Source organism: Phoenix dactylifera, chromosome 9 (genome assembly GCF_009389715.1).
Source record: "Phoenix dactylifera cultivar Barhee BC4 chromosome 9, palm_55x_up_171113_PBpolish2nd_filt_p, whole genome shotgun sequence".
NCBI lineage: Eukaryota > Viridiplantae > Streptophyta > Magnoliopsida > Arecales > Arecaceae > Phoenix > Phoenix dactylifera.
In genome coordinates, this window is record NC_052400.1 from 4,529,734 (window position 1) to 4,601,822 (window position 72,089).

The following is a 72,089-nucleotide window of genomic DNA, read 5'->3' on the forward strand; positions in this document are numbered from 1 at the left end:
AATGGTTTAACAAGCCATGTACAAGATAATACTTCTTGAATTTAAAACTACAAATTCAACGTACCTCAAATAGTTGGAAAAAGATCAGAAGCTTGTAGTTATGGGTGTAGGATCCCACACTTTGATATGCTTGATTTATTTTGAATAATGATGCATTAGATAGTTCGTATGGATAAAAATGGAAAAAGGGTAAAGAGTGAGAGGGAGTCTAACATTTAGCTCTCTCTCTCTCTCTCTCTCTCTCTCTCTCTCCAGTTAGGCTCTTGGTGAGAGAAGGACAAGAACAAGGCATGTTTGATATGAACATAAACATGTGGATTTGAAATGAGGATTGTTCTTCAAGAATCACCTTCCAAAATTTTTAAAATTTTAACTTAGACTTTTTAATTTAATATTTCTCTTTTCTCTTGTTTCAGTAGTATAGAAATATATGATATTAACTGCAAAGGCTTTTTTTTTTCTTTTTTCTCCCGTATAATTGCATTAGGAATATAAGTTATATTACTTCTACCATAGAAATGTTTAGTTGTACAGTAGATTCTAGTTATACGTGAGGGAGTCTAGCTCCATAACCTCTTTCCAATAAGTATAATTATCCTTATATTTATTCTCAAGAAAACAAAAGGCTTCCATTTTGGAACTTATCATGTGATAGGAAACCCTATTTAATCGACTCTCTCTCTCTCTCTCCCTCCAATAGCCTTATTACACTCTTCCTATCTCCATCCAAAATATGCCTCTTACTTAACCTCATTTTTCTCTTCCCAAGTCTCCCACCCTATTGACCATTTGAGTCTATTGAGTCTATTGCTGATTTCCATGATTCTATATTCTTCATGAAGCTCAACAATCTAAACATAATAAAAATAGTTATTCGCACTTCTTCTCAATACCTACTTTATCTTTCCAAGGCATAAAGAATGAATTTTGTTGCAAATCCCAAATTAATTAGATTTAACAAAATAGGACATGCATATGTTTTGTGGGTGAGAGAGGGATAGAATCAAGGGGATTTTGAGATTAGATTGGGGAGGTCATATTGCAAAAGAGAGTAAAATGGTAGGATTATTTCATTTTTTAAGATACGATTGGATGAGGTAGTTATAATTTGGAGATATCAATTTGCCCCCCAATACAACTTCTTCGATATGGATGATACATATAATCAAATTTATGGTGGTACAAGTTTGTAATTCTATTTTTGCATCATTACTAAATTTGGAGAGTGTTTTCAGTGGAATTGGGAGGCATAGTTTGGATGTTTAGAGTAAACTCAACTATGATTCAAGATTACCATGACTTTTAGATATAAAATTATTCATACTTCCGTAAATAGCATTTAAATATACAAGTTTACAGCGAAAGCAATGGCTCAATGGTAGCAACCCTATCCCTCTAAAGTAGAGATTCTTCTTCAAGGCCCAAGTGGCGCAAACCAATTTAATGACTCAAATTCATAAAACCCAAAATTTTAAAAATCCTAATTACTCCAAAGACTCTAACCTAACCCTAACTCAACCAGATCTAGCTTGAAATCTAGGTGATTGAGCTGATATATGCCTAACTTGATGTGGGTATTGTTAACAAGTTTTGCTACATCTTCAACTTGTGTTGGTTTTAGGTTGAGCGATTGTATAACTCAACCCAATCAAATTTCTTTAATAGACAATCCGACCCTTTTGTAATTGAGGCTAAACGCTATTTTTTTCTAGGGATCTCAAGTAAACAAACCCAAACTTAACTAAAATTATTAAAACTAATCACCAAACTGATCTTGGATGGGGTTGGTTTAACCGGCAAAATTTGATTTTTCTAATTCTTAGATATTTGACTTGATGACAAGCTAATTATATATCATAATAATAAGAGTGATTAAGCAATCCAATCATGACATGGTGAATATCTTGATTGATTCTTTAGAAAAAAAAAAAATGATTGATTGAGGACCATACATATTCACCTTTGCATGAATCCCATTGGATCACCCATAGCACAGGTCTCAAAGCGCTCTAAACTCCGTCATTCATCCACTTGCATAGATCTCAAAGCGAAGGATTTGCGTGAAGGAAGGCACATCTTTTTGTCTGGAAAGTAAAAATTGTAATATAGAAAACCTACATATTCCTCTCAAGCATTGTATCGAACAATTCCCGCGCAAGAGTTGTGGTGGATGAGAATGTCCGCATTAAAACTGGATTGAGGGGATGCATGTGGATCTGCTGGCCTTCATGAAGGGTGAGGAGGCGGGCAGCCCTTAAGTACATGATAGTGGTGCTGATGCTGATCCAGCCATCCACGTTGTGCTTCTCCATGGAGGCAGGACCCATTTAGCAACCTCGAGCGCACCCATGTTGGTGCAGGGAGAGTGAACGCCACCATGGTGACCTCGTAAACCAAAAGGTCACGATCAAGAAGTTGGAAAAGGTCAGCACTTCCTGGGGTAGCTCATCCTAAACGAACCAGTTTCTCAGGCATTTTATCGAACATTTCATGCATGCGCATGATTTGGATCACTATAAGCCCAGTTTCTGCAACTGGGCTGCAAACGGCCTAGATGCAGCAAAACTAAGGCCAGATATGTAATTTAGGTTCATGAATTACGGTTTTCAATATATTGGCACATACAATTGCCATGGATGGTCCCAACTCTAATACACTGATGTTAGTATTCCGATCAAAGATTGGGCTGATTCGTAGTAGATTCCGGGGAAGAAAAAAAAAAAAGAATGACGACAGAATAGTGTTGAATCGGTTTTCAGTTGGTCACTAAGACCACCAATCTGAATTACAGGCATTAAAAGTTGTGTCTATGATGTATCCGCGCGTGGGCTGAGGGCGACGTGATGGGCATAGAAGGACAGAGATGATGCAATGAGCATCTGTTTAGTCCGATACCCGCGAGACCACCGAAAGAGCGGCATTGTTTTTAGCGCTCGTCCTTAACGATGGATAGTATACGCTTCTGACGCAGCGCGCGCAACCGTCCAAATGAGTGTCGCCGGACAAGTGTCTTAGATCTACTCACTGCCTTCGCCCTCCGGGTCTACCTCGGGCTACTTCCGTCCCTTCGGATTGATATTACATTATTACTTAAACTCTGCCGTTAAATTAGTGTTCTATTATTCCAAAGCAAAGTTCCAGTAGCGTTGTCCGTTGGCCCTATGATCCGGGATCCAGGCTCTCTTTCTTGATTGGAATCCGGATGTGGTACACGGAGAAGGTGAAAAAGAGGCCTCTCGCATTCTGGCTTCGTATTTCCTCTCTTCCGTTCCTCCATTCTTCCCCACCCATAACAACCACCAATCATCACATTACCTCACATGGGAAGGAAACGAGGAGCAATCAGTCAAGCGAGAAAGTAGAGTAGCCAGAAATGTCAGATCTCAGCCTAGGCGAAGGGAAGTGAGGTCATTCGTCTTCTTCGATCTCTCTGCCTTCTTGAGGAGATCCGGATCCTGGCTTTGCTTTTTCTGCCGTTTTCTAATTCGGGATTTTCTCTTTCCCTTCCTTTCTTGGTTTCTTTGTAATAAAGAAAATCTCGAATCATCAGTCCACCACCCTCAATCCCCTCTTTTTGTTTCCTTATACGTGCTTGAAATCTTTGCGGAAAGTCGCCTCAACCTTCTCCTCTATCTGGAGTGATTGATGATATGGCAGCGTCGACCACCTCCACCGCCCGAAAGAACTACGACCCCATCGGCGACTCTCCTATTCCGAAGTCCGGCGATGCCGTGAAGGATGCCGGCAAGAAGGACGCCGGAGGCCTCCATGCTTGTGTCTCCGATCACTGCCCGCACCCTCGTCGTCACCACCACCGCGGCGCCAAGATCAATGCCGGCCGCCCTGCCCCTCTTTTCTTGAAGCAAGACTCGCCTTTCCAGAAGAGCGAGGACAATTGGCACGCCATCGGCGGTGCCCGCAATCCCATTCTTGGAGCACCCCCGACCGCCGCCGCTACCCACTCGGCCCGCGACAAAGAACCGACTCCTCAGGCCTCTTCGGCCAGCCATTGCTACCAGAGCGCCCTCAGCGGCAGCTTCTGTAGCGAGGCGCAGCACACCGAAGCCAAGGACAGCTTCCGGACCGCCAGGGTCAGCGATGCCTCTGCTGGAGGCGTTGGCAATGGCTGTGGCAGCACCAAGAACAGCGACCCCATAAATGGCAGGAGCGGCAGCTCCAGCAGCGGCACGAATGATGAGTGCTGCAGCAGCTCGAGCAGCTTCAGCACCGGCGGTACGAACAAGCCCCACAAGGCGAACGATGCGCGGTGGGAGGCCATCCGGGCGGTCAGATCTCCAGACGGGTATCTTGGGCTGCACCACTTCAGGTTGCTGAGGAAGCTGGGGTGCGGGGACATCGGTAGCGTGTACCTTGCAGAGCTGAGCGGAACAGGGAGCAACTTTGCCATGAAGGTGATGGACAAGGCTGTGCTCGCCAGCCGGAAGAAGCTGGCGAGGGCCCAGACAGAGAGGGAGATACTACAATGCCTCGACCACCCATTCTTGCCGACCCTCTATACACACTTTGAGACCGACAAGTTCTCTTGCTTGATCATGGAGTTCTGCCCCGGTGGAGACCTGCACACTCTCCGACAGAGACAACCAGGGAAGTATTTTAGCGAGAATGCAGCGAGGTTTGTTGCCAATGCCATATTTTGTTCAAGATATTGTTTCAACCATTTTGGATCCTAGATGCATCAGGAATAGAAGAAAAATTAGTAAATTGGCAATTTGATAGGTTTGTAACTTGTAGCTAAATCATTCACAAAATATTGATGGTTATAATATTTGATGTTGATTGATATTGGATCTATAGTTTTTGCTTCTCTCGTTTTGTGTTTTTTTTTTCATGCTGTGATTAGTTGCATATTGTTCTTCTTTCTGAAGATATTCTTGTCCAGATGAGGACAGAATGGGTAAATTTCCTAGTTTGATTGTCTTATGCAAGAAGTCCTATTAGCTTTACCTCATATGGAGAAGATGTTGAAGCTGACTGCCAGCCTTAAGAACTTTTTGAGGAAGATCTACACTTTGGATCCAACTCAGATTTCCATAGGTTTCTCAAAGGGATTGTGGATGGTTAAAGAAAATCTAATCATCCTCACAGATGGGCCTTAGATATGCCTTTACAGCATGACAAACTCACCAATGCCATTTATTTCCCCAACTTTCATGGTAGCTGTAGTCTTGTTCTAGAGAAGAATGCTACAGCCTCTTCAGTTTGACAAGCATAAGTCCACTTTAAGAAAGGCCAAGTTTGTTGGCAAAGGGCCTGGTCCTTTTTGTAAGCTACTGATTTAGTACAAAAGTCACGGAGTCATCTTTTTGTTCATTTACTTAATTTGTATTATGCTTTTATACAATTTTCAGTAAAATTACATTTTAATGTCTCAAGTAAGGCAAACATTTTGTTTTAGTACTTATTAACAATTAAGGTCACTTTCATTCTTTACTATAATAATTATATATGCAAATGTAGAAACTGATAATTAAATCATAGTAGAGTAATACCATTATATCATTGTTGTCCTAACTCAGATGATATATTTCTTGGTTCTTCAACTTATTGGAGTTTGGAGCTCAGGTCTAGAATCTTGAATGAAAAGCATTTTAAGCACATTTGTTTGATTTTCCACATTAGCTTACATCAGAAACCGATGTAAAAGTGAAAAGATAATTACATTATACATATTCACACATAAATACATGCTATTATAGTTAATCTTCTGGTATCAGCATGTTGCCTAGCCCTGCAGGGCGTAGGAAAATTTGGGTGGTCTAGGTGGAGGTCTTAGTATGTTTATGACCCATTTATCAACTAGATTTCCCCTAAGGCAGATATGCAATGGCTTGTAGAGTAGAAAGAGATATTAGCATTTACTGTTGAGGGAATCCAACATAGTTGAACGTCTCTCATAGAAAGTTTTGAATGCCACGGAATCTAGTGGGATCTTGAAACATGAGCTGAGATTGTGTGGAAGTGACCCCTGTACTGTATGTAAATTATTTGACCCTTGTGATGCATTGTCTTCATCAGCTTTGATAGTTGGGGGAGTTCTTGCTTAATTATGACTCCATCTTTCCAAAGGATGCTTTTCTGCCCCCTAACCCCCACCCCTCTCCAACCCCATCCAGAATAATCTGGCACAACGGAGATTAGCCGAACTTCAGTGTTGTAACAAAGTGCCTTCATCCTAAAGTGAGAACTGACTCTAATCAAAATTTTGCCCCCCCGTTTTCGTATTTTTGATGCTTTATTTATTCTTTCTCTGAGTGAGGAACAAATTGATTGTAAAGCAAGGCTAGTGATTGATATGCATAATTGATTCAATTTGTATTGGTCAAGTCTTGGCTGCTCCACCCACTACTCTTCTAATGATGAATTCCATGTCATGGAATGTAAGAACTCTTGACTGACTTTCTAAACAACACAAGGAATTTATGTTTTCTTAGAAACAGTCAACTCTTCTTCCTTGTGGAAGTTTGGAGCCTTTGCAAAATGGGCCTTTGATTCATCACAACCTTGAGAAAAATGCAAAGATAAGGTTTGAGGAGCTCTACTTTGATTCAACACAAGGAATGTGATGTTTTCTTAGAAAAAGTCGACTCTGTTTCCTTGTGGAAGTTTGGAGCCTTTGTAATATGGGCCTTTGATTCATCACAACCTTGAGAAATATACAAAGATAAGGTTTGAGGAGCTCTCCAAATTAAATTGATGGAGCCTTAATAAGGATTGATTCTTATAGTTTATTGGTTGACTTAATTTCATAACCAGCTAAAATTAGTTTTGTGGGACAATGACAGTAAAGACTCCTTAATAGGGTGAATAGGAAGATGAAAGTGAAAAAGAGAAATCGAGAAAAGAATTTGGGATGGCAAAAACAAAATGTAAACAAATGAGGCTCAAAGGGAAGGAAGGGAACTCCTTTTTTCTTCTAAAGAAATATGGTGGAGATGCCATTGCCACCATCTATGATCAAATCCAAAAGCTTGTCAAAGGGGAGGAGTGCCAACCAACACTAAGAGTTGTTGACAGAGAACAACTCTATGCCTAATTTTTTCGTGAACTCATGCAGTCGCATTGAACCAATTTTATAGCAAATTCTAACCATAAAAAACCCAAAATTCCCTAAACGTTTCTCCTTATTGCCTGTTGCCCACCTTTCCCTTAAGATTGTAGGAATGAGAGGACATGCCGAGTAGGCGAAGAGCACCTAGAGGCCATGGTACATCCATTTGCTTATTTTTCTCCTCATTCTTTATTGATCAGAGAACCCAATGCCGTAGACCACCAATTAGGTGAAGTGATTCTAAATTTCTTAAGTTTGGCCTATCATGATTCATCTGTGGCATTTGCTGAAAATATTTGTCCTTAACTTTACCTCAAAAGATCAAAGCAATTGAATCCTTCTTATTGTTATTGATCTAATTAATTCCCTTCTTATTGTTTGTTTTTTCTTTAACCTTCATTTGAATCAGAGCTTTTTGCGTCCCTTATTGTCCTAACTGTCCTTAGATTATGGGAGGTAAACTCATTTTGGGGCAAAGTTCATTGTACTGGTGTGTACCATTCCATATTGAATGTACTGTACCTTACTAAATCGATCCGATACTTAGTAAGAGGGGTATACTGAGTCTCGATATGTTGACCGACCCTTGTACTAGGCGTACCAACATTGTATTTGCATGGTACTAGTATAAGGTCCGATACCAAGATTGCGAACATTGTTCTGGGGAAACTAAATTCCAAGAAAGCTTAAGAGTAAACCAGTTGTTCTTACCCATCCCAACTCCTTCATCAATTCTGAGATCATTATAATCAACGGGTGATTTTATACTGACTACTATAGGCAGGAATCTTAATTGACTAGAACCTCTATAAGCTAGTTATTCATGTTAAACCTTCTCCTAGCCCATCCTTTGCCTTCTTTTTTAATTCTTATTTAAGTAGTTGCATGTTTTTTTCCCAATTAGGTCTCCACTAAGGCTCTAGCAAATTATTAATGCAACTATTCTTGTTATCTCTTTTCAGTTGCCAGTACAAGTGCTTCCAAAATGGGTCACATGGAGTTTTATAGATTTACCTAGCTTAGGTATTATCTAGGCTTTATCTTTGGAATATGATTGTTCGTAAGGTAGGATTATTTGCCTATTTAGATCTATGCATGAAATTTCTTTCTAAATGCGAACTCCATCAACCAGGACTGAACAAACATGCTCTCTTACGCACAATTGTAAAGACAATAACCATCTTCTTCTCATGTGATTACTCAAACTAAATCTTAAAAGGTCATTGTTACCATTGTAACCTTTTCTTATTTAATGGGTTTGACTACTATTTACACCACATCCTTGCTCAAACCAACATGTGGGAGACATGTGCCTAATTGGTCACATAGTGGAGTGAGAATAGGTCTTGAAAGTTGACAAAAAAGGCATGCCTAATAAAACATGCTTTAGCACCCCAACTCATAGAGGTTGAGGGATGGCATTTCTTTGCTCGGTTCGCTGTTTTCTGTGAACCCATCCTTATCTGTAACTTTGAATTTAAAGTCATCCTTGATGGCATTTTGCAGGCTAAATTTGTCACAGCGTAGCATGCATTACTGACTGGGTTTTGGAACAAGCACTATTCCCTGGGAGTTTAGGGCCCATCTTAGCCATGCTCTACATGAATCTGTGGACCATCCATCATATACATTGTCAGGCCAATGAATGGCAGACTAATTGACCAATCTTTTCATATACCATATCTCTCTTGTTCCCATTTCCAATGCTTATCAGCACTATGTACATTCTAGCTACTACTGGGCAACTTAAAGAGGCTTCCTAGTACAGTTCAAACCATCAAGTGAATCAAGAGAACAAATACTTGACGAGAGATGCATGACAGCTATATTTAACAATGAAGGACAATAGTACAGATATAGGGTATTAGAAAGAATGTGCCCGGCTTGTTTTTGTTCAGTAAACCTAAGCAGTAAATTTAACGGATAATCTTTTTCTGTGACATTAGTTTTTTACTTCGGAAACTGAAACTCAATTCCAATGCTCTAGCTTTACCTTATTTTTCTGTGATAAATCATGAGTATCTTGAAGATCCCATTGATTTTGACTTAGTTATGATGGTGGTCTGCAACTTCTACATTTTATTCCTTTTCTATTTAAGAAAAACAATCTCAATTCCTTTTCATGAGTACTATTCTGTTTTCTGTTTAAGAAAAACAATCTCAATTGCTTCTAAAGTCCAATATTTTGAATACCAGCATTTTCATTGCTAGTTCATATTAGCTTATGACATAATTCTTTACATGACCTGTAGCTGATGCGTTTTAAGGCTTATATCAAAAGAACAACATGCACCGTTTGTAATAGTTAGCACACTAGATTTACTTAGATGGTCAAGAATCACTGCTAAATGATCAAGACATGACATATTCCCATTAGAAAGCATTTAGAAACTGGCCAAATGGAAAGAAGAAATAAAGTGATCCCAAGAGTATCTTAGTGGGCAAGATGTGTATCATTATGTAATATCACATTATCTTTCCATGGAAGTGTATGTCAAATGTCAGCAAGGATGGTACACATGCAACTGTGCCATCCACCAGACAACACAAGCATGATACATGGAAATCCATAATCATGAGGCCTCATCTTAAATATTGAAGGTCAACTTTATGAATCCTTTTTTGCTAATCATTCCTATGATGTGCAATCTCTGGTATTACATTCTTTTCTAGATATTTCTCATGACTTTTATCTTTATTGCCTTAGGTCTTACACTTTTCTCTTTGTAGAACCTTTAAACTGGAGTGTTCTCACATTTCATTGGACATGTTTGTTCTACATTTGTCAGTGCTACAACTTTGCCCTAAATTGGAGTTGCTCTTTTACCTCCTAATACAATCAGTCCCCACTGTTTTTTCTACTTCTACTACTAATCTCCTGCTTCCCTATCATGCATGCCCTGGAAGAGATGAGGGTCTAAAGATGGCTCTGGATACAAGTTCTAAAGATTCTCCATCAGTCCTCTTGTAGTGTCTGGGAATTATGGACGGATGTAGAACTATGGTTGGCAAAGTAATCACAGTCAATATCTGCAAGAGTTCAGACTTATATGGTTCAAGAATAAACTGATTGTAGTAAGATGGTCATAAAAATGCTTTAGGAAGAGTCTTTTGGTTGGGGAGGAATGAGATTATGTTGTTCTTATCTTCGTTATAATTATGAATGATATCATATTATATGGGTTATTGGTTTATGTCATAAGTGTTTCTCTACCAAGATCCCTCTTCAAGCTTGTTTCTGGTGAATTGCTGATGAGTCCTCCTCTTTCCCCCACTGTTCATGTGCTCCCTTTCTCGTGGAGTGCTTTTGTTGGTTAGCTTTTAAAGAGATCTTATGCAGCTATGGACAAAAGTGTTATATGATAGATGGTTGTTCATTTTTATAGCCGAGGATGACTGTTGGGCTAGTGACATGCTTGATCTATGTAAGATGGCATAGTCTATTGAGAGTAACTCCTTTTTATTGGGTGTGCGCTTGGAGGGATTTACAAAAACCTTTTAAAGTTGTTGAGTGGAATTTTAAGTTTTCCATTATGGAAAATGGAATTTGGTTTTTGATCCTCAGAGAGTTCGATTGAAATATATACAACAAAAGAAAGTGGCAGTTTTTGAAGCTTTGTGAACACCTATTGAGAAGCTTATTTAGGAAATTTGAGGTTCTTATGCCTAAAGTAATGATTTGGCAGGCTAATCTTGTTTAAGACTCTTACAATAAGTGGACCATATTAGCCAATTTTATGGATACTAACAATTTTTAGCTGCTATTTAACTTGTAAAGATAATTGAGTCATAACTTCTCCAACTTCAAAAGGGGCCTCAAGGAGGTATAAATATGATTATTTAAATGAGGTCATGGTTTTTATTTGATTGGAAACATGTTCACCTTCTTCCTATGCACGAAGTCTAACATTTGTAACTTGCAATGGTTGAGTGAATGTCTGATTGTTTTTGCCTCTATAGAAGTTTGAACGAAGTTCATTTTGGGTTAGTATTTGAAGATTTTAGTATATCAAGTGATGTGACATGTCAATGAAATTACGTGTCTGTATGCTCTGAGCCTATTTGATGGTCTACATCAAATTTATTAAAGTTCATTGTTTAAGGAAACAATGTGGATTTCACTAAGCCATCTCCATTATAATTTTATGATTGAAGGTGATTTATAGAGGAAGAACCTTGGTGCAATAGTAAGGTTGCTCTATGGTGACATGGGCATCACTGTTTTGAAAATGGAAATAGGCTCTCCGCACATGAGGTAATGGCTGCGTACATGTAACCATCCTTAGACCCTGTAGTGGGGGGAGCCTCATGCTCTGGAATGCCTTTTTTTTTAGAGATGATTAACCATAATTGTCCATCGTATATTGTCCAACGAATTAGGTTAGCTTTGTGCATTTTCATTTAATTCCTATTTGTTCTATCTTTTTGATGTTATTTCCAGAGTTTCTATGCCCTTTCAAAATAGGAAATATCCTTAACATTCATAAATATTGAATTTGGTTCATAATTTGACGTGCTTCTTACAAGTGGATATCAATCTAATAATCATCCTTAAGCCGTTTTAAATGGGCTCAAAACCAGCAGTAATGTAACTAGAGATGACTGGAACAAATGGATATCAATCTCGTATCAACCTTCTACCATGTTATCCATGTTCAAAACCAGAAGAGGCAATGTGATTAAAAGTGATTATGTTAACTATTTGATTTGGCCACTGGAAGTGAACTTCAGTGAAGTTAGAGAACTTGCTTGTTGGCAGGTTTATTTTTCTTTTAATCATTTTAACTTTTGGATGACTCTCTTGATTGAATGGGAGTTAGTAGGACTTCTGATAGTAAATTCTTAATTTTATATTCCATTCATGCATAGGAAGGTCTTGACTTGTACCATTAGCATTTTGTTACCTAATAATCTTATCCATGTGAAAATGTTGGAATCCAGGCTTGCTTCTGATGTTTATTGTTTAGTTTTGTTTTATAAATGCTTAGATGAATCTTTAATCAGCAAAAAGATAAAAAGCATATAGTATGCATATTTCTGTATGTGGTCATATATTGTCACATGCCATTTTGAAATTATAATATTTCCGATAGAATCTCTTAATGCTTTTTGGAATTCACTTCTCTTACATAACTGATTTTATTTCAATAGATGGTAACTGCAGATGTAGCAACATGTTGTGCCCTTTCTTAAAACTATACACCATTTTTCTCTTTGTATTCTTTGCTCTAGCATGATGCTTATATTTCTGCCAACTAGGCTAATGAGGTTGAGGGTTAGATATATACTGCTAATAGCAGAAAGCCTATGATATGTTAATATGGAAGCCCAATACATATGCAGTACAATAGATGAAGCCCATTTTATGAGCAGTGCTTCCAAACTAATTACTCCATACCTAAGTGATATCTGTTTGCTTCCATTCTAATCTACTTTTAGGTATTTCACAAAAATAGCCATGTACATTTTCAAATTTGCAAGATTGGCCATTTTTTTTCAAGATTTGCAAGATCGATCATTTTCAATTTTCCTGATTGAATTGCCCTCAAGATTGTATTATACGGTGCACATATTCGAGAGGACTTGTGTATAGAGTGCACATATTTAGGCTAATCAGTTCACACATTGAGGCTTTGTATGCTTATCAAGTTGTTTATATCTATATGGTAAAGGCACATATTTAAACAGATTGATGCATTATAAGTGGGACACACATGTTTAGACTAATCCGTGGTCCCATTCATTCAGATTCATAATTGTGGATCAGCATATGCACCTCGAAATTGTGTACTTTTTTTTGACTAACTGACGCACATATTCTAGAGTGCAAAGTTTGATTGTTAGATTTACATGTCCAAGCAGATCAGGTCGGGGTAATTTGGTCAGAAAAATTAGACAAAGGAGGCTGATCCTGCAAAGGTGGAAAGAAATAGCCAGTCTTGCAAATGGAAAATGCATGTTGTGTTTTTTGCAAAATGCATTTTATTTTTCTTATCAATGTTATATTGTATATGGTTCAATTCTGTTTTATTGGGTTGATTAGTCTGCAGGTTTTAAATTTAAAGGATAGAATAAAATGATGAACAGAATCCTGGATAGAGTACCAAATTTTTCAATAGGTGCATGCTCGTTGTATAGAAAGGATATGCCAGTGTCAACAATAGATTTTAATAGGATCACAACGATTTCTGTTTATGTGGCCTTAGAGCAACAATAAGGTTGTTCCATTGTAACCCATGTATCATGAGTTCAAAATACGGAAACAACCTCTCCGCATGTAGGTGTCAGACTGCTTATATTTAACCCTCCCCAAACCCTGCAATGGCAGAGGCTTGTGCATTAGGATGTGCACACCAATTTCTCTTTATGTAGATTTATTCTTAAAAGTGGAGAGCTCAAGCATTTGCTTTCATCCTTCAAATGTTATCTGAATTTTGATAGGTAAGCGGGCTAAATTTTAGCCATTAGTTCATAAGTGGCTTTCCAATTCAGTTCTTATTCAATGTTTATATATTATGTGCACTAATTTTGAGTATGATCTTTTATACATTATATGTGGGGCATTTTTGGGTCCTAACAATAGCATCGTGGTCCAAGAGCCTTAGAGACTTTGGTAACCATTGGCTGTGGAGCATGTCGATCTAAGGACCTGCTCTGTTTTGGAAATGGAGCCGTGTGCGTGTGGTCTTTTGGATGGCATAAAAATTATGGATCTTTGTTAAATTGGGCAGAGGGGATTTTGAACATCACTATGGCATTGTTGAACGATGATGCTAATAAAAAGGCTGCTCCCCTTCTAAAAGATGGTGTTTTTTATCATTTTAATTAGAAAACTAAGGGATGCCATTTTTTCTGGTGAAGTGTTTGGCATCCTATATTTCCTGCAGGAGTAATCAGCATGTCCAATGATTTAAATAATTTTTGAAGATCGATTAAATTAGTTTGTCATTTTGTTGGTAATATCCCTATCGAGAGGAATGCAGATGGCTGTCCTTGAAGTAGGGAGAATTAAGAAGTAATGACCTGGAACAGTGGTTTGGTTAGCTAAATGAAGAAAAAAAAATTGTGAGGCGGGGAGATTTGACTGGTTTCCATATTAGCTTGCTTTATGGTTGTGTAAATTGAACATGTATATGTATGCCTTGATATATCTTTATGTCCTTGTGCATCCATTTAGTAACAAATTATAGTATCTGTCAAGTATTTTGCTCAATGAACACAGTTCCTGTATATGATGGGATGTTAGGTTGTTTGCTTGTTATGGCATATCTATTTTTTTTGCATACAATAAAGAACTTAGGACTTTTAAGTGTTATTTTAATATTTACATATCCAAGTAAGTTTAATGCTTCTATTATGGTGGTTGTGATGTAGGTTTTATGTGGCTGAAGTTCTCCTTGCTTTGGAGTACCTACACATGCTTGGGATCATCTATAGAGACCTTAAACCAGAGAATGTCTTGGTAAGGGAAGATGGCCATATTATGCTTTCTGATTTTGATCTGTCCCTGCGGTGCACAGTTTGCCCAACACTGGTCAAGTCTGTGAACCTTGATTTTGGTTCATCAAAAAACGCTGGATACTGTGTTCAGCCTTCCTGCATCAAGCCCACCTGCATTCAACGTTCATGCTATCAACCCACATGTTTCTCGCCACGATTTCTTAATAAATCCAAGAATAGGAAGGGAACTTCAAATTTAAATGAAGTTTGTAATCAGGTGATCCCACTCCCAGAGCTCATTGCAGAGCCTACAAATGCCCGGTCGATGTCCTTTGTAGGGACCCATGAATATTTGGCCCCAGAGATCATCAAAGGTGAAGGCCATGGAAGTGCTGTGGATTGGTGGACGTTTGGAATCTTTCTTTATGAGCTATTGTTTGGGAAGACACCATTTAAAGGGTCAGGAAACCGCGCTACCTTGTTTAATGTGGTGGGTGAACCCCTGAAGTTCCCTGAGTTGCCCACAGTTAGTTTTGCAGCAAGAGACTTGATCAGAGGTTTGCTTGTGAAAGAGCCCCAGCAAAGGCTCGCATATAGGCGTGGTGCTGCTGAGGTAAAGCAGCATCCATTCTTCCAGAGCATAAATTGGGCACTGATACGATGTACCAGCCCGCCAGAGGTGCCAAGAGCATACAAGAACAATATTCTGGCAGGCAGCAACATTGCAGCAGCACCAAGTGGGAATTTGGTTGGAGTTGATGTAAAACCCTGTGGTAAATATTTAGACATGGAATTCTTTTAATCCAGTATCTTGCTGTTTTAACTTTCGACTTTGAGGCTGCAGGTCCCATTCCCATATAGGGATATCGTTTCATTTAGACACACAAAGTGCTGTTAAAATTACTTTAAGCAATGAAATGCAGTTGTTGATGGTCCTCTGTAGGTATTATAGATGTCAGTTACTTTAAAAAAAGGAAACTCTCGTTCTAAGTAGGTCATGAATTTCTGATGATGTATAAAAAATTGCTTGCACCTGTTGATTATTCTTCCTTGTGGTCCAGTTTATTCAGGCTGGCTTGTTTATGCTGATGCCTGACCTTGCACCAAGTTATTGTAGCTTCACCAGAAATTGAAGGCTAGATGGTTTTAGTAAAATATATTGTTTAAGGCAGATTGGTGCCATGGGGTGAGTGAAGGAGCTGGAGGATAAATGTCAACAGGGCCAGCAAACACAGCATGCTATTTTAGCCTGATTCTGAAAGGTTTGGCCTATTGAAATTCCTAACTTGCTTTAGCATATCATCAAACATTATATTCTTTCTTTTGCTTTTCCCGAGAAGGGACAATAGTCACGACTTGTTTCTTTTGCAAATTATCATTCCTATAAATCAAAATAGGAAACAATTTCAACAAGAAGTGTATATACCAAACATTGGTACTGAGTTATCCAATATAAATTGCTTCTTTTCATAAAGGATAATATTAATCTAAGTTACATGATCTTCTATGCACACCATTCAGTTTCAAAGCATCCAGCTTTTCCTCACATGTATAAAGCTGTATTTGTTAAATTCTTTTGACTAAATCTTTGCATCATCAACACTGCGCCACATATGAAGAATTTCATGTTTGAGTTAGCAAACCTTGAATAATTTCTAGTGAATCTCCTTCTAGAGCCAGACTACGAAGACCTAGGTCAAGGCTAAACTGGATACTCTCTCGCCCCACTAGAGCTTGGATATGATCCACTAAATTAGCAATTACCATTTTCTTTTTCACTGCCACAGTGAAATCATTCCTATCACTTCTTACAACCACACCAATACTAACGTCCCTAGTTTCAAAAAAAAGGCCTCCAATAAAATTTATATTGTAAAAGTTGCTTGTAGGAGCCCTCCATTTCGACTTACACTCCTTGCTATGCCAATCTTCCTTTTATCCTTAAAAAAATCTTGCAAGAAAGTAGTAGCCATGTTTACCATAGCCAATGGATCCCTAATAAATCCATAAAAGACAACTTCATTTCTAAACCTCCATAATTTCCGAGTAGTTAGATCAAACTACAAGGAGCCTCATTTAACTTTTTTCTCTTTTTCAGGTAACCATCTCATAAAAGGAACTTGCAAAATAACAAGATTTTAAGATATCCATGATTGTCTTATCCTTCTTACTCTAAATCTCAAAAATATTATCTATAAAAACCTTCTGTCAAGCCAAATTTTTCCCTAATGAAAGTATATCATTCTCTACCGTCCAGGAAAAATTTACATTTTTCATGCATCTTTGATTTCCAAAGCGTTCTCCAAAAATATTCTTTATAGCGACCATCCATTATAAATAAAAGTAAATTACGTGGCTTTTGCAACTCTTCCCGTGAATGAGCAACATAGTAGGCAGAGTAAACAGAGAAATAATCATTTTTGAATAGTGTCATATTCAATAATCTTGGGGAATCTTCTAGTAGATAGAAATTTTAATTATAATCTTAGCTTCATTAAGTTAAGAAAAAAAAAAATCTTTCTACCAAGATCCATACTCCAAATATTTAGCTTTAGATTGATAATTTTACTCACCATTGCTTCTTTTTGCAAAACATTTATAGGACAAATAACCTTAAAAGTTCTTAGGTTGGTAAACCACTTATCTTCCAAATGTTTTGATATTTCCTCATCTCCAACTTGCCGTTGGCAAAACTTGAGTTCCTATATAGTTTGCCGAGCAAAAGAAGATTTCCTACCAATTTGGGCCTCCAAGAAAAGGAATGGGGGATAATATTTTGCTTTATAAAGTCTTGAGAAGAGGGAATCATTATTTAGTGATAGCTACCACCCTTGTTTAGAAAGGAGATCCTTTCTAAAGGCCTGTAGATTATACAAATTCTATCATTCTTTTTAGAGTTGTAAAATTTGTTCTATCTTAGCTAATGGATCTTATGCACTTTCTTCTTTTTATTGAACTATCCTAATCAAAGTCAAAATTCTGAATTTGATGCTGCCCACTTCAAGACCCAATCAAATTGGGATTTTAGTTTTTATGGTGTGCAAACGCTTGTTCAATACCTTAAAGCACTCCTAATTAGATCTAGAAAAGGATAAGGCCATACAAAAATTATTTAATTGGGTATGTAATTAAAATTGGTATATCTTGTTGAAACCCTAGTTGGACTATAACTCTAGTAAACTTAATGCTTTCAAGATCAGACCTAAATATCAATGATCCTATCAAGTCAGATCTTTTATGATAGCCAAGACAATCAGACATGTCTATATGCCTACTCAGTGGTATGCAATATTGCTATTAGGTCAGCTTTAATCAGCCAACTTAATAGCATGAGCATAATCCTAATTTCAACTCAGTAGAAAGTCAGAATTTTTTTTTATATTATTGTCCTATGACTTTGGTTTCCATCAAGTTGAATTTAAATGAGAAAAGAAAATGATATAAGTTCAATCAGGATCGACCTATTACACAAAGTGCAACTTTTGATTCAGTAACTAACATATGCACTATTTTGCAACTAGTTTTTTTGGATCAAAATTATATTTTGTGGATACTATCATGACCTCTACAAAATTGATTATAGTTAGATTTTGTGATGATTAACACCAGATTTTATAATTTTAAATTTCAAAAAGTAATTCATGATAAAAATAGTTATGCTTATAATCCAGTTAGGTAACATATTGACTAGTTTATCTTGACACCTATCACAAGGTTAGAGATTATTATGTGGGCTATTTCAAAGTTCGGTTATGGGTTGAATTAGTCTTGGATAAAAAAAAAATTAATCTGGATATCTTTCTCTTATTTTTATTTTGGATTGGATAATTGTAATGATTAGAAACTAGGAGACAAGCTAGACTAGTTCCAAGGACAATTTTGCTTGATTGGAAATTTGTCTGAACTTTGTCACTTAATTTCCATTATTGTTTAATTATTTTATATATGAGGAAAAAGGTTGTAAGTTTATTTTAAAGTTAGGTTTTGTTGAAATATTTGATGAATAACATAGTTTTCACTTGTGCTATAGGATGATGTTACACAAAAAGTCTATTATCATTAATATAATTAGATAATGGTTTTATTGATTGGTGGGAGTAATTCAGAAATTATCATAATAAAGAATCTTGCTGTTCAATGGAAGGTCATGATCTCATTTGGAATTTCTTTTCAATAAAAGTCTATGTTTATCGATTTTTGGCATCAAACATGGTCTATGAATGCATGCATTCGTACTGAGATGCACTAACACTTGTAGGTAAGTATGTTAGTGATAAGTACCCATGTAGAATGGTGGTGGTATGTGATGTGAATGTACGCACTTACAAATATTAGGATGTAATATATTAAGACATAGGCCATTACAAAGAGATTAGGTACTTGTCATATAACATATGGGCCATCAATTTTGTTGCGTTTCTCATATTAGAAGATTGCAAGGACTTAATCGGAAAGTAAGAGTCATGCAACAACAAGGATCAATAACTATAAGGATGTTATTTTTGTTGTTGTATATATGGCACCACCATCATTATATGGAGTTTTAGTTTATAATTTTAGTATAGCTTACTTGTTTGATTGTCTGCAGTTTTGTCCATTTAGATGGCATGCATTCATAAGAGTACAAATAGCTAATACATGCATATAAGATATAATCTCTACATGCATATTGTTTGCCACTTAAGCAGGCAATCTCTTCAATTGATTCCCCTCTAGGAATTACTTTCGTTAATTTGTTAGCCCATATAGAGTGAAATATCAAACTTAACCTATAATAAGTATCTCAAAAAGGCTTTCTTTTTTTTTTAAACTTGTTAATGGAATTTTACAAGAATCAAGTGCTAAAAAAGAAGAATTATGAATCAATCGCTTCCCTTCTAGACTCAAGTTAGCAAAAAGAAAACATAATTTAATAGGTAGATCCATAAGCAAGCTAGCAGGAGGTATATTTATATAGATTCAATGCTTAATAATAAAATAGATAGATCATCTTTCCTTTCTTAATTAAAGGAAAGCAAATATATGATCAAGCCATTGAAGCTCACTTATCCCTCCATGAGATCTTCTAATATTAAGCATATATAAAAATAGGTATACTACCAATCATCATGGCCCTTTACTGTCCATTCTATGAGGTGCTCACTTATGATAGGTAATATCATGCCCCTAATTCAAGCCAACCCTATTTTCATTAGTATGCTTGTGGTTGTGTGTGAATCGGAAAGGAGCATACTGAATGGGAGTATATATCCTAGCATAGCTTACTACAAGATTTTGACTCCTAATTGAGATGATGGGTTACACTTAAATGGCAGATACAATGATGAACAATAGGCATTAGGTTTTGTATACAATAGGGTCCAAGACATGATGTTGAGTACCCTACCTAGAAAATCTTGGTATTGATGAGGTATTCACAATATCAGTATTCACTAGTTGGTGGAATGCTAGTTTTAGTCTCTTTATCAAGTTGGCCCTGCTCATAGTGCATACACAAATATAGGTATACCATGTTATGGAGAATTGAACAAGTTCTATGATCAAGTTAGTATATTGAGTGATTATAGTAGACTCTAGTAGAGTGGTATTGTATAGTTGAAAATCCTAATAGTGCATATATTTTTCTAGAATTGCATTTATGTTTTATATGCATCTAGTTTTTTATTTCTATTTCTTGGTATAGAAATAAGTTTAGTAGTTTTAATTCCTAGATATAAATTTAAAGACAAGATAAGTTAGCTCATCCAGACTATGTCATCTGGAGACGTAAGATTGATTTGGTATTGGCTACAGATAATCTTAAATATATACTAAGAGAAGGCAAACCAACATATTCTAATGGTGTTATCCTTATAAATCAATAGAATGGTGTCAATAAAAAGGCAAAGGTTATTATTCTGGCAAGTATGTTACATATTTTCATGTCGCAATACAAAAAGATCAAAATTGTTTCTAATATCATTATTTAAGGTTTAGGAGTTGTTTGTGGATAACTTATCATCCTCAATCGATTTAGTCCACATACCTATCTTGAGCTTTGCTCACTCTAAGTCTCCACTACTGAAGGCTAGGGATACACTTCAAGAAAAGCTTGTCCAACAAACTTTCACTCTTTGTTTCACGCTCTTCCTTCTAAGAGAAGAAAAACTATAGGCCTATACCCCTCTCTTTGTCCTTGTGGTGTGTGAATTGCTTAGGATTTCATAAAATATCTAGACCCTTGGGACACCTCCCTTATAAATAGAAAAGGAAAAGCCCTAGAGTTTCTATACTAGGCACCCTAGAATGCTAGCCAGACTCTATCAAGAGAGAGGATAACGATAGGGCATTGCCACCTCTATCCATGATGTTCTCTATTATAGAGTCCAAATTGGACTTCAACTTAGGAGACTAAGGGGTGCTGGCCCAGGAGGCTGCCCCCTTTCTAGAAGTGGGTGCAAGCCTTGCACCACATGGGGATGCAATAGAAGGTAGGGGTGCTGGCTTTGGCGCCACCCCCTCATCTTCTAGATGCATGCCCTTCTAGGGTGCTATAATAGGCAGGGGTGGCGATCCGTTCGTGGTTGGCCACCCCAACTTGGATTCCATCCAAGTGGATTAGAATTAGCTTAGGTTCAATCTTATTTAATTCGACCTAGCTATTCTCTATATTCGGACAATTTCTTTAGCCCACTCTCTTCTCTAATTACATTTAAATCTTTATTGATCTAATATGTGAGAGAATAATCAATTGAACATTCCAATAGCTGTAATCAATTTCTATAGTTGTGAATATATTTTGAGTAATTAGAAATATCCGTATAAAAGACACCTCATCCGCTTAGTAAACCTCTGGAGTATTGGTGGACTCTTTTCTGGCTCTACTGTATATGATTTTTGGATATGGTAGATAGTCATGATTTTTCAGTTATTTTTCATCTTAAATATATAAATGGCTTTTAAGAAGTACCCTACTTCTGATAGTCAAGACTAACCAATGGTAATCCCCAAGGGTGGTGGAAGTCTCCTCACTCCCTCCTCTTCTGTCTCCTCTTGATGCTCGTCACACTCTTGGGTCTTCTTCCTCCCTCTCAATTCCCACCTTGCCTACAAAAAGCAAAGGCTGACCACGTCTCTAACAGATTCATTCCTAAAACATATGTTGGATTCTAGATTATAGTTTATGTCTTGGTTCTATTCTATTTCTTTATTCATTTGGAAGTGAGATCAACTGGAACTCATAGTCATTTCAAAGAATTGTGCTAGTGTCACCCGGTGATGCAAACTCCTACCTCCTTAAATCCACATGGTCAAGGTAGGACAGGGAAGCGACAGCAAGATGGTTGTTGAAGGAGACATTGGCCGGATGGTGTAGAACCAAGTCCGGGAAGACAGACTTCAGTGGATACGATGTACTCACGTTGCAATTTTAAATTAGGAACAGAAGAAGAGGGAGAAGAGAAGGAGGAAGAGGAAGAAAAGAAGGAGAAGAGAAGGAGAAAGAGAGGAGGAGGAGACGTGGGGAAGAAAATTATTAATCTTTCATTAACCCTAATCAACATAAAAGTTCCCTATAAATAGGGCCCAATAAGAACAATTAAAATAAAACCCCTTACACAAAAATAATGCCCAATAAACCCACAAATAAGCCCTAAAATGCAAATAAGCCCAGAAATAAAATAAACCACAAATAAACCCAGAAATAAAAATAAACAAATATGCAAATAAAATGGGGACCTAGCTGATGTCCCCATCAACTCTCCCGGGTGGAAAAAACTCGATCCAGTCGAGTGTAGATCTGGCCGGCTGTCGTACTGCTCCAGAAGATCAGGGTCAAGGCGCTGCAAACTCAGCTCGCGAAATCCACGTCACATCTGATTCGGGTCGACCTTTCCACCGAACAAGATAACGTTGGTAGCTTTCTCTCATGGTAGATATAACCTGCTCATCTAATATATGTTCTATGTGTTCTCTGCGTGCATGAAATTGTGGAGGTGGAGGCTCAATAGCAGGTGCTGGATTAGGGTGATCAACAACAGTGGATGTATCAACAAAAGGGTCAGAAGGAATGAATGTTGATTTCTTGTATGGGACTAAATCTTCAATATTAAATGTCGCACTAATCCCATAGTCTTCAGGAAGATCTACAACATAAGCATTCGAACTGATTTTCTTTAAGACTTTGAACGGTCCCGCACTACGAGATTACAACTTTTTGAACGTCCCCGAAGGAAGTCGTTCAGGTCTAATTCTTACCATAACAGAATCGCCTACATTCAATTCTTTATAACGTCTGTGCAAATCAGCAAGGGATTTATATTTTAAGTTATTAGAATGAATATGTTTGCTGAACTCCTGATGCAATGAATGCAGGTGTGAAGCAAATGATTGTGCAGACTCAGAGACTCTATGTTGATGAGACATGGGAATCAAGTCTATGGGTTGCCTAGGTTTATATCCATTCACCACTTCGAAAGGACTCATGCCTAAGGTCCTATTGACCGAACTATTATATGCAAACTCGGCAGGTGGTAACACGAGATCCCAAGTCCTAGCATGCTCACCTACCAGACATCTTAAAAGATTTTCTAGACTTCGGTTGACAACTTCGCTCTGGCCATCAGTTTGGGGATGATAGGCAGAGGAAAATTTTAATTTGGTACCCATCATGTGCCAAAGAGTTTTCCAAAAATAGCTCATAAATTTAACATCCCTATCGGACACAATAGATTTTGGGAGGCCATGGAGTCTAACGACTTCGTCAAAATAGAGTTTCGCAATCCTAGAAGCATCGGAAGTCTTAGAATATGGGAGAAAATGAGCCATTTTAGAGAACCGGTCCACCACTACAAAAATGGAATCGTGTTTGGTCGAGGTACGTGGAAGCCCTAACACAAAATCCATGCTAACATCTTGCCACGGACAATCAGGAACAGGTAGTGGAGTGTAAAGCCCAGTGTTTTGTTTACGTTGTTTGGCTAGTTGACATGTGCGACACTGAGCGACAATTTTGGCCACGTCTCTCTTGAGACTCGGCCAGAAGAAACGTCTTTCCACCATTTCAATGATTTTGTCTCCCCCGAAATGCCCAGACAGTCCTCCAGCGTGTACTTCCCATACTAGAAAATCTCTCAATGAGGTTCGAGGAATACACAAACGGTCGGAGCGAAAGAGATAATCATCGTGTAAAAAGAAATCATCTTGCTCTCTCTCTACTCCATCTCGTAAGGTCAGATATACATCACTAAAATCGGGACAGGTGGTATATTGTTCCCTGATCCTTTCAAAACCAATTACTTCAGTGCTCATCACGGATAGGAGGAAGATCCGTCGACTGAGCGCATCAGCAGCCTTGTTCTCAACTCTAGCTTTATGTTTCAGCACAAAAGTATAGGCTTGCAGAAACTCAATCCATCGGCCATGTCGAAGGTTTAGTTTCTTTTGAGAATTGAGATACTTTAAAGCCTCATGGTCTGAATACAGGACAAATTCTTGCGGTAGAAATAGTGTCGCCAATGTCGCAAAGTTTGCACTACCGCATAGAATTTCTTATCATAGGTGGAATAACGCAACCTGCCGTCACTTAACTTTTCGCTAAAGAATGCGACAGGGTGACCTTCTTGGCTTAACACACCACCTATGCCAACACCAGAGGCATCACATGCGACCTCGAATACCTTAGTGAAATCGGGGAGGCGCAAGACAGGTGCTTCGGTCATCCTATGCTTAATATCTTTAAATGCTTGGGATGCCGACTTAGTCCAGATAAAGTCTCCTTTCTTCATGCAATCTGTAATGGGAGACATTATCGAACTAAAAATTTCTAATGAAGCAACGATAGAAAGTAGCCAAGCCATGAAAACTACGTACTTCTGCTAGGGTCTTGGGCTCAGGCCAATCGACTATCGCGCTTACTTTTTCTGGATCAGTGGAGGACACTCTTGGAAGACACTATGAACCCTAAGAAAGTGACGTGATCAGTCAGGAAGGCACACTTCTTAGGGTTTGCAAAGAAGCTTTCTTTCCGCAGGACATCACAAACTTGCCTTAAATATGAGAGATGGAGCTCTTGAGTTGACTATAGATGAGGATGTCATCAAAATATACAACGACAAATTTATTCAAGAAAGGTCGAAAGATCTGTGTCATCACCCTCATAAAAGTACTTGGAGCATTTGTTAACCCGAAAGGCATTACTAGCTATTCGTAGAGTCCATCTTTGGTTTTGAATGCGGTTTTCCATTCATCCCCAGGACGAATCCGAATCTGGTGGTACCCACTCTTGAGGTCGATCTTGGAAAAAACTGTAGCACCAGACATATAGTCTAAAAGGTCGTCCAGCCTCGGAATGAAAAAACGATACTTAACCGTGATTTTATTGATAGCACGGCTATTGACGCACATCCTCCAAGAGCCATCTTTCGTGGGAGTGAAGAGTGCAGGTACAGCACAGGGACTCAGACTCTCACGAATATACCCTCGAGTGAAGAGTTCGTCAACTTGACGTTTCAGTTCAGTGTGCTCGGTTGGGTTGAGTCTATGATGGGGAAGATTTGGCAATGACGCTCCAAGAATAAGATCAATTACGTGCTGGATATCACGCATCGGGGGAGTGCAGCTGGAAGATCATTTGGGACAACAGAGTGAAACTCCTCCAACAGGGGAACTACGGCGGCCGGATGCTCGGCATTTTTCTCCACATTGATAACTCTAGCCACAAGGGCGAACACAAGTGAGTGGCTTTCGATATCTTTCATTACCTCTTCGAAGTAATGATGTGAAGTGACTCGTCTTTTCGTGGTGTAGCACCCTTCTTCTCAGGGCCAGGCTCTCTAGGAGGCAATGAATTCAGTATAATTTTCCGACCCTGGAACATAAAGCTACACGAATTTGACCGACCATGAAGTGTGACGTCCCTATCGTATAACCAAGGTCTTCCTAGAATGACTTGAACCTACGTCCATCGGAAGGTAGTCGCACCAAATCTCGTCTTTATAAGATAGAAATTGAATTGGGACAAGGCATCTTTCCGATACCGAAATGGACGTCTTATCTACCCAGGCTACTTTATATGGATTAGGATGAGGGGTAGATTTCAGGCCAAGGTGAGAAACAACTCCAGATGCAATGGCGTTGATGCAACTCCCACTCTCAAATAAGATTTTGCATGTTTTATCATTGATCTTAATAAGCGTGTAAAATAGGGAGGTTCTACGCCAATCTTGTTCGGTCTTTGTTTGGGCTAGAGTACACCTAACTACATGAAACCTAGGATTTTGTTCATTCCGATCAGTGGGCTCGTATTGGGGTGCAGGCTGGGCAAACTATAACCCGGACTGTTCGTCTCCAAAGTCGTCTACAAAATCCTCGATGTTTGGTTCATAGACTTATTCGACATATTTCAGTCTCCTGGGTCTCTGCTTCCAGTTCAGTCATCAAATAAGTCTTGGCATTACATTGAGACGCGATATGGCCAAACTTTGGCACCTGAAACACTGAGTTTGGCTTCTTGAGGGCGGGTTGGACCCTAATATGCCTTTTCCTTTATCAGTTGACGGACTTTGAGCAGGCATCGGGAACGCCTAGTCGGTGTTTGGCTAGAGCCGGGCTGGGTAGAATGGTTGGAGAGTGGTCTGGATTGCGGGAGATAGCTTGATTAGGTCGGACTCCTGGGGGTAAAAATCGGAGAGTCAGTACGTCTCACTACAGGGACTCGTAAAAAACTATCTACATCTTGAGCCAACTGGTATGCCTGGCCAAGGGTGGTAATCTCTCGGAGGATTAATTTCTTTCTGGATCTCTCGCGGAGTTCTGCCCGAAACCTAGAAAAGAGTAACAGTTTCCTCTTCGATTACACCGCACCTCATGTGAAACTCCTCAAATCGTGCAATGTAATCAGCAACAGTTTGAAGTTCCTTGAGTTAGTTTCTGCCACCTATCCATAAGGCGTTGTCGGTAAGAGAATGGCAGATACTTCTCATTCAGTTTTTCTTTCATATCCTTTCAGGTGGTGATACGTGGAAGTCTCTGGGTCTCACACCTATGTTCTACGTTATGCCAGTACCAGTGAGCTCGTCCAATAAGCTTTATTTTAGCAAACCATTACTTTTCGATCACAGTCATCTCGTACCACTCAAAATAGTTATCCATGGCTGCTCTCCAATCAAGGTACCACACTCGGCTCTAATTGACCAGGCAAATGTGGGAGCATCTACTCGTACGGTACGAAGTAGTCGCTCGTCAAGATCACGCTGGTGATCAAGAGGAAGTTGGTTCCTAGGGGATGGGGAAAGCTACAGGTGGTATGGTCAAACCAAACTCGGGATAAGCTGCGGATTGGGGTTTGACGGTTCAGGAGTCCTAGGGTGTTGCACTAGGAGCACGGATCTCTCTTTTGAATTCATCTTGGATCAGCTCGTAAATGCAACTAACTGTTCCAAAATATCTTGTAGAACTCTGGGGTCCATGGTGGGTAAAAGGGGTCTGAGAGTCAGTAAGGAGTACTCTCTTACCCACTACGGGTTGGGCATGCAGGAAACTACTCTAGTCGTGTGATATGATATGCAATGCTACTAATGAACCCTAACTGACCAAATGTGATGCAGGACAACCTATTAATGCAATCTACTTATGAATCGGATATCAGCAAATTTTCACAAAAAATAACTTAAAATTAAATATTACTAATTTGCACTTTGGTTATTTCAGGAATTAAGGCAGAAAATTATTCACTATAAGAAATTAGGTTGCAAACACGTATTACAGTTATTCAAAGTCCAAAAGTAATCTGATCTATGGATGTTGAGGCTGTCCTGTCGCTAAGGTGTGCTAATTTAATACTTAGATTTAAATGGTAGGTAGGACGGGGTGTGGTGGTTAAATGTTCTAGGTTTTGCAGTTTGACAAGAAAATAAGTTTCAAAATAGGATTGTCATGCAAGAGAACTAGAATATAATTAGATAAACAAGCCCGAAAGGAGGAAGAACCTATTACCTGTGGTGAATGCAATCAATCAGAATCGTGTACTCGTGGGCTGGGCGACGGTCGGGGCGCGGCGAGTCGGCTCGTCGGATGGCGTGAATCTGGTCGAATCACAGCCAATTTGGGGGCCTGCTGAACCTGCTAACTATAGGGTGTACTGTGTAGTGTGGCTGGCGGGCCTGTAAATGAAGGAGGCCTGTGAGTTGACCTCTGAAGCAGTGGCGGGCCCTGAAGTCGGTTGGGCCGTAGATGATCGGGCTCAGAAATGGGCCGCAGGTGGATCGGGCGCAGAAATGGGGCGCGGCTCAGAAAGAGGTGGGGAAAGGGGCGTGATGGGGCTCGAGTGAAGGACTGTTAAGGGAGCCCAAAAATGGAAGGGAGATGGAGAAGAGAGGTGGCGGATGGTGGAAAGGGGAAAAGGGGTCGGCGACCACAACTGGAAGAGGGAAAAACTCTGAATGGTGGCGGGCAGTGGAGGTATTTGAGGAAAGGGGAGATGGGATCCAGTGTCAAGAAGGGGGCACAGAAGGTAAGAAGATGAAGGAAGCGACGGTTGGGATGATGGCCGAAGTCTGGAGGTGCTATGGTGGTGCTCGGGGTGGCGGTGGCGAAGATGGCGTGGGTCCGGCGAAGTGAAGGCGGAGACGGCGGAGGTGGTGCAGAAGAGATGGAGCGGCAGCAGCGGCGGCGACTTGAAAGAGAGGGCGGAGCTCGGCTTCGGTGACGACGCGGCGAGTCGTGCGCAGGCGGCGCAGTTCGGCAGTGGAGATGGCGAGGGTGGCGGCGGCGATTGGTGGCGGCAGAAACCCTCTGGGTTTCCTCTCGGCAGAACAGAGGTAAGTATTTTCCTTTTTTTTTTAGGGACACGTGTAGGTCACGTGATCCAACGGTTTTTTTTTTGTTTTTTTTTTTTTTGAACCTTAACGGGTTCGGGTTATCGGGTCCGGGTTTCGGTTGGAACCCGTTCCGATAATCGTGAAACCCAGCACGTGCAATTCACGTGCAAAAGAATTTTTTTTTTTAAATGGATCACTGAACCGGGTTACCGGGTTGTGGGTAACGGGTTTAGGACTTACCCGTTACCTGGCTTCTTCTTCAACCTCCCGATCGATTCGGGAGAGAGCTCCGGACGCTTCGGCAGCGGTTGCGGAATGGCCGAACGTCGTGGCGACGGCGTTCGCGGCCGCAGCTCCGTGGTCGGCGGCGACCAGATGCGGGGCGGGGGACGCGGCGGCGGTTGTAGTGGCGACTGCGTGCGGAACGGAGGGCGGACCGGTGGCTGCAGGTGAGGCGGCCGACGCAGTTGCGACTACGGGTTCGAGGGACAAAGTCGCAAGGAGGGCGGTGATGCTCTTCTTCTTTCCGGCGGTGGGAACCGCTCGTGGCCCTTCGACACGCTTCGGCGTCCGTGGTCGAGGTACGGCGTAGTACTCGTGCGGCCACAGAAATCTAGGAATCCGGCGACGCTCGGCCATACACCGGCTGACGGTGGTTGCAGGTGGTGGGGCAGCGGCGGCTCGGGCAGGGTACGTCGGAGGAACCGCGACGATGGTAGCAGCGGATGGACGACCCTGTTCCTCGTGTTTTTTTTTTTTTGAAATCGAGGGATTGTTTCCCTCTGTCGTTCCTGTGAAAACCGAGAGAACGAGGGAATATTTTCTTCTTCTTTTTTTTTTTTTTTGCTCTCAGTTTGGATGAAATAGCCGGAAGATGGAAGTGCTAACACGGCGTTCACCTGACGGCAGCCCACAGGAACTAAGGCCCTGATGGAACGGGGCTTTGGCAGCAGGGGCAAAACCCTCCAATGCTTTGATACCAAGTTGGTGTAGAACCAAGTCCGGAAAGGCAGACTTCAGTGGATACAATGTACTCACGTTGTAATTTTAAATCAAAAACAGAAGAAGAGGGAGAAGAGAAGGAGGAAGAGGAAGAAAAGAAGGAGAAGAGAAGGAGAAAGAGAGGAGGAGGAGACGTGGGGAAGAAAATTGTTAATCTTTCATTAACCCTAATCAACATAAAAGTTCCCTATAAATAGGGCCCAATAAGAACAATTAAAATAAAACCTCTTACACAAAACTAATGCCCAATAAACCCACAAATAAGCCCTAAAATGCAAATAAGCCCAGAAATAAAATAAACCACAAATAAACCCAGAAATAAAAATAAACAAATATGCAAATAAAATAGGGACCTAGCTGATGTCCCCATCACCGGAGAAGGGATAACACGGTGATGCTTGTGGGATGGAGGGGTCGAGGGCTACGAAGGCCATAAAGGTTGAGGAGTGAGGAGCAAAGTTTTTTTATATAATTTACTTTTGAGAAACACGCATGAGGAAAATGATATCAAAGGATGGTACTTATCTATTCACCATAGGATACCTATCCATACTTGGTTTTCTTGCCAGGGGCCACCTGTTGGGAATTGTATCCTAAAAGTCAATCGTCAGCATATTGATGATTGAATTTTGTAAATGAATTGACAAATTAATAAAATATTATTTGGCATTATTCATCATTTTACATCTTCAAATGAACTCTTATATGATGAAGTCCTTAGGACTTATTAATGATAAAGGAGGATTTATCTTTGAGTCCTTAAACTAGTTCGCGACCCAATGAAATATTGTTACTAGGACGACAGCATTATCGAGATTAGGTCATTGTGTGATATATACGTTGGTTGTCCTCTTAATCAAGGAGTGTGGAGACACTGGTATGCCACACAGGTGAAGTGTAGGAGTACATTTCACTGAACGTGACCAATTTCGGAATGCTCTACTGTCAAGAGATGTTCCGAGTGGATATGGGTATAAGTTTGGCCTTCTGATCTGAGACTGCAACCTGTGACTAGCAAGCAACTCATAGTACTTTGGTATCGGACTACCTGAATTTCTAATTCAGTGACGGAAAGTCACTGGGTGCAGTCAAGTACTTGCGTAGTTAGTTGTGAGTCAAGATGGAATTGACCCTCCTGAAAATAGGAGATAATGTCTTGTGATTAATTTAGCAAAACCTTGGCCAGGGTAATCCCAATGAGGAGTCACGGGATATCTAAAGTTAATCACATAATGGATGTACTAATTATAGGGTTGACAGTGAGCTCTAAGTCATCCTGGCATTAGGAGTCAAAGGGATTAAATTATACAGTAACCAAAGTTCAGAGTTTCAGAATATTTGCTTCGCATATATTCGACCTATCCGGACGTCGGGTACCATTGCTAGATGGTTACATCGATTAGTACAGGAAGTCGTTCCTATACTACCGGCTTAGGTTCGAACCTATGAGGTCACACGCATAGAAGATTTCTGATTGATCAAGAAGGCTGATGAATGATTAAGAATCATTCAGGGATAATTTGGTCAATTCGAATGGCAAATTATCTTATAAAATAATTAAAGTAATTATCGAAGGATTAATTAGTAATTAGATTGCTAATGAACGCAATTGGATTGAGTAATTAGACTAAGGATGAGCCAAATTGAATTAGATTCAATTCTGGGCTCAATCAGGGGGTTTTTTTGACCTGATTGGATTAGGTCTGAATCAAGAGGACTTAGGTTGACCAAATTAAATTAAATTAAATTAAATTTGTGCTTAATTAGGGATTGATCTAATTGGATTAGTTCAACCCAAGGTAATTGGACAATCCCTAATTATTAGGATTAATTTAAATTAAATGGGTTTGATCTGAAACTGTTCAGATCTCGAAATCCACATGTCACATATCCATGCATGGCGCCATAAATTAATTTTTAATATGATTAAAAATTAATTTAATTTATTAAATGGTGCCATGGGACATGTGGCAACATCAAGGACCTCCTTCATCATCAGATGGGGTGCATGGAGAGATAAATTCATGAAAAGAATTGGATAAGATCAAATTCTCTCTCTTCATGGTATATGTCATCCTTATCTTATCTCACTTCTAATTAAGCTTGAATTTTCGAATTTAATCACCGTAAAATCACTACGTGACCCTCTAATCTGATTGGGGGCATGAGAATTTCAAAATTTATAGAGAAAAGTGGCAACATGATGAATGGGTTTAGAATTGAAGATCAAGCTTCATCATGTAATGGCGCATGAACTTGAATTTTGAATTCAAAATCAAAACCCCACAAAATCCTCCCCAAATATGGGATGGTTGGCATGAAGTTAGAGGGGATAGCAACATTAAAAGGATCTCCATCAGATGGTATTGGTCGAATTCAAGGAAAAAAGAGAGAAAAAAAAGAAAAAAAGGAGAAAGAAAAGAGAGGAACCCTAGTTCATGCTTGGAAAAATTATGCATTCAATCTAGCCGACTTCTTTCCTCCTCTAAGTCCATCACACCATTAGGTTTGGGGTCCCTGATAAAAGTCTTTAGATCAGATCTAAGTCCTCTTCAATTCCTCTAAACCTTTCCTCCAAGTTCTTCCCAAGAAGGCGGATCAAAAGTTGATAGTGTTGGAAGATCAAAATTTCAGCCTCAAGAAAATTCTGCGCAAGCTAGCACTTCCGCAGGATTGGATCTCTCCAGGAAACTTCGCGTGTACTTCTCGTAGAGGCCATTCGTGTGCGTGGCTGCGAAGTCAAGAATCAGATCTACAAGTTTCATCCATCATAAAGGTATTAATCTAGCATTAATCATTTATTATGGTGTCATAATCTAGGTCTGATCCCTTAGGTTTTACCCTCTTTTGGGGCTCCTCACGGAGATATCTCCAGAATCCATTCGATGGATATTCAGAGACTATTGGAATAGAGTTCTTAAGTTTCAGATCTGATAGTTAATTATGCATAAAGCTTTAGCATATTGTTTAAACGATTCCGGCATAATTCTATGTGTTCTTAAGGTGCTGATTTCTAGATTTGATCTTGTAAGCATGCATGAATTAAATTGTTTGATTCGATTTTTCCGCTGCATTTTTTGAAACTTAAAAAGAACTACGTATGGCTTGATCCCCCTTATGAAGGGGTACGTAGGCAACCCCGATCAGGTTCAGCCATGGTTTTCAAAAAAAAAAAAAATTCAGCATGCTTAACACCAAAGAACCTAGAATGTTTAACTTTCAGTGGTATCAGAGCCAGGTTCATGTTTAAACTTGTATGTTTTAATTCTGGAAATTAAATCTGAAATCATTAACACGTTTAGATTAGTTCTAAAGTGCTTGTTATGATTGATTTAATTGCTGATTATGCATGATTAAGTAGATCTGAAATTTTGGATGCATATGATGCATGTTTGTGTTAGGATTAGTAACATGAATAAATCTGAAATTATAATATTGTTTAGATTAGATCTAAATAAAGTTTATGATTCATATGATCTCTGATTTTAATGAACAAATCAGATCTGAAAATAAAAGTGAAAAAATAAATACATAAGATGTATGTTGTTTGTATTAATTCATGATTGTTATGTATATGTGATGCATGAACATAAACATAATGACTTAAACATGAATTAAATCTGATTACATGTGATTAATTATAAAAACTCAGATCTGAAAATGTGTTTTAAGAACTGAAAGATTGTAATTAATATGTAATTAAAAAGAAATATGCAATGATCAAAACTTTCATAAGTCTAAACTTAATTGAGAATTAAGTGTTATGAAATAGAATTGTAACTCAATTAATTGACATTGCATAATTCTTTGGAATATGGGTTAGCTTAATCAAGTTCTTAGGATTGGGTTAGACCTAAGGTTAGAATCATATATGGACAAATAGAATTAATTGATCAAATCTAATTAAGTAGTAACTAGATTAGGTCAAGAAAATTCTAGGTCAATTTACAATAATTGTAATGGATCAAGTCCATGTCTTTGATTAGACCAAGATGGAACTTGATTTAGGCTCAGAGGTGTAGCCCGAGACATTTGGAGTAATCAAATCGAAATTGAATAACCAGTCGGTGTCTAAGGTAAGTTTGGGCAGTTTTGACCGATGGTTTTTAATTGGGAGCTACTTGTACTTTGTCTTTGTCGAGTTAATGGCATATTTCTTCCACCGATCTCATTTACCTGGCCGACATGGTCAATCACATTTTGATTGAATCACTTAATGATTCGAGTTAGCCCATGCTTATAAGGAAAATTAGTTTGACTGATTTAGGTACCTCCTTAACCAGTTTGAGTCTAATCTGATTTGGTGAAGTCAGTGGGAGAAAATTAGACTAACTGGATCTTCTCATCTATCCTAATTATGAAATCCTCTAAAATTATTTGGTCCTTAAATAAAATGGTTATGGGGATAACTAGGTCATAGCCTCCCATTAAGTTGGGTGATAATGGGTCCAATATTTTGATAATTATTGGAGGCGCGACACGCCTGGTACTTATCAAGCATTGGAATTGTCATTCAATATATGATGAGTTAAGTGTACCTTCAATAGACGGTTCAGGTGAGCCAAGCCACACTCAAGCTTAAGTCATCTATTAGTTGATTAGACTTAACCCTATCATTTAATAGTTGGACCTGACTAGGGTATTCGGAGAAGGCGCCACACGCCTGCGAAGAACCTAGGGCAAAATTATCACTAGAATTTGCTTAGTGAAGCAACTGGTTAGAACCTACCAATAGGTGCATATGGGTAGCCGAGCCACACTCGGGCCTATATGCGATCTATTGGGTTCTAGTGCCCACTAAAGAATTAGGAGTAATTTTTCGAATTGGAGGTAGAGGCTATCAATTTATATAAAATAGTAGAAGTATCTTTAGACTAAAGTCCAAGTCTACTATGTTTAGTCAATTCATATACCAATAGCCAAATTTTCTTTTATGTAGAAATGGCCACAAGTTTGTCACTTCGCTCATTATTGGATAATGACAAGTTGACTAGTTCCAACTTCAATAATTGGTATAAGAAAACTGAAAACTCAACATAGTCAGACCAAAAAAATTTAAGGATGACCAAAGTTAGGCAGAATGCTTCTATTGTAAGAAGCATGGGCATTGAAAGAGGAATTGTCCTCAGTACCTTACCTCACATGACCCCGAACAGGCCGAGCAAGAGAAAAGGGCAATCAGTTGCTGATCAAGGTATTTATATGATAATACATTGTAATTTCTCTATATGTGATAATTCGATCTGGGTATTAGATACTGGAAGTCCGTTTAATATATGCAATTCATTGCAAAGACTTCAGGTCAATGAGAGATTTGAAAACAACGAGAGATTTCTGAATGTGGAGATGGAAGATCTGTTCCAGTTCTAGCTTTAGGAAATCTCAAACTTGTTCTCAATTCTCATGTAGTTGTCTTGAGTGATTGTCACTATTGTCCTACGTTCTTATTGAATGTAATTTTCGTAGGCCTTTTGGCCATGAATGGTTTATGAAATTTTAATAAAGAAATGTTCTTGTGATATCATTATGAATGGTGTTACTGTAATGAATGGACGATTGAGCAATGGCATCTACTTGTTATCACAACCTGTTAATGTAATGAAAGTAAGCGCCCTAGAATAGATAATGTCACGGATGTCTACCCTTTGGCATCATAGGCTAGGTCATATTAACAAGAACAGGATGAACATGTTAAGTAAAGAGGGAATCCTCAATATTAATGATTGTGAATCATTGACAACCTGTGAGTTATGTTTTTCTTGGTAAGATGACCAAATCACCTTTTACCGAAAAAGGTGAACGAGCCAGTGACTTATTGATCTATGTACATTCTGATGTATGTGGGCCAATGAGCACAGATGCTAGGGGTGGGTATTCATATTTCATTACGTTTACAGACGATCTTTCGAGGTATGGTTATGTCTATTTAATGAGACATAAATCTGAAGCATTTGAAATGTTCAAATTGTATCGTAATAAAGTAGAAAAACAAACTGAAAAGAGTATTAAAACTCTTCGATCAGATCGAGGGGGTGAATACCTTTCCAATGAGTTTTGACATATCTGGGAGAGAATGGGATTCTTTTCCAATGGACTCCTCCTGCTACACCACAATATAATGGTATATCAGAAAGAAGAAATCGAACTCTGTTAGACATGGTTCGATCCATGACGGAGTTTGTGAGTCGGCCCAAACCTTTTGGGGATATGCACTTGAGTCAGCCTGCTACATTCTAAATAAGGTTCCAAGTAAGTCGGTAAATAAAACACCACATGAGATGTGGACTGGACGTAAGCCGATGCTCTCTCATCTTAGGATTTGGGGGTGTCCGGTGTACGTCAAACGTTTGAAAACAGATAAACTTGAACCCAAGTCTGACAAGTTTCTTTGTCGGTTACCCTAAAGAGACTAAAGGATATTATTTCTACTTTGCTGAAGAACAAAAGTAGTTCGTAAGCAATAGAGTTGTATTCTTAGAGAAGGAATTCCTTGGAGAAGGAAGTAGAAGCTCTAATGTTGAGCTTAGAAAAGTTCAACATGTAGAAGACCCGACACCATCCACTGAGCCAATTGAGACGGATTTGATTAGATCAGATTCAGGAACCCATCTTAGATGCACCATTAAGGCGATCAAGTAGAGTACCACATCAGCCGGACAGATACTACGGTTTCTTGGTCTAGACGGAGATCCTGTCGAACTTGATGAAAATGATGAGGATCTGATTCACCTACATGGATACGATGCAGAGGTATGACTCTGATGCATGGCTTCGAGCCATGCAATCCGAAATGGAATCCATGAAGGTCAATGATGTATGGACATTAGTTGACCCTACTTAAACCCATAGGGTATAAGTGGATATTCAAAAGAAAACGGGGCGCAAATTGAAAGGTAGAGACCTATAAAGCCCATCTGGTTGCCAAGGGATATCGTCAACGTTATGGTATTGACTATGACGAGACGTTTTCTCCTATGGCAATACTCAAGTTCATTCGAATGTGCTTGCGATAGCATCACATTTAGACTATGAAATTTGGCAAATGGATGTAAAGACCGCATTTCTAAATAAATATTTAGAAGAGGAAGTGTATATGATACAACTTGAAGGTTTTACATCTGCAGATGAGTCTAAAGTGTGCAAGCTTCAAAAATCCATTTATGGATTAAAGCAAGCTTCACGGAGTTGGAATATACGTTTTGATAAGTTAATCAAAATATATGGCTTCATTAAGAATGAAGAGGAACCTTGCATTTATAAATGGGCAAATGGTTCAGTTATTATATTCCTTATTTTGTATGTGAATGACATTCTTTTAATCGTGAATGACATTCCTGCATTACAAAGAATAAAAATTTGGCTATCATCTCAATTTGCCATGAAGGATTTGGAAGAAGCATCTTACATCCTAGGGATGAAGATCTATAGAGATAGATCTAGAAGATTGCTTGGATTATCCCAATCCACATACATTGATACTATACTGAAGAGGTTCAGTATGATTAATTCCAAGAAAGGCTATCTTCCGATGGGCCATAGAATTAACCTCTCTAAAAGGGATTATCCAACAACCCCTCAAAAAAGAGAGAGTATGGATAGAATTCCATATGCTACAGTAGTGGGATCTATAATGTATGCCATGACATGTATTAGATCAGACGTGGCATACTCACTAGGAGTAGTGAGCAGATACCAGTCTGATCCAGGTAGCAACCACTGGAAGGTTGTAAAAACCATCCTTAAGTATTTGAGAAATACTAAAGATCAGTGGCTTGTCTACGGTAATTCTAACTTAAAACTTGAGGGATATACCGATTCAAGTTTTCTATCAGATCAAGATGATAGCAAAAGTATGTCGGGATATATCTTTACTCTTAAGGATAGGGCCATCTACTGGAAGAGTTCCAAGCAGCATACAGTGGCAGATTCTACATGTGAAGCAGAATACATCGCAGCATCTGATGCTGCTAAGGAAGCTGTATGGTTGCAGAAGTTCATCATCGAGCTTGGAGTGACACCCTCCATTGATGGTCCAGTGCCTGTATTTTGTGACAATACTGGAGCCATAGCTTAAGCAAGAGAACCCAAAGCACATCGGCAGACCAAGCATATTCTATATCGCTACCACCTGGTTCGAGAGATCGTCGAACGAGGTGATATTGATCTTCAGAAAATTGACACAAAAGAAAATCTGACTGACCCATTTACCAAAGTCCTCGACATCAAAGAGTTCAACGAATACAAGTCGAAGATGGAAATTAGATACTGTGCTGATTGGCTTTAGGCTAAGTGGGAGTTGTTGGAAATTGTATCCTAAAAGTCAATCGTCGGCATATTGATGATTGAATTTTGTAAATGAATTGACAAATTAATAAAGTGTTATTTGGCATTATTCATAATTTTACATCTTCAAATGAACTCTTATATGATGAAGTCCTTAGGACTTATTAATGATAAAGGAGGATTTATCTTCGAGTCCTTAAGCTAGTTCGCGACCAAATGATATGTTGTTACTAGGACGACAATATTATCGAGATTAGGTCATTGTGTGACATATACGTTGGTTGTCCTCTTAACCAAGGAGTGTGGAGATACTGGTATGCCACACAGGTGAAGTATAGAAATATATTTCACTGAACGTGACCAATTTCGGAATGCTCTACTGTCAAGAGATGTTCCGAGTGGATATGGGTATAAGTTTGGCCCTCTGACCTAAGACCGCAACCTGTGACTAGCAAGCAACTCACTGTACTTTGGTACCGGACTACCTGAATTTCTAATTCAGTGACGGAAGTTCACTGGGTGCAGTCAAGTACTTGTGTAGTCAATTGTGAGTCAAGATGGAATTGACCCCTCCTGAAAACAGGAGATAATATCTTGTGACTAATTTAGCAAAACCTTGGCTAGGGTAATCCCAGTGAGGAGTCACGGATATCTAAAGTCAATCATATAATGGATGTACTAATTATAGGGTTGACAGTGAGCTCTAAGTCATCCTGGCATTAGGAGTCAAAGGGATTAAATTATACAGTAACTATAGTTCAAGGTTCCAGAATATTTGCTTCGCATATATTCGACCTATCCGGACGTCGGGTACCATTGCTAGATGGTCATATCGATTAGTGTAGAAAGTTGTTCCTATACTACCGGCTTAGGTTCGAACCTATAAGGTCACATGATAGAGACGCAACCAATGATAGAGACGCAACCAGCCCATCTAAAGATCCTTTGCATGGAATTGAAGGTCCTATGACTAGGGCCAAGACTAAGAGGATGAAACAAGCTTTGGAAAGCCTAATCATAAAAATCAAAGAAAAAGAAGACCAACGTGAGATAGAGGCTGCACCTAATTGGGTCACTTTCATACAATTGGGTGAAGATGCTTTGAGTCCAACCTGAAGACAACACTTTGGAAAGTCCAAATCACATGACAAGAAGCATTCATGGGAAGGCCAACTTTCCTATTGTATTTGGATTTTCGTGCATACTTTTGGGGTGATTTTTCAGATGATGTTTTGTATTCCCTAAGTCACATTCAGACTTTCTTGTAGTTCCCAAAGTCACTATAATTACTTTGGGATCTTTTTCCTAAGTTCTGGTTACTTTTCTAGGAGTAGGTGTAACATGCATCTTTTCCAAGCCTTGGTAAATGCAGCCTTGGAAAATGCATGACAAGTAGTGCTATGTAATTTCCTAGGAGTTGCTTCTCTTTGAAGCCATTTCAGCCTTAAAATAGCACCTGATTGTACTTGAGAGGGGGAGGACGCATGAATGAAATTTGAGAGTTTCTCTTATGTGAGAGCTTCACCTTGGTTCTTGGATTAGAACTTGATAGTGTTGGTTCTACCGGCAGGTCGCGGTTAGGGTCACGCTTCTTTTGATAACTTTGGTTCTACCGGCAGGTCGCGATTAGGGTCAAGTTCCTCTTTCTCTACCTGTTTCCAGGACGGTCCGAAGTGTGCTCTTATCATTTGGTATCAGAGCCCGGTTCCTGAAATCAGGTGTTATCTATCCTTTGTGTGTTTATCTTGTTTAATTCAAAAAAAAAGGAGAAGAGGTGTTCAGCTGTTGTTTATCTCTATATCCTTGGTGACATCTTCCTTTAATCGGTTTGTGTCATCGTCCTTTGTTCCTTCCTGTTCTGCTATTTCAAAAAAAAAAGGAAGAAGAAGAAGAAGAAAAAAAGAAAGAAAAAAAAAGAAAAAAATTCGGGGCAAATTTTGCTTCTAATTTTCTTGTGGGTTCTTTAACGCTTCCATTGAATTGTTCTCAATTCAAACCTTCCTTGAACCCTTTGTTGGTTCCAATTAAATTGTTCCTTGCGAGTTCTTGTTCCCTAAGGTTATCATCGACTCCTTACTGTTTCCTGTTTTGTAGAAACATCCAAAAGGTTCTTATTTAAGAGCTCATAAGGTGAAGCTAAGTGGTAAAAGGCAAGAGGGTGAGATCATCATCAAGAAAAAGCCATAAAAGAGTGTCCACCAGAGAGAGGAGTGTGTGAGGACCTATTCTGTTTATACTAATCTTTTGATTGCAGCATACAAAGATGAGTAGTGAAGGTAGTAAACAACCAGATGTTGATATGAAGTTATGGATGAAAGCCATTGCTGATCAACTTACTAAGCTTGGTGCACGAATGAATGATTTGGAATCACCAAGCAGACTCAAACCTTTGAGGGGGCGGATGTTTGAAGAAGAAGAAGAAGAGGAGTATTCGGATGGAAGAAGTAATGGAAGGAGGCAAAGAGATGAATCAAGAAAAGACAGTCATTTGGGAAGTATTAAGATGACAATCCCTGCATTCCAAGGTAAAAATGATCCTAAATTATATTTAGAGTGGGAGAGAAAGGTTGAACATGTGTTTGAATATCATAATTATTCTGAGGAGAAGAGGGTTAAACTAGCCATTGTTGAGTTCCATGATTATGCTAGTATTTGGTGGGATCAAATGGTGACTAGTAGACGTAGAAATGGGGAGAGGCTTATTGGTACATGGGATGAGATGAAGGCTGTCATGAGAAAAAGGTTTGTACCCAGCCACTACTATAGAGATTTGCACAGGAAATTGCAAAGTCTAACTCAAGGCTCCATGAGTGTGGAAGATTACTACAAGGAGATGGAAATAGCCATGATTAGAGCCAATGTTGAAGAAGACCGAGAGGCAACTATGGCTAGATTCATTGGAGGTTTAAAGAAGGAGATAGCTGATGTGGTAGAATTGCAACATTATATAGAGATGGAGGATTTGCTGCACAAAGCTATTCTAGTGGAAAGGCAATTGAAAGCTAAGAGTACTTCCAAATTTACTACTAGTTCCTCATGGAAATCGAATTGGCAAAATAACAAATCTGTGTCAAAGCCAAAAGAAGATGCAAAGGCCAAAAATTCGATTGCTGCACCTAAAAGTAAAATGGAAAACTAATTCATCCTCTAGATCTTGTGATATCAAATGTTTCAGGTGTCAAGGAGTTGGATATATTGCTTCTCAATGTCCAAATAAAAGAGCCATGATACTGCTGGATAATGGAGACATAGAGAGTGTGAGCTCAAGTGATGATGACATGCCACCATTGGAGGATTGTAGTGATGTTGAAGTTGCCGAACCAAGATGTGCTTGTTACTAGGCGTGCTCTCAACATGCAACCTAAGGCGGGTGGTAATGAGGAGCAACTGATGGAAACCAAGATGCAGCCACCAAACAACCTAAGGAGGGACTATCCAAGGCCGTGGGAAGCAAGGAGCAATGTATGGAGTATTCTGGTCCGATACATCTTGATGATCCATTACAAACTGGTGGAGGACCAATCACTCGGTCCAAAGCTAAAAGAATGAAGGAAGCACTTAATGGGCTGATTGAGGAAGCTTGGAACCAGCAAGAGGCTATTGGAGTGGATTTGGACGTAAAGATAGCTTGTGGACTAGTCAACATGATCCATGCAATTATTAGGCCAAATTAGATGCTTACTTGGTGGAAATATTGCTGGAGTTTTTAGATTTAGTTTTATGTTGCTGAATGTCTAAAGGCTAGTGGAGCTTCATTAATGTTCTAGAAAATTGTCTTCATTCATTTCCTAGGAGATTGAACTTTGACTAGTGGAGTTTCATTAATGTTCTAGGAAACTGTCTTCATTAATTTCCTAGGAGACTGAACTATGACTAGTGGAGTTATTATTGTTCTAGGGATTAGACTTTAATTAAAGGCTGGTAGGTTTCCCTTTGGGCTATAAAAAGGGTGTTCCTTATGTAAAGAGGGAGCTGAATTGGAATGAAAATTGTGAGGTTATTCATTTCTTTGGTTATTCATTGAACTTAGAACTTATCAAGGCAACCCTTGTGGCGTTCAAGTGACTTATCATCCTGATTCTATTAGGGTGTGGCGTCAACAACCTTCTATACCTTTGGTTCATGTTTTGCTAAACATCGGGTCAAGGTTCTATCTCTTCCAAACTGATTTTCAGACTTTTTTGGGTTATTCATCAACTTGTTCGTGGGTTTCTAAGAATCTATCTTACGGGGTTCACATCAGTTGGTATCAGAGCATAGGTCTTCTAAACCAGTTTCTATCCTTGGTGCTTCTTATTTTATTTTGGCCTTTTCATCTTCTTCATTGTTGCTTTCCATATTTTCAATTTCTATTCCTTGAAGTTTAAAGTGCCTCTATTGTGCTTTATATAAAAAAAAAAAATCAGAAAAAAAAATTGTGAGGCAAAAAAAAAAAAAATTGTGTGGCTTCGGTTTGGAATTCTGAAACAGATTTGAACTGAAAAAGAAAGTAAGTATTTGACTTGTTATTCTTGATCCTTTTCAATTCTTGTCCACCCTCTGAGTTTTCGTGGATAAGTTGTTTGTACATCGCAAGGTAATTGCTTTGATTTGGGTTTCTCTAGTTCCTTGAAGAACTAATTTAAGTGAATTGAGAGGTAAAAGGCAAGAGTGAAACACTTGGTGAGTGACATATCATTGGGGTAAAACACCTGGGTGGGGGGGGGGGGGGGGGGGGGGGGGGGGGGGGGGGGGGGGGGGGGGGGGGGTGGGGGGGGGGGGGGGGGGGGGAGGGGAACTTGTGAGGTTTTCATAACATTCTTGACAGGTTACTACAATGATGTCAAGTGGCGAGGAAGAAAGGACGGCAGAGACACTTGAACAACGAGCTATGCGACAACATTTTGAGCGCATGGAAGTCAGATTTGGTGAAATTTTGGACCGGTTGGAAAGACAAGATGCGAACATTGCTTCGTTGCAAAGGAACCATGCACGTGAAGGTCCTAATGTGCAAAGGCAAGCAAGGCGTCAATTCCAAGTTGAGCATGAGGATGCAAACGATGATGTTTTTTGATGAAAAAGCATCTTATAACATGTCCGACCATGCTAGAGCTGATAGAGATGGTTGGAGAGGAAGGCGGGTAGATGATGTTGATCGCAGCTTGGGAAACATTAAAATGAAGATTCCATCATTTCAAGGCAAGAGCAATCCTGAGGCATACTTGGAATGGGAAAAGAAAGTGGAGTTGGTTTTTGATTGCCACAACTATTCTGAAGAAAAAAGGTAAAACTTGCTGCTGTTGAGTTCACTGACTATGCTATTATTTGGTGGGATCAACTTGTTTTGTCTAGGAGGCGAAACCGTGAGAGACCCATTGACACTTGGGAGGAGATGAAAGCTGTCATGAGGAGGAGGTTCATTCCATCCCATTACTATAGGGACTTGTACCAGCGGTTGCAAGGCCTAACCCAAGGGTCCAAAAGTGTGGAAGAGTACCACAAGAAAATGGAGATAGCCATAATTCGGGCTAATGTGGAGGAGGACCGAGAGGCAACCATGGCACGGTTTTTGCAAGGCTTGAATCTAGACATTGCCAATATAGTGGAATTGCAACATTATGTGGAGCTTGAGGACATGGTACACATGGCCATGAAGGTTGAGAGACAGCTCAAAAGAAAGGGTTCGACAAGGCATGAACGGAATTTGGGGTATTCCCCTTGGAAATCAAATTGGAGCAAAAAGGATGACAAGGTTGAATCCAAGAGTAAGGCTGAAACTTCCAAAGGCAAGGATGCGGGTTCTAGCTTGGATAAAGGTAAATCTATTTCCCAAACTTCTAGAAATAGAGATATTAAATGTTTTAAGTGCTTGGGAAGGGGACATATTGCATCTCAATGTCCAAATAAAAAGTGATGTTATTAAGGGAAGATGGGGATGTTGAGACAGCAAGTGAATCGGATAAAGATGAAGAGCCCATGCCACCATTGGAGGAGAGTGATGGAGAAGAATATCCGGTTAATGGTGAAACCCTTATCACCAGGAGAGCTTTGAATGTGCAATTAAAGGAGGAGGATGAAGCACAGCGAGATAACATCTTTCACACCCGTTGTCACATCCAAGACAAGGTATGCAGCATGATAATTGATGGGGGTAGTTGCACTAATGTAGCAAGTACTGTTTTGGTTGAAAAGTTGAACTTACCTACTATTAAGCATCCTAGACCTTATAAGCTTCAATGGTTGAATTGTGGAGAAATTAAGGTCAATAAGCAGGTGCTGGTTTCATTTTCCATTGGGAGGTATCATGATGAGGTGCTCTGTGATATAGTGCTAATGCATGCTGGACATATTCTTTTGGGCCGACCTTGGCAATTTCATAGAAAGGTTATGCATGATGGGTTCAAGAATCGGTATTCTTTTGTAATGAATGGCAAACCTATAACTCTTATACCATTAACACCTCGGCAAGTGTATGAGGATCAAAAGAAAATCAAAAGTGATTGTGAGAAAAGAAGTGAGGCCGAGAGGAGTGGTAAAAAGAATGAGAATGAAAATGAAAAAGAGGCTAAAAACAAAAAGAAAGATAAAAAAGAAAAGCCTCAAGAGCAAGAAAAAAAAAGGGGAGCTTTTTATGCAAAAGAAAGTGAAGTTAAGAGAGCTTTCTTTTTAAAACAGCCAATGATTGTACTTCTGTACAAGGAGGCTTATACTAACGACCTTAACCCTTCTTTGCCTAGTGTTGCTATATCTCTTTTGCAGGAATTTGCTGATGTTTTTTCCCAATGAGGTTTCCTATGGATTGCCACCACTTAGGGGAATAGAGCATCAGATTGATTTCATCCCTGGTGCATCAATTCCCAACAGGCCAGCCTATAGGAGTAACCCCGAGGAGACGAAGGAACTCCAAAGACAAGTTGAGGAGTTGATAGCAAAAGGGCATGTTAGAGAAAGCTTGAGTCCGTGTGCTGTTCCTATTTTGCTTGTGCCTAAGAAGGATGGGACTTGGCGAATGTGCATTGATTGTAGGGCTATCAACAAGATTACGGTAAAGTATCGCCACCCCATTCCTAGGTTAGATGATATGCTTGATGAATTGCATGGTTCTTGCATCTTTTCTAAGATTGATTTAAAATCTGGTTATCATCAAATTCGCATGCGTGAGGGTGAATGAATGGAAAACTACTTTTAAAACTAAATATGGTTTAATATGAGTGGTTGGTTATGCCTTTTGGGTTAACTAATGCCCCTAGTACTTTCATGAGATTAATGAACCATATCTTGCGTGCTTTTTATGGTAAGTTTGTTGTTGTATACTTTGATGACATTTTGATTTATAGCAAAAGCTTAAATGAGCATCTTGATCATTTGCATAAGGTTTTAAGTATTTTGCGAGATGAGAAGTTGTATGCTAACCTCAAAAAATGTTCTTTTTGTACTAGTCAAATTGTATTTCTTGGTTATGTTGTTAGTACTAAGGGAATTGAGGTTGATGAAGAGAAGGTTAAGGCAATCCGTGAGCGGCCTACACCTAAAACCATAACTGACGTACGTAGCTTTCATGGGTTGGCTAGTTTTTATAGAAGGTTCGTTAAGGATTTTAGCACCCTAGCTGCACCTTTAACTGAAATTGTGAAAAAAAGTGTTGGATTTAAATGGGGAAGTGAACAAGAATCGGCTTTCAATTTGATTAAAGAAAAACTAAGTTCAGCACCATTACTTGCTTTACCTAATTTTGCTAAAACTTTCGAAGTTGAGTGTGATGCTTCAGGTATAGGTATTGGAGCTGTCTTGCTGCAAGAAGGCCGACGCCTCGCCTATTTTAGTGAGAAACTCAATGGGGCAGCTTTGAACTATCCAACTTACGACAAAGAGATGTATGCTTTGGTAAGAGCCTTGGAGACTTGGCAGCATTATTTGTGGCCCAAGGAGTTTGTCATTCATACAGATCATGAATCCTTAAAGCATTTGAAAGGCCAAGGTAAGCTGAACCGACGCCATGCTAAATGGGTGGAGTTCATCGAGTCATTTCCTTATGTGATCATGTACAAACAAGGTAAGGAAAACGTGGTTGCGGATGCTTTGTCCTGAAGGTACACTTTGATCTCTACTTTGAATACTAAATTGTTAGGATTTGAGTACATTAAAGATTTGTATTCTAATGATTCTGACTTTGGTAATGTGTTTGAAGCTTGCGAACATGCGGCATTTGGAAAATTTTATAGGCATGAGGGATTTCTATTTAGAGAAAATAGATTATGTGTGCCTAATTGTTCTTTGAGAGAGTTATTAGTTCGAGAGGCTCATGGTGGGGGACTAATGGGACACTTTGGTGTGAGGAAAACCTTAGATGTCTTGGCTGAACATTTCTTTTGGCCACACATGAAACGAGATGTAGAGAGGGTTTGTGCGAAGTGCATCACTTGTAAGCAAGCTAGATCTAGATCTTTACCTCATGGATTGTATAAGCCATTGCCAATACCTAGTGAACCTTGGGTAGATATTTCCATGGACTTTGTGTTGGGTTTTACCGAGGTCAAAAAGGGGTATGGATTCTGTTTTGTGGTTGTAGACAGGTTTTCTAAAATGGCACATTTCATTCCATGTCATAAAACTGATGATGCTAACCATATTGCAGATTTGTTCTTTAAAGAGATAGTGCGACTACATGGCGTGCCAAGGAGCATTGTTTCAGATAGAGATGCTAAGTTCTTGAGCTACTTCTGGAAGACTTTGTGGGGTAAGTTAGGTACTAAAGCTCATGTTTCTACAACTTGCCACCACAAACTGATGGGCAAACCGAAGTAGTTTATAGAACTTTATCTACTTTATTGCGTGCCATCATTCAGAAGAATTTGAAGAATTGGGAAGAGTGTTTGTCACATGTTGAATTTGCTTATAATAGATCCGTGCATTCTGCTACTAACTTTTCTCCTTTTGAAATAGTGTATGGGTTTAATCCTTTAACTCCAATGGATTTGTCACCTTTACCTATTGATGAGCGTGCTAGTTTAGATGGCAAAAGGAAAGCTGAAACGATGAAGCAATTGCATGAGAAAGTTAGGCAAAACATTGAGAAAAGAACTGAACAATATGCTACTCAAGCCAACAAAGGGCGGAAGAAAGTGATCTTTGAACCAGGAGATTGGGTTTGGGTGCATATGAGAAAGGAAAGATTTCCAGCAAAACAGCGTTCTAAGTTGCACCCTAGAGGAGATGGGCCATTTCAAGTCATTGCTCGCATTAATGATAATGCATATAAGCTTGACTTACCAGGTGAGTATAATGTTAGTACTACATTTAATGTTTCTGATCTTTCCCTTTTTGATGCAGGTGATGAAGATTCGAGGACGAATCCTTTTCAGGAGAGGGGGAATGATGGAAACCAGGATGCAGCCACCAAACAACCTAAGGAGGGACTATCCAAGGCCGTGGGAAGCAAGGAGCAATGTATGGAGTATTCTGGTCCGATACATCTTGATGATCCATTACAAACTGGTGGAGGACCAATCACTCGGTCCAAAGCTAAAAGAATGAAGGAAGCACTTAATGGGCTGATTGAGGAAGCTTGGAACCAGCAAGAGGCTATTGGAGTGGATTTGGACGTAAAGATAGCTTGTGGACTAGTCAACATGATCCATGCAATTATTAGGCCAAATTAGATGCTTACTTGGTGGAAATATTGCTGGAGTTTTTAGATTTAGTTTTATGTTGCTGAATGTCTAAAGGCTAGTGGAGCTTCATTAATGTTCTAGAAAATTATCTTCATTCATTTTCTAGGAGATTGAACTTTGACTAGTGGAGTTTCATTAATGTTCTAGGAAACTGTCTTCATTAATTTCCTAGGAGACTGAACTATGACTAGTGGAGTTATTATTGTTCTAGGGATTAGACTTTAATTAAAGGCTGGTAGGTTTCCCTTTGGGCTATAAAAAGGGTGTTCCTTATGTAAAGAGGGAGCTGAATTGGAATGAAAATTGTGAGGTTCTTCATTGAACTTAGAACTTATCAAGGCAACCCTTGTGGCGTTCAAGTGACTTATCATCCTGATTCTATTAGGGTGTGGCGTCAACAACCTTCTATACCTTTGGTTCATGTTTTGCTAAACATCGGGTCAAGGTTCTATCTCTTCCAAACTGATTTTCAGACTTTCTTGGGTTATTCAGCAACTTGTTTGTGGGTTTCTAAGAATCTATCTTACGGGGTTCACATCAGCAACGTGAGCATATATTTCATACAAGATGCCATATAAACGACCAGGTATGCAGCTTAATCATTGATAGTGGGAGTTGCACTAATGTTGCTAGCACCTTGTTGGTTGAAAAATTGAGTTTGCCCACATTAAAGCACCCTAATCCATATAGACTTCAGTGGCTGAATGATTGTGGAGACATAAGGGTGACTAAGCAAGTGATGATTTCATTTTCCATCGGTAAATACAAGGATGAAGTTCTTTGTGATGTGGCACCTATGCATGCTGGACATCTACTTCTTGGGCGTCCGTGGCAATTTGATAGAAGGGTTATTCATGATGGGTACAAAAATAGATACACTCTTGTTATGAACAATCACACTATTGTTTTAACACCTCTCCAACCAACCGAGGCCTATGCTGATCAAATCAGAATTACAAGAGAGTGTAAGTTGAGAGAGGAGCAATTGAGCATTCAAGAAAAAGAGAGGAAAGATAAGAAAAATGAGAGTGAGCAGACGAAAGAAAAGAATAAATCATAATCCAAAGAAGAGAAAAAAAAGAGAGTGAGTGCATTTGCAAGCAAAAGAGAGGTTGAGAGTGCCTTGTTAGCAAAAGAGCAGCTACTTGTGCTCATACACAAGGATGTTTATTTCACTAACGAACTCAATTCTTCTTTGCCTAGTATGGTTGCTTCTTTGTTACAGGAATTTGGTGATATTTTTCCAGAAGAAATTCCCCATGGATTACCTCCTACAAGAGGTATTGAGAATCAGATTGACTTAATTCCAGGTTCTTCAATCCCAAATAGACCAGCTTACAGAACAAGTCCAGAGGAAGCAAAAGAAATTCAAAGGCAAGTAGATGAGTTGCTGCAAAAAGGATTTGTGAGGGAGAGTCTTAGCCCGTGTTCTGCTCCTGTGATCTTGGTTCCGAAGAAAGATGGGACGTGGCGCATGTGTACGGACTGCCGAGCCATAAATAAAATCACTGTAAAGTATCGATATCCTATCCCTAGATTGGATGATATGCTTGATGAATTGCATGGTTCATGTGTGTTTTCTAAAATAGATTTGAAGAGTGGATACTATCAAATTCGCATGAAAGAAGGTGATGAATGGAAAACAGCTTTTAAAACAAAATATGGTTTATATGAGTGGATGGTGATGCCATTTGGCTTATCTAATGCACCCAGCACCTTCATGAGGTTAATGAACCATGTTTTGCGTTCTTTCATTGGGAAATTTGTTGTAGTGTATTTTGATGATATTTTGATTTATAGCAAAACCTTAGATGAACATGTTAATCATTTGCATGTTGTTCTTAATGTTTTGAGAGAAAACAAATTATATGCTAATCTTAAAAAGTGTTCATTCTGCCATGAATCTGTTGTGTTTTTGGGTTTTGTTGTAAGCTCGAAAGGAATAAGTGTGGATGAGGAGAAGGTAAGGGCAATTAGAGAATGGCCTACACCTAAGAATGCAAATGAGGTAAGAAGTTTTCATGGTTTAGCAAGTTTTTATAGAAGGTTTGTAAAGAACTTTAGTTCTATTACTGCACCTTTGAATGAACTTGTTAAAAAGAATATTGTGTTTAAGTGGAATGAAGTGCATGAGGAAGCTTTTAATTCATTAAAAGAAAAATTGACCAATGCACCTTTGCTTTGTTTGCCTAATTTTGATAAAGCTTTTGAAATTGAATGTGATGCATCTGGTGTTAGCATAGGGGCCGTACTAATGCAGGACTCTAAACCAATTGCTTACTTTAGTGAAAAGCTTAATGGGGCATCATTGAATTATTCCACGTATGACAAAGAGTTGTACGCTTTGGTGAGAGCTTTGCAAACTTGGCAACACTACTTGTGGTCAAGGGAATTCATAATTCATTCTGACCATCAAAGCTTGAAGTTTCTATGATCTCAAGGTAAGCTTCAAAAAAGACATGCCAAGTGGTTGGAATTCATTGAGATGTTTCCTTATGTAATCAAGTACAAGAATGGTAAGGAAAACAAAGTGGCTGACGCATTGTCCAGAAGGTATGCATTGCTTACTTCTTTGCAAACTAAATTACTTGGTTTTGAGTTTATAAAGGACTTATATGCTAATGATTCTGACTTTGGCCAAGTATGGAATTCTTGTTCTAAGCATGCTTTTGGAGACTATTATAGGCATGATGGTTTCTTGTTTAAGAAAAATAAGTTGTGTGTGCCTGTTTGTTCCTTGCGTGAAATGCTAGTTAGAGAAAGTCATGGTGGTGGATTGATGGGACATTTTGGGATAAAAAGGACCTTAGAAATATTGCATGAGCATTTTTATTGGTCTAACATGAAGCATGATGTGCAATCGGTCTGTGATAAGTGCATAGCATGTAAACAAGCTAAATCTAAAGTCATGCCCCATGGCTTCTATACACCTTTGCCTGTGTCTAATCAACCCTGGACTGATATTTCAATGGATTTCGTGTTAGGATTACCTCGATCTCAAGGTGGCAAAGATAGTATATTTGTCGTTGTTGATAGGTTTAGTAAAATGGCACATTTCATTCCATGCTCTAAAACCAATGATGCAACACATATTGTTGATTTGTTCTTTAAAGAGATAATGCGCTTGCATGGATTGCCTAGAACAATAGTAACTGATAGGGATGTAAAGTTCCTAAGTTATTTTTGAAAAACTTTGTGGAATAAACTAGGAACAAAACTCTTATTTTCTACTGTTGCACATCCTCAAACGGATGGACAAACTGAAGTAGTAAATAGAACACTTACTACCTTGTTGCGTGCTATCATTCAAAAGAATTTGAAAAATTGGGAGAAATGCTTGCCACATGTTGAGTTTGCTTATAATAGAACTGTTCATTCTACTACTTCTTATTCTCCTTTTGAAGTTGTGTATGGTTTTAATCCTTTGACTCCTTTAGACATCTTACCTTTGCCTACTAATGAGTGTACCAATTTGGATGGTAAGAAAAAGGCGGATACTATTAGGGAGTTACATGCAAAAGTTCGAGCCAACATTGAGAGGAAGAATGAGCAATATGCAAAGCACGCAAATAAGGGGCGTATTAAAGTTATTTTTGAACCAGGAGATTGGGTTTGGGTTCATATGAGGAAGGAGAGGTTTCCCACTCAAAGGAAATCTAAGCTGCAAACAAGAGGAGATGGACCCTTCCAAGTTCTAGAGAAGATCAATGACAATGCCTACAAGTTGGACTTGCCAAGTGAATATGGTAATGTAAGTGCTACCTTTAATGTGGCTGATCTATCTTTGTTTGATGTAGGTGATGAATCTGATTCGAGGATGAATCCTTTTGAAGAGGGAGGGAATGATAGAGACGCAACCAATGATAGAGACGCAACCAGCCCATCTAAAGATCCTTTGCATGGAATTGAAGGTCCTATGACTAGGGCCAAGACTAAGAGGATGAAACAAGCTTTGGAAAGCCTGATCATAAAAATCAAAGGAAAAGAAGACCAACGTGAGATAGAGGCTGCACCTAATTGGGTCACTTTCATACAATTGGGTGAAGATGCTTTGAGTCCAACCTGAAGACAACACTTTGGAAAGTCCAAATCACATGACAAGAAGCATTCATGGGAAGGCCAACTTTCCTATTGTATTTGGATTTTCGTGCATACTTTTGGGGTGATTTTTCAGATGATGTTTTGTATTCCCTAAGTCACATTCAGACTTTCTTGTAGTTCCCAAAATCACTATAATTACTTTGGGATCTTTTTCCTAAGTTCTGGTTACTTTTCTAGGAGTAGGTGTAACATGCATCTTTTCCAAGCCTTGGTAAATGCAGCCTTGGAAAATGCATGACAAGTAGTGCTATGTAATTTCCTAGGAGTTGCTTCTCTTTGAAGCCATTTTCAGCCTTAAAATAGCACCTGATTGTACTTGAGAGGGGGAGGACGCATGAATGAAATTTGAGAGTTTCTCTTATGTGAGAGCTTCACCTTGGTTCTTGGATTAGAACTTGATAGTGTTGGTTCTACCGGCAGGTCGCGGTTAGGGTCATGCTTCTTTTGATAACTTTGGTTCTATCAGCAGGTCGCGGTTAGGGTCAAGTTCCTCTTTCTCTACCTGTTTCCAGGACGGTCCGAAGTGTGCTCTTATCATCACACTTCCCCACCACTCGCAGTATAAATAGAAGACCAACCCCCTTCTTTCCCACTTGGAGTCCAAACGGTAGCTTGCTAGTCTCATGGAAATTGTTTTGGACGTAAGAACAAAATAATTCTCTATGGTGTAACAAAATATCTCTTATTTCCAACTCGAATAGATTCTTTCTTTTGATTTCCAAATGAATGTTCTTGTCTTGCCTTGAAGGGTGTACTAATTTTAATTTGCTTCTGATCTCGATAAAGCTACTCAGAATCAATTGGCAAGAGGTCAACGATTACGTGAGTTGCTTAAACAATAATATTGATCCGATTCAGTATCATCAGAATTCAATTCATCCCGTTGAATTGACAGGAGTAAAATTTCCGCAGGGTCCCAAATGAATTGGCTTATTCGAAAAAAGCCTTGTTCTTTGGAAGTGGTTCCGAGGAGATTGGCAAATTATCTTATAAAATAATTAAAGTAATTATCGGAGGATTAATTAGTAATTAGATTGCTAATGAACTCAATTGGATTGAGTAATTAGACTAAGGATGAAACAAATTGAATTAGATTCAATTCTGGGCTCAATCAGGGTTTTTTTAACCTGATTGGATTGGGTCTGAATCAAGAGGACTTAGGTTGACCAAATTAAATTAAATTAAATTTGTGCTTAATTAGGGATTGACCTAATTGGATTAGGTTCAACCCAAAATAATTGGACAATCCTAATTGTTAGGATTTAATTAAATTAAATGGGTTTGATCTGAAACTGTTCAGATCTCGAAATCCACATGTCACATATCCATGCATGGCGCCATAAATTGATTTTAAATATAATTAAAAATTAATTTAATTTATTTAATGGTGCCATGTGACACGTGGCAACATCAAGGACCTCCTTCATCATCAGATGGGGTGACATGGAGAGATAAATTCATGAAAAGAATTGGATAAGATCAAATTCTCTCTCTTTATGGCATATGTCATCCTTATCTTTATCTCACTTCTAATTAAGCTTGAATTTCGAATTTAATTACCATAAAATCACCACGTGACCCTCTAATCTGATTGGGGGCATGGGAATTTCGAAATTTATAGAGGGAAGTGGCAACATGATGAATGGTTTAGATTAGATCAAGCTTCATCATGTAATGGCGCATGAACTTTAATTTTGAATTCAAAATTCAAAACCCCACAAAATCCTCCCCAAATATGGGATGGTTGGCATGAAGTTAGAGGGGATAGCAACATTAAAAGGATCTCCATCAGATGGTGGTCGAATTCAAGGAAAAAAGAGAGAAAAAAAAGAAAAAAAAAGGGAAAGAAAAGAGAGGAACCCTAGTTCATGCATGGAAAAATTCTGCATTCAATCTAGCCGTCTTCTTCCTCCTCTAAGTCCATCACGCTATTAGGTTTGGGGTCCCTGATAAGAGTCTTTAGATAAGATCTAAGTCCTCTTCAATCCCTCTAAACCTTTCCTCCAAGTTCTTCTAAGAAGGCGGATCAAAAGTTGATAGCGTTGGGAAGATCAAATTTCAGCCTCAAGAAATTCTGCGCAAGCTAGCACTTCCGCAGGATTGGATCTCTCTAAAAACTTCGCGTGTACTTCTCGTAGAGGCCATTCATGTGTGTGGCTGCGAAGTCAAGGATCAGATCCATAAGTTTCATCCATCATAAAAGGTATTAATCTAGCATTAATCATTTATTATGGTGTCAAAATCTAGGTCCGATTCTTCGAGATTTTACTCTCTTTTGGGGCTCCTCACGGAGATATCTCCAGAATCCATTCGATGGATATTCGGAGATTAATTGGAATAGAGTTCTTAAGTTTCAGATTGATAGTTAATCATGCATAAAAGTTTTAGCATAATTGTTTAAACAATTCCAGCATAATCTTATGTGTTCTTAAGGTGCTGATTTATAGATTTAATCTTGTAAGCATGCATGAATTAAATTTTTTGATTCGGTTTTTCCGCTGTATTTTTTGAAACTTAAAAAGAACTACGTATGGCTTGATTCTCCTTATTAAAGGGGTACGTAGGCAACCCGATCAGGTTCAGCCATGGTTTTCAAAAAAAAAAAAATTCAGCACGCTTAACACCGAAGAACCTAAAATGTTTAACTTTCACCACCCACTATGTACAAATGGTGCACCATTCCATTGAATCAGGTGGAGGGGAAAAATAGTTGGTTGGCCATAGCACAAGCAGATGTAGATATAATGTTGTTGTAAAATAGGCTATTCTTGAAGGAGTGGTAATTTGTATAATTTTTTTTAATTTTACTTATGAAGAAAGCATTTTATTTAGCATGATCATATTTTGATAGGTATCAAGAATTCAATTCATCACTTGTTGGGGGGCAGTTGCAACACAAAATTGTGTTAAAATTTTGATTTTTCTTGATATTGCCTGCTTGTTTATCATATTAGTACTTCATTATCACAAGCTTGGTGGTTATATTTTTAATTAGGGCTACAAATGTGTTAGGTGGACTTGTGGCCTAACCTGATCCAAACTCTATTAGACCCAATCTAATCCATATTTGTAGACCTATGGTTGGGTTAGGTTCAAAAGTTTGACCTGATCTAAAATCTAGGCCGTGTTCAGGTTTTGTATTTTCTACCTGACCCAACCCAACTTGTATATCATTGAATATAGTTTGAGTCAACAAAAATAGACCCAATTGCTTACACAACATCTATGCAAATGGCCAAGAGATATGGTCTGGTCAAATACCAATTTGGTGACATCACTACAAATAGGCCAAGGAATGGTGACTTTTGGGAAGGATAGAACAGCCACGTACTTGAAGACCTTGTCCATAGTATGGCAATAGTTTGGGTCAAGATAGTAAACTAAAGGATAGGCCAAGTATAGAAAGTGCCCCGAGCAAAGACCCATCGGGTGATAAACCAAACTTGGATTAGGCATCAAAGTATAGATCGAGCATAGCCTGAATACAAGACAAGAGACCGGAAACAAATCAAGTATCAAACAACAGACTAAGCATAGAGTGTTGGGATGTAGATCGAACATGAAAAATACCAAGTACAATCCAAGCATTAATCAAGTGATAAGACATGAGACAATCCTCAAAAAAGGATTTATGTTGCAGAAAGAACAAATCCTCATATTAGAATAAAGTTCTCTGGTTGGCCAAGAACAAAGCATCTAGATATTAGTAGAGTAACTAGTAAATGGTTACTATGATATAGATCATGCAGAATAGGGAGTAACACCCAAATAATGGAAAGGATGACAACTGTCAAAGGTAGTGGAGGCATAAAACAACAGAAATGGACCATCTATTCTAGTAGTTATAGAAAAGAAAATATAAATTTGTAATTACAAAGAGAGATCTTTTTTTTTTAAAATGATCAATGAATGAAATATTTGTCTTTATTTTCCAATTAATTTTATTTTTATGTTATATTTTCTGTAATTTATTTTGTATCCTAATCTATCACCATTATCTTTCTCAAGTAGGCAGCATCCTAATAGTGAAAGGTTTTATTTAAGATTGCTATTGGTAGTAGATCTTTTGAAAGTAGAGCTTTTAGGAAGTAAAAATTTTATTAATAGAGCTTTTACAAAAAGCTATTTGCTATTTATTATTTGGTAACTATATTTCTAAAGTGTTATAGAATTTAACATCTATTTCTTCACTAAATTGAGAAATGCTTTTGGTATGACAAAATGACAATAAAAGATACTTCATAGTATTGTATAATATAGTATATCGTAATGTAATATTACATATTAAAATATTATTATATAATACAATATTATTATAATGTAATATAAGGTGGTAATATTTAATATAATATAATAATATTATAATATAGTATAATATAATATTGCATAGAATAGCATAATAATATAGTATAATATGATATAATATAATATAATGTAATATAATGTAATACAATGTATTAATAAAATATAACATAATATAATATATTATTATAATATAATGTAATATAATATGATATTATATAATAACATGATATGATATGATATAATAATATAATATTACTGTTTTCACCCTATCTTAACAACTTAGCTGAAGATTGAGTAAGTGTCACGTAGACAAGGCAAGACGAAGTAAAGATAGACAAAAATTATGTGACCTTTGCTAGTTGGAAAGGATCCAACCATGAGAAATCTTATCTTACCTATAGTAGTATAGACCAAAGAGGTAGAATTCAGCCAGGGTGTTGCTGATGAGCATACCGACAAACTATTCATTGTACAAAGTGTATGAAGTCGAATGGCTGTAGGAGTAGGCTGAGGTGATTGAATCGGTCTCCAAGACATTCTCAAAAGTGTAGAAGATTGCATTATAGGCTGGAGTAAAGAAAGATGACCAATGTAAGATGGTTGCATAGGTCAAAGCCAAAAAGATATGATTATCAACCTAATAGTTGCAGAGCAACTATGCCAACAAATATGCACAGTGGAGAATAACTTGTATCAGTTATCAAAATTATCAGAAGTGGAGGCCAGATGCAGTGACAACTGTCAAAGTGCAGTTATTATTTGTTAGCATAAATAAGTAAAAATTGTACTTTGGAAGGACCCTTAGATAATCAAATCAATGCATTTTATCTTGTCTTAGTTTACCATAGTTTCCATCTTAGAAATAGTTATAACTTAGCTTGGTTCTCTAGTACTGTACCCAAATGCTATACCCCTATTCCCATCCATATCTACGTCCTTCGAATAGTAGAGTGATGGTGGTGAAAGTCCTTTAAGGGCAAGGCATTTGGACATATACTATTCTCAATGCTCTTTTCGATCACCATCACCTTTCCGGCGGATTTGATGTCGGTGGCACATGCATGCATATCTACCTTTGCTATTTGGCTTATCACTACTCTCTTCCAGCACACTCAGATTAGACTCCACCAATGGATCCCGTGGCACATTCGGACAGAATGGAAAGAGGGCCAACAGCCTTGTGGTATGTCCAGTGAGACCTTGTGTAGTCATCATCATATTGGTTCTAGTAATATGCTACGTATCTACCATCATGCGGTGCAAAAGAATGTTAAAGTAGCAATTGCAGAGAAAATGATTACTATATTAAGGCCACTTTTGGAGGAATTTATAGCCTCTTCGGATTCAATAGTGGAACAAGTTGAAAAACTTATTTCTATAGTTGAAAGACGATATGTTCAGTCGTAGTACATTTAAGCATATCTTGTGGAAGAGGAAACCGATCCTATCCTTATGGAGGATGGATCGATTTTACAAGAAACTATTGTGATGTATGAAGAACCCGAGTTAGAAACTTTGCCTCATCAGAAGAAAATACCCGAAGATTATTCAATGGAGCCCTCAGAATCCATTGATTGAGAGAGTGTAGAAATCACGCCAACAATGTTACGTCAGACCGAACTATCAAGGGATATTTCAGTCAACACCTAACTAATATTTGAGATTCTTGGTCATGGTGAGTTGCACAAGGTTGCTGGTAAAGTCAGCAGATCCATGCAAACAGTAATTCCCAATCATTTTTCCAAGAGTAAATGGCAAAATTATAATGACTTTATAACATCGGCTATAAGTGTCACGAGAGCTAAGAGGCAATCTACTCAAAGAGTACTTTTACAAATTTTTAATGTGATGTGTATTCTAAGTGCATATGCTCGAGGAAAACATAATAATGTCAAAGCTAATTTGGCTTGGTACCCAATGGTATATATAATTAAAAACCCTTATGTGAATTATGTATAATGGATTTCGGTGCTATACAACAAAAGAGTACTGAAAGATTGGAGAAGTGATAAATTTGGTTTGAAAGAAAAAATAAAAATAGTATTATATTATTTACTAAGAAGAAATTCTACAAAAGTTTTGGCCAATAGGCCGATATAGATAATAATGCTCTATTTTGATAGGTTCTATTCTACAGATCTTTCACAACTTTTTATTTTCTTCTACTCTTTTTGGAGAACTTTAGACTCCAGATTGTAGGTTTCTCCAGGAATCTTACTTTTTAGCAAATATCAGTTAACTTTGCTTTGAAGGATTCCATTCGACTCTTCTGACCAGCATTGAAAATCGTCGGCTTGACCTACGAAGGGGTAGGCCAAATGTTGAAAATGTTGACGACCAAGCCATTAATTGAAAGCTTATATTGAGAGACGCATGCGAGAAAATATAAAGTTAGATGGTTGTACTATTTTATTACTATAGGTAATACAATTACACAAGTACAAGGCCAATTGAATTGATACTCTCAAGAAGTTCTCTTCACTCCTGACTAAGGTAAATAGATCCTTCACTGCTGCCAGCCTGTTGAAGTTAAAGATTATCTAATGTTCTATTTGCCGCACTTCATGATTGATTGTAGTGAGGTAGAATGAGTGCAATGGGCTTAGGGTTTAGGTGCAGATGTGGTTATAAGAGTGGAAATATATAAGAATCCATTCCAACCAGTCCAAAATGGTGATGGAGTAGGAATAGCAGAAGGTCAGCCAGAAAAATGTTGACTGCCCAATTCGAAAGTCCTCAGCCAAATTGTGAGCTGGTGATGACAGTATTCCAATGCACAACAAAATTCATTTATGATAATGCCCCAATTTGTGACAGAATTTCAATTCATCAAACTAGTCAGAAGTCAGTCGATCAAAATAAACAGATTGTCTTAGCTAATACTCAATCTTACTCACCATAATAAGTGAAAGTATATCAACAAACATGAGGATAGTTAGAAGGAATAAGAAGGGTGAGCACCAAAAAGAAGAATGTAAGGCCTATTTATAGAGCAGAAATTACAAGAAGATGGATCAAAATTCCTATAAATGCAAAAGATAAAATCAAATCTCTATAGATGTGGAATATTCTTTGAGCAATGCCGTTTTAGTACACAAAAGTATTCCATGAGGAGAAATATTGCAAAAGTATAGAGCTTAAAAAAAATAAAAAAGACGAGCAAATTACCAAAGCGATACTTCAGTAAAAGAATAATAATAGTCAGTCAGTGAATTGGGATTGTGACTCGATAGGTACCAAGAAATGATGATATCCTGTCAGCCTCTTAATTATCAACCGATGAGATGTGAGGGCAATTGTTTACAACTCATCCTATGAGTAAGCACCTTGTGGATAGGGTAAGATGAAGTAAAGATAGATGGAAATCATATGACCCTTGCTAGGTTAGAAAGAGCTTAGCTACGAGAAATCTTATCTATAACAGTATAGACTGAAGAGTTAGAATTCGACTATGGTGCTGATGAGTAGGCCGACGACCAATCATTATACAAAGCGTATGAAATCGAATGGCTGGTAAAAGTAGGCTGAGGTAATTAAATCGATCTTTGAGACATTCCCAAAAGTGTAGAAGACCACATCGCAGGATAGGTTAAAGAAAAATGGTTAATGCAAGATGTTTGATGGGCTAAGAACGAAAAGATATGATTATCAACTTGACAATTGCATAGCAACTGTGCCTACAAACATGTGTAGTGGAGGATAATTAGTGTCAGTTATCAAAAACAGCAAGAGTAGAGGCCAAAAATGGCAATCATCAGAGTGTACAGTTATTATCTATTAATATAAATAAGTAAAAATTGTACTTTGGAAGGACCTTTGGACAATTAAATCAATGTATTTTATCTTATCTTAGTTTACCATAATTTCTATCTTAGGAGTAGTTGTAACTTAACTTAAATCTCTCTACCGTAGCTCGACATTACATCTCTATCCCTATCCATATCTATACCTTTTAAACAATAGTATGATGGTGGTAAAAGTCCTTAAAGATCAAGACACTTGAACCTATGCTACTCTTTATCCTTCTTTCAATCACCATCACTTTTTTAGCTGATCTGATGCTGGTGGTACACTTACATGCATCTACTCTTGCCATTTGGCTTATCACCACCTTTTTCTAGCACACATGGGTAGAGCTTAGCCGACTAATATTGTGGCACATTTGAACGGAATGAAAAGAAAGCTAACAATGACATATTAAAATATTTTTACATAGTATAATATTATTACTATATAATATAATATAATGTACTATAACATAATAAAATATTGGATAGTATCATAATATGATATGAGATATTATAATATAATATAGTAACATATTATTATATTATTACAATAATATCATGGGATTATGTGATTTGTTCTTGAGTATTTTGGTTACCATGAAATTTTTATTAAAATAAAAATAGCTTCCTAACATCAACTGAGTAGAGTTTTTGGAAAGAAGATGTAAAATGGAGCTTCTCCCAAATAGAACTTTTCAGCTTTTTGAGAAATTGTAATACTTCCGAATATTTTACTAAACAAACTAATATCTCCTCAAAGTGCTACCACCCTCCAAATAGCACTTTCTGATTCTCTAAAAACTCTCCCAAATAAGGTAGAGTCCTTGAAGGTTCAAGACACTAGAACCCATAAGTCTCTATACTTTTCGATGAGAATCGGTGGCATGCTTCTGCAACTATAAGCCAATTAATTTGTTGTACTCATATATCCATAAAATAGGCCTCTACCAAGCCAATCCAAACCTAATTCAGCCCAGCCCAAAAATCTAAACCATATAAAAACCTCCTTTCAGTCACTCTAAATATTTTTTCTAATTTATGGAATAAAGTCTCATTTAAGATAATTTCTCTTTTTTCATCTTAACAACCAAATTGCTCATCTATTTTCACTTAATTAAATTTAAACATTTATATTTCATTGTTTGTTTGGGTAAATTCTTTTCTATAATGTCTTCAAGTATGTTAATATATGTTTTAGAAATTGCCGCCAGTAAACTTAAAAATCATCAATGACGTAAATATAATTTAAAATTTTTGAATAAAAATTCTAATTTCCATTTAAATTTTATTTTTTAGTAATTTTTATTTTAATTATCAACTATTATATTGTAGCTATAATAGACGGTTAAATGCTTGACTTGAATTGTAAACCTAACCCATATTCTGACCAGAGCTCTAACATTTGGGGATGGGTTTAGATGATAGTTGCTCTCAACCAACCCGAATATCTCGATGGATTTAAAATTTTTTCCATAAACTTGGCCTAATTTGATGTGCTTAGCAAATGGGTCAAATCTGAGTTTAAAATTATGATCCAAATATAAAATCACGCACGATAGGATTCACGTGGGTATCTAACCAATGCATTTGATGCCGTGTTTGCAATTGATACAAAACTTGAGGCAATAATTATCCTCAATTCCCGCGTCCCCATCCTCCGTGCGGGTCCCACAGGGACCATCGCGTAGGCCGACCGCCATTCGTCCACATGGTGGGGACCTCCCTGGCAACGGACCCGCTCTCCATTTCCACGCGCACACCGCGTTTCCCAACTTGGCATCTCCGCACGTGCCCGATCTGCCTTGCGTCGTTTCGCCTCGCCGCTCAAATCTGATATCCCTCCCTCTCTCTCCTCCGTGATCTGCCTTCCTCTCTGTGTCGCAGTTGTGGGTATATTATTATAGAGTGCCAGCCAGCCAGCCAGCCAGCCAGCCAGCCAGCCAGAATTCGATCCGTGGACGAACGGAGGAGAAGTAGTAGAGTAGAGGAGAAGGGATTCGGGTGAGATAGCGATGGCGACGAGGGTGGATCTCGACGGGAACCCAATCATGCCGATGACGATCTGCATGATTGGGGCCGGGGGGTTCATCGGCTCCCACCTCTGCGAGAAGCTCATGGCGGAGACCCCCCACACCGTGCTCGCCGTCGACGTCTACAACGACAAGATCAAGCACCTCCTCGACCCCCCGCCGCTGGAGCAGCACGGCGGCCGCCACCCCTGGGACGGCCGGATCCAGTTCCACCGCCTCAACATCAAGAACGACTCCCGCCTCGAAGGCCTCATCAAGATGTCCGATCTGGTTCGAACGCCTCTTTCTTTTCTCTCATTTTTTGTTTCTTTACCTTCATTTTGCTTTTCTGCATTGATGCTGCTTTAGATCTGGATCTTGGGTTTTATTTCCTTATAGTTTCTTCTAGAATTTACCCATTCCAAGATCTTATGTAGATTTTTTTTCGTTTCTTGCTGGGCAGACTATCAATCTGGCGGCAATCTGCACGCCGGCGGACTACAACACCCGTCCTCTCGATACCATATACAGCAATTTCATCGACGCCCTTCCGGTGGTAAGTTTTGTTATTCCAATCTTCATGTTCTATCATTTTTCTTTGTTCCGAATGTGGATCTAGCATTGGAAATGGTGCAGGTTAAGTATTGCTCAGAGAATGGCAAGCGGCTCATTCACTTCTCGACTTGTGAGGTGTACGGGAAGACGATTGGATCATTCCTCCCGAAGGACAGCCCACTGAGACAGGTGCTTTTTTTCGCATCGTTATCTGTCGCTTTCATATCTCATCTTTAAAGAAATAGTTCTTTCTGTGACATGGCATTGATCTCTGTTGTGGGTGTTAGACTCGGAGCCTCCGTTCTGTCTCTTATTCTGGTATATGAGGAATCATCAGTATTTCCAGGCATATATTTTTTTCTCCTTATAATTAAATGCAATCGATGTTGGTCCTTTGACTATATAATGGGAAACATGCAGCAGGTTGTTGGATTAATAGGGGCCATACCCAGATAGACTGCCCAATCCACGAATCCAGCAGGAAATCCAACCAATCCTGCTGGATTTCCCTAACAGGCCCTTAATGAAATCAGGTGTTGCACCTTGAAGTTGGCCATCTCCAATGGGAATTATAAACATTCTTGAAATAGAACTAGAAATCAAAGCAACAGATGCATGGCCTTGTAAGAATCTGCAACTTTACAAGCTTTCTTCATTTCTTACTCATTAGTTCAGGGGACTTTACCGTGTTTTGGTTCAAATCCTTCTGAAAAGTCTGCATCTATGTAAGACTTTCACAAAAGAGTATCCAGAAACATATGGAGATTGCTAATTTTCTTGAGGTGTTTTGGTAACCAATTTCTTTTCATAAGTTACAACTTCCATGCCTCATTGATTGGATTCAAACCTCCTCAAGGTTAATTTTGTTGAAAGTAGACTTATTTCTCATTCTGACATGGGCTGGTCCATAATGTGATTTAGGTCTAATTCAGTTATGGTTTATACTAATTTAAATGCAAGTGGGCTATGCTGTTTAAGCCTGGTCCTAGTGTCCAAGGCAATTGTCAAGGCCTGAATACAAGGTCCGAATCTCCTTGTTTCTCCTGACCTAAAAGATTTGGACCTATTTTATCCCAATGGAGAGCAAAGATCTCTTGTTTTCCAAAAATTGAGAGATACTCATGTTGGATGACCACCATTTTAGTCTGATCCTACCCTCTCGTGCACTGTCAGAGCCCCTTTTAGTTTTCATGACACATTTCCAGCTCTGTTGCTTTGTCCATTGAAGTCCAGCCCCAATTTGTAAGCATCCTTTTGACATGCTCTTAGAACTTGCCAATCTGAGTTCAACCTTGGCTAGGACTTTTGGATCAGCCAAACCTCAGTAACAAGGAACTGCTTAGAATTAAGCAACTGCTTCCGAAACTTCTTGAAAACTGGAATCTGCAAGCACTTCCTAAATGCTTTCTTACTTGAAGGTAGTTTTAGCATATTTGCTTATCTACAACCACACCTGCATCTGTTCTTGATTACGCAGCTAAGGGCCAAATGTAATCGAATCAGGGATAATACTTTCACCATAATGTTTGTGCTCATGATTTACATCACAAGTTCTTAGTTTTTTCTGTCATATTGATATCTTATTACTAGACCTTATTAAACCATTGTTGCCTTGGATATTCATCATGGAATGACTCAAATAAGGCTTTTGAAGAGAAAGAGACTAGATTTGATGTTAATTATTTGACAATTTGATCATCTATTATATAGCATCAATCACCCATCAAGTGTAGAAATGTGTGAGATGCCCAACAGGGCCATGCCACGTGCAGCACATTTTGCATATTTCAAGGGTCTGGTGGGGAGCCAACTCTACTTGCGATGAACACATAACTAACTCATTTTCATTTCAAATTCTTGCTTATTTCAGTATAGCTATTCATTTTTTTATAAATAGTATATTCATATTCAAATAAAGATATGGTTGAACGTTGCAAGAAAGTTGTATGTATATTTACAATTTCACATCCTTGTGATACTCTAGATCTAGAGGATGCAGAATATTTGTTTATAATGTTTGCGCTAGTCTTGATTTTCTTATGGACAATATGAAGTTCAACATAGAAAATGTTCACATGTACTCTATACTTAATTATATTCATTCATAGTTAGATATACTCATTTAATTACATGGTCAATGTTAATGGTTCTAACATTTTTTTCTTTATTTATATGTTCTGGTCAACATAGGTCATAGATGAGTCTTTTGGTTGTCTCACTCAAGTCATTTCTCTTTTTTTGGCATTATTGATCTGATCCTAATATGGCGGGCCTTGGCGCAATGGTATGTTATAGATCCGAAATACAGAAACAACCTCTCTGCATGCGGGGTTAAGATTGTTTATATTTAACCCTCCCTAGACCTCATTTTGGTGGGAACCTCATGCATTGAGACACCTGTATTTTATTGATTTAATCTTGATACCCAACTTCTCAACCAGTGTTCTTTATTAATTTCACAAGTCTATTCTTCCAAATTTAGTTTTAAGAATTTATCAAGTTCCTTTCTTAAGTTGTTGTGAATTAACTTATGGATGATCAGCAACAAAACTGAAATGAAAATAATAAACCTTTGGGAACTTTTAATTATTAAAACTTGATACTTTTCTGTATCCATACTAATTGAATGATATCTGCTGATATTCTAATTAATGTTAACTAGGTTTTTGTATTTTTTCTGTGTACTCTGTTAGTTCTCAATACACTGTATTACCATGTGAATACCAATTTTGATTGAATAAGATGATTACCTTAACTTTCGTACTGCTTGATTCATTTTGTTTACTTTCTAACAATGCCTTATGTTGCTGGGATAGGATCCAAATTTTTATGTTCTCAAAGAAGATGCCTCCCCATGCATCTTTGGTCCTATTGAGAAACAGAGATGGTCTTATGCATGTGCAAAGCAACTCATTGAAAGGCTAATATATGGTAAGCATAATTTTATGGGCTGCAGTTGCAGAATGCACCTGTACTATTCTTTGTCTGACTGTTTCTTGTTACATTTGAATATCTGTAGCTGAAGGTGCAGAAAACGGACTTGAGTTTACCATTGTAAGACCTTTCAACTGGATTGGACCAAGGATGGATTTTATACCTGGAATTGATGGTCCAAGTGAGGGTGTTCCTAGGGTTCTAGCATGCTTTAGTAATGTATGTACCAGTCTTGTGAAAATCAATTGTATTATTTTTGCTATCAAGAATTCTAATTTGATAAATTATGCAGAACCTTTTACGTGGTGAGCCTCTTAAACTTGTTGATGGTGGCCAGTCCCAAAGAACTTTTGTGTACATCAAGGATGCTATCGAAGCTGTTCTCTTAATGATTGTGAGTTATTTTTGTTTCTCTTCTTTCTGCCTTGTATTTATATTCCGAATTAGCTACCTGACTGACTTTGTCTTTTAGGAAAATCCTAATCGAGCAAATGGTCAGATCTTTAATGTGGGGAATCCTAATAATGAGGTTACAGTAAGGCAACTTGCTGAAATGATGACACAGGTGCTTACAGGCACTTCGTTATGCTTGCTAATGATCTAGAGGATATTATTCTACCTCTTTCCCTAATCTATGGTTGCTCTTGCAGGTGTATGCGAAAGTGTCAGGAGAGCCAGCACTTGTGCAGCCGACAATTGATGTAAGCTCCAAGGAATTTTATGGTGAAGGTTATGATGACAGTGACAAGCGTATTCCAGATATGACTATAATCAACAAGCAACTTGGTAAGTCAGCCCCAGTTGCACTTTCACTGCTTGCCCCATGATTGCCCTAGTTTGTATCGCCTCTGAAATAAGTTTTACACTGGATGACCATGTCTTTGTGCAGGTTGGAACCCAAAGACTCCTCTGTGGGATCTGCTGGAATCGACTTTGACCTACCAGCACCGAACATATGCAGAAGCAATCAAGAGGGCAATTGCAAAACCTGTTGCATCCAGTTAAGATCAGGGCACTTGGATCAGTTGTCACAAAATTAGTTCTGAATATGCATCCCTCGGGTGCACTTATGATATTCTTTTACTACTGCTCATATGCATTTAAGTTCCTTTGGCCTTTTTCTCTCTTTTTTTTTTTCTGGTGTTAGTAGGTGATAAAGTATTAGTACCTCGATTCCTTATCTCTATTCAGAGTGCAAAGACAGGAAGATATGATTTTCTGTATTGCTGCCTTCTTTTATTCAACTACTGTTTCCTACCAAGAACCCATGAAGCTGATACCCTGCAATTTTAGTTGCTCCATGTTTTATTTGTTTGTAGGTTACGATATTGTACACAATACACAATATGCACCAATTGCTTCTGAATTGGTTACAATCCAGTAATGATACCATAGAAAATTTGTAATAATGAATTTGCTTAGTTTTGATGGTTTATTTATCTATTTATTTATTTATTGATCGATCTCGCTCGTGCTAGCAAGCGAGCATGGGAGTCATACACTAAGAGATTGTTTGTGGCCCTGAAGGTAGAGATGCATTACCGCTTGAGCTGTAGGTAGTCTACATTGAGGAGCTCGATCTCCTTTGTTTTGTGAATGCTACAATGGGAGGTAGCGAGGAGAAGGAAATGTTGAGGGTGGTAGGGTGCTGTCTCAATGGCCAGCAAGGGTCAGGGGGGGTTTGAACGCAGGGTGGCAAGATGTGGATGCTACAGGTAGCGAGGGAGATGAGTTCAAGCAGAGGGCAATGGAGCTTCGATGCTAGCTACGGCAAGAGGTCGGGATATGGGCTCGATTTTTAGGATAGCATGGCATGGATGCCATCGCTGTCAAAGGGTTCGGAGATGGGGATCAAGCAAAAGGGCGACGTGTGGATGCCATGGCCGATGGGTGATCGGAAGGAGAGCATTGAACTGGCAGAGGGTATGGCGCCGGCATTGGGTCAGCGGTAGGGGTTCAAGTTGAGGGCTAGGTTAGTGGGGAATTTTAGAATGGGGGCTTTTCCATCCGTGAGGAGGGGGGGGGGGGGGGGGGGTATCGAGAGGGCGATAGGACCTTCCTGATGACCATCAGTGGCGAGGGCAGTGGGGCGTGGGAGCAAGGTATGGTGGAGGGCTTGAAAGAGGTGTCGAAGGTGGAACAGCCGAAGGCTTTAGGAGTCCTTGAGCAACTCACGCCTTTACGTGCAGGTTGAATTGCTGGATTTTAGGGCTAACATGTAGCTAAGCTGCGGCTCAAGATACAGCCTGCAAGTCATATGCTTCTAAATGATGATGCCAAACCAAATTACAACTCAAACCTCCAAGCGGGTTGAGTTGCAGCTGATTAAACACAGTCCTAAGTAGAGATGGTAGGTTGTACGTAGGTCGTGCCAGAAAATTTTAAACTTGAATCTAATTATTAAATAAGCCAGAATTTGAAACTTCAAGCTGATATATTTAATAAACAGATAATCTGATCTGATCTGCTTAACATGTTCAATAAATAAATCATATTGGGTCAAATCCAACAGTAAACTTATTTAATTGTTAATACCTGTATAACGTGTATACCTAACTATTAAACAATGGTTAACTATCTAACTTGTTTAACTTAATCCTAAACACTATAGATCAGTGGCCGGAATAATTCTACTCACTCAAAATCATGATTATCAAGCGAAAGTTCAGACATTCTCTGTTATCTTGGTACCATAAAAGCAGAGAGTAGATAGTTGTTAGAAATGCAAAAATTCACATGAAAAATATTAAGAACTTGGTCAGGATCAGCTTATTAAAATTAACAATTTCATGTGAACTTAATATCAGAAAGCTTCAATCAGAAGATAGAAGATCAAGATCCATGTTTCAAATCACACTATAAAAAGTCATTAACTGACGAAAGACCAAATTTCTAGAGCACTAACTGACAGCAGGCTCTTTAGCGGTGCACGATATTTGCAGCAGAATGAAAGGTAATCTCCGGTCAAATTTTTAAATACAGATAATGGTACAAGAAATCATTAGAGGATATGTTTGTCAAATCATCTAGCAACCGGTCAAGAAAGATGTTACTACTGTAGTAAAACTGCCACAAATTCTTTATCTATAAATATAAAGCAAATAGCTTAAATGGTAAAGTGGCTATTAAGAAAATGTGGATTCCAAAAGCAACCATAAAAGCTAATCTATAAGGACCCAAAAGGACTTAGATACCTAAGACAAAATTTTAAATTCTGTGATGCAGGTGTGTCTAGCAGCCCATAGATCAAATAAAAGATAATACTTAGTAGGTGCTCTAGACACATGTCAGGGAATGAATCACAATTCATTGTGATTCATTTTAGAATTGGTAAAATTAGTATCACTCCCTCTAATTTTATTACTACTAGATGGTCTTAAACATAATTTACTTAGTATTAATCAATTATATGATAAAAGTTTTAAAATAATTTTTGAATCCTCCATATGCATTGTTTCTAGTCCCAATGATAATGACATTAAGTTTATAGGGCATAGGCATAGAAATATATACTTGGTCAATCTTGACCATTTATTTATAAAGAACATGCAATGCTTGGTTGCCATGAATGCCTAAACCAATCAGACTAGTTGGTTGTAGCATCATAGATTAGCTTATGCAACTATGGATCTTATTTTGAAATTAGTTAAAAAAAGATTTAGTTATAAGTCCGCCAAAATTAAATTTTGAAAAAGATAAATATGTGATGCGTGCCAACTAGAAAAACAAACTAGAGTTTTCTTCAAATCTAAAAATTTAGATTCAACTTCTAGGCCTTTGACACTACTACATATGGATTTATTTGGGCCACTAGGACTTCAAATCTAGGTGGCAAACATTTTGGTTTTATCATCATAGATGATTTCTCAAGATTCATATGAATTTTATTTCTTGCACATAAAGATGAAGCTTTTTCTGCATTTACAAAACTTCATAAAAAGATTTCAAAAAAAAAAAAAGAAAGTTCTTAAAATAAGAAGTAATCATGGAACTGAATTTGAAAATCATAACTTTGAAAAATTTTATAATAAAAATGGAATAGAACATAATTTTTTTGTATCTAGGATATCTCAACAAAATAGGGTGGTTGAAAAAAAAAATAGAACTCTTGAAGAAATTGCTAGGACTATGCTATGTGAAGGTTATTTTCCAAAATATTTTGGGCTAAGGCAATCAACACAGCTTGTTACATTTTAAATATAATTTCTATCCGACCTTTGTTAAAGAAAACACACTATGAGCTTTGAAAAAAATAGAAAATCCAAAATTTGGTTTTTTCATATTTTTGGATGCAAATATTATGGATACTTATCTTGCAGGATATTTCAGTGTTATGGATGTTTAAGTGTTTCTCAATGTATCTCTTGGGAAAATTTTCTTTTTTTAGATTACCTTTTTTGATCATTAAAAAAAGGGGGAGAAGTACAAAGTCAAATACCAAAAGAAATACAAAGTTAACTACCAAAAGAAGAATAAATGGAAACAAGAATGAAATTAAGTAAGAAGAAATAGTAATAAGAAGGATTCAACTTATACATCAACAAGCGGAGAACTGCTTGTGGCAGCATATAAAACAAACTTTGTGATAGTTTTCCTAAGAAATTTTGCTCCATTCCAGTTCTACTCAATCAAAAATGAATGTGAATTTCTTTATCTATATTAAGTTTCAAAAGATATCATCCTTATTTATACTATTCTTTTCTGGAACTCAAAAGTTTTGTCATCATCAAAAATGAAGAGATTGTTGACCCAAAAAGTTTAATTTTGATGATGCAAAAATATTTGAGTAAAAAGTTTACTAATCAGTTGCTTACAGTAAGCCTGAAAATTTGTAGAAAGCAAAGAAAAAATCTTTCGGTAACTCTTATGTTGACCACCTAATGGATTTTGATGAATACAAAACACGAGAGTATAATTTCATTTATCTTAACAATTTAATTGAGGATTTCATGTGTTTAATTAAGAATATTGTTAAGAAATGTCTAGGCAAGTTCCCATAATTTTTATGAATTTATTGAAGAATTTTTGAGTTGAAGAAAACAGATCAGGGACAGCCGAGACGTCTCCGGGTTGTCTCAGAGACGTCTCTGGCACAAACAGGAAGAATTGGCACGTCTGGAGACGTCCCCGGTACCTGCGGAGTCGTCCCCGCAAATAAAAAGCAGACCAGCGGAGTCGTCCCCTAGATAGCGGAGACGGCTCTCTCAGGGTTTTTCAGAGAATGATTTTTTCGGAGATAAGGCAGCGGAGACGTCCCCTGAAAAAGTGGAGTCATCCCCATGCAAAAAGCGCAAACAAGCGGAGACGTCCCCGTAAAGCGCGGAGACGTCCCCGGAGCGCGGAGTCATCCCCGAAGCAGCGGAGTCATCCCCATGCAAAAAGCGCAAACAAGCGGAGACGTCCCCGTAAAGCGCGGAGACGTCCCCGGAGCGCCTGGGACGCGACTGACAGCTTTTCAGGTTTGATTTGAATTTCAAATCTTCTCTACTTTATCTCTAACGGCTATATTTGCTTTTTGGGCTATAAAAGGGAGGTCTTAAGTGCTTCTCAACAACTCTTCACCAACCAAAAGCAAAATCATTCAAGAGGGAAGTTAGAAAGAAAAGCTCAAGGGAGTGAGTGCATTCAAGAAAGGAAATCAAGTGCTTTCAAGTCTCCCAAGCGATTTCAAGCTCAACCACTCTCGTGTGCTCGGGATTCAAAGCTCACACCCAACCATACGCGTCCCACATCGGAAGAATCAACATCTCCCACGCTTCCAACGGCAAAAAGGGTTCTTCCGATTTTATTGTTTCTCATTGTTATATTTGCTTCTTAAGAGCTTTCAAATCTTTTGTAAAACGTTTGAATATTGAGCTTGTTTCAGTCAAGGGACTTGGAACAAGGGATAGGGGTCCCAAGCCTAAGTTAAAATTGGGGGATTGTAGGGTTCGTTGTTAGCCCGGGGTAAAACAACGAGTTGGGTAGTTCACTCGAAAAACTACCGGATTGTAGGGTTCGTTGTTAGCCCGGTGTAAAACAACAAGTTGGGTTGTGAGCTTGTAAAACAACCGACTGTAATCTTGAGGATTATAGTGAAATTCCCAAGAGGTCTTGGGGAGTGGATGTAGGTGCTGGGGTGCACCGAACCACTATATGTCCTTTGTGTTTGTAATGCTTCTAGTTATTGTCTAACTAACACACTTACTTACTTAGATAAATTGCTTGCTTAATTCTTATCCGCACATCCTTTAGTTGCAAGCATATTTAATCAAGTCGAAGTCTATACATCAAACCCTTGCTAAGTTTAACTTTCACTGTGCATCTATACAACTTAGCATAGTTAATCAAAAAGTTTTAGAAGTAGCATAAAAGTTTTGAAAGACCCAATTCACCCCCCCTCTTGGGTTGTATCTACTGGGCAACAAGTGGTATCAGAGCAGGTGCTCTAAGACTAATTATTGATCTCACGATCAAGAGCCAAAGATCATGACAACTCAAATAGATAGTTTTCTAGGAGAAGGACAATTAATTGATACACCTCCACTATTTAATGGCATAAACTATACACATTGGAAAGCACGCATGCGCATTTTCATACAATCACTTGATTATAATTTATGGAGAGTTATAGTCAATGGAACACACACAAACACTAGTCATAATGAGAAAATGGCTCAACAAAATTCAAAAGCCATGAACCTATTATATTGTGCATTAGATAGGAATGAGTTTAATTGCATATCTTCTTGCATAACTGCTAAAGACATGTGGAATATGCTAGAGGCTAAATATGAAAGCACTAACATTTTTAGTGAATCTGAAATTAGCTCTAAAGAAAAAGAGAGACAAGGTGATATTGAAAACCTATGCCTTGTGGCACACAAGGACGAGGTATGTATTGAAATGTAAAGTGTCTCCTCTTCTGAATATGAAGTATATGATAAACTTGAAAATGATTTTACACTTGATGAGTTACATGATGCATTTCTTGATTTAATGAAAGAACATAAGAAACTCATTTGTAAAAACAAGAACCTGAAGAATGAAAAGAAAATCCTAGTAAATGAAACTGAAATCTTAATTAAGGAAAATAAAGAACTAAATTAGAAAAACCAACTTCTCACTGAAAGCCATGATAAACTTAAGAAAAATAATGAATTGCTTTCAGAAGATAA

General features: G+C 38.4%; 2 protein-coding genes and 1 pseudogene across 2 annotated transcripts; all 3 read left to right on the forward strand.

Moving 5' to 3' along the window:
- The first annotated feature begins 3,048 nt into the window (after nt 1-3,048).
- Nucleotides 3,049-15,552, forward strand: LOC103697871 (serine/threonine-protein kinase D6PKL1-like). The gene is made up of 2 exons (XM_008779812.4): nt 3,049-4,633; nt 14,444-15,552. The coding sequence occupies exons 1-2, from the start codon at nt 3,651-3,653 to the stop codon at nt 15,309-15,311; spliced, it is 1,851 nt and encodes a 616-aa protein (XP_008778034.2). The 5' UTR covers nt 3,049-3,650; the 3' UTR covers nt 15,312-15,552.
- Nucleotides 15,553-40,093: 24,541 nt separating this feature from the next.
- LOC120111976 lies at nt 40,094-51,061 on the forward strand (annotated as a pseudogene).
- Nucleotides 51,062-61,235: 10,174 nt separating this feature from the next.
- LOC103698058 (UDP-D-apiose/UDP-D-xylose synthase 2) lies at nt 61,236-66,341 on the forward strand. Its single transcript, XM_008780014.4, has 9 exons — nt 61,236-61,734; nt 61,907-61,999; nt 62,080-62,187; nt 64,815-64,929; nt 65,018-65,151; nt 65,225-65,326; nt 65,405-65,497; nt 65,583-65,718; nt 65,822-66,341. The coding sequence occupies exons 1-9, from the start codon at nt 61,447-61,449 to the stop codon at nt 65,935-65,937; spliced, it is 1,185 nt and encodes a 394-aa protein (XP_008778236.1). The 5' UTR covers nt 61,236-61,446; the 3' UTR covers nt 65,938-66,341.
- The last annotated feature ends 5,748 nt before the right edge of the window (nt 66,342-72,089 follow it).

What these genes read in the sequence shown, in the direction of transcription:
- LOC103697871 (XM_008779812.4), top strand. Translation starts at nt 3,651, where the DNA reads ATGGCAGCGTCGACCACCTCCACCGCCCGAAAGAACTACGACCCCATC. An exon ending in TTTAGCGAGAATGCAGCGAG is followed by an intron (nt 4,634 to 14,443) that starts GTTTGTTGCCAA and finishes GTTGTGATGTAG; the next exon opens with GTTTTATGTGGCTGAAGTTC.
- LOC103698058 (XM_008780014.4), top strand. Translation starts at nt 61,447, where the DNA reads ATGGCGACGAGGGTGGATCTCGACGGGAACCCAATCATGCCGATGACG. An exon ending in TCATCAAGATGTCCGATCTG is followed by an intron (nt 61,735 to 61,906) that starts GTTCGAACGCCT and finishes CTTGCTGGGCAG; the next exon opens with ACTATCAATCTGGCGGCAAT. An exon ending in TCATCGACGCCCTTCCGGTG is followed by an intron (nt 62,000 to 62,079) that starts GTAAGTTTTGTT and finishes GAAATGGTGCAG; the next exon opens with GTTAAGTATTGCTCAGAGAA.